General features: G+C 30.3%; 4 protein-coding genes across 4 annotated transcripts in view; 1 reads left to right on the top strand and 3 right to left on the bottom strand.

The window, feature by feature from the left end:
• The window catches only part of LOC123302371 (guanine nucleotide-binding protein subunit beta-1), an 11,205-nt gene extending 6,233 nt beyond the window's left edge, over window positions 1–4,972 (bottom strand). Inside the window, exons 1-4 of the mRNA XM_044885282.1 lie at window positions 4,661–4,972; window positions 4,261–4,363; window positions 1,826–1,971; window positions 1,442–1,735 (exon numbers count right to left, since the gene is read on the bottom strand). Of these exons, the coding sequence (XP_044741217.1) occupies window positions 1,442–1,735; window positions 1,826–1,971; window positions 4,261–4,317 (497 nt within the window). The 5' untranslated portion in view covers window positions 4,318–4,363; window positions 4,661–4,972. The remainder of the gene's footprint in view (window positions 1–1,441; window positions 1,736–1,825; window positions 1,972–4,260; window positions 4,364–4,660) is intronic.
• A 15,060-nt stretch (window positions 4,973–20,032) lies between these two features.
• LOC123302368 (ell-associated factor Eaf-like) lies at window positions 20,033–38,969 on the bottom strand. Its single transcript, XM_044885277.1, has 9 exons — window positions 38,913–38,969; window positions 38,601–38,806; window positions 37,220–37,358; window positions 34,798–34,937; window positions 30,713–30,851; window positions 30,521–30,644; window positions 27,718–27,904; window positions 25,952–26,038; window positions 20,033–20,298 (listed from the first exon to the last, which is right to left on the bottom strand). The coding sequence occupies exons 2-9, from the start codon at window positions 38,788–38,790 to the stop codon at window positions 20,228–20,230; spliced, it is 1,077 nt and encodes a 358-aa protein (XP_044741212.1). The 5' UTR covers window positions 38,791–38,806; window positions 38,913–38,969; the 3' UTR covers window positions 20,033–20,227.
• Window positions 38,970–41,114: 2,145 nt separating this feature from the next.
• LOC123302969 (polycomb group RING finger protein 3-like) lies at window positions 41,115–49,579 on the top strand. The gene is made up of 3 exons (XM_044886062.1): window positions 41,115–41,208; window positions 45,908–46,260; window positions 49,424–49,579. Exons 1-3 carry the CDS (start codon window positions 41,115–41,117, stop codon window positions 49,577–49,579), a joined length of 603 nt encoding a protein of 200 aa, XP_044741997.1.
• Window positions 49,580–67,029: 17,450 nt separating this feature from the next.
• Window positions 67,030–70,180, bottom strand: LOC123302420 (ATPase inhibitor mai-2, mitochondrial-like). The gene is made up of 3 exons (XM_044885349.1): window positions 70,102–70,180; window positions 69,790–69,901; window positions 67,030–67,356 (listed from the first exon to the last, which is right to left on the bottom strand). The coding sequence occupies exons 1-3, from the start codon at window positions 70,155–70,157 to the stop codon at window positions 67,228–67,230; spliced, it is 297 nt and encodes a 98-aa protein (XP_044741284.1). The 5' UTR covers window positions 70,158–70,180; the 3' UTR covers window positions 67,030–67,227.
• Between the last annotated feature and the right edge of the window lie 1,909 nt (window positions 70,181–72,089).

The raw sequence follows: 72,089 nt of genomic DNA, 5'->3' as shown, positions 1-72,089 counted from the left end.
AAAATTGATGCAGAATATATACATACATTCCAACATATCGAAGAAGAATCAGATCTTCAGAATTCAATTCCAGAAACTTACAGGACTTTTTAATCAATTTTCTTAACATTTTCAGGTTTACGAATATATTATAGTTTTAGTATATGACTAGGAAAATGGCTTTCTGTGAAACTTTCAAATCGCCCGCAAAATATTCCTCAGGTCGTTCTAATCAAAAACTCTCCCGACCACAAAATTTTTTAACGAGTAGTTTTCGAGCTACAGTCTATATAACTATAATATATTCTACGTAGCTCGAAAACTAACCGTTAAAAAACTTTGTGGCCGTGAGAGCTTTTGATCAGAACGATCCGAAGAACAGTTGGGGGGCGATTTAAAAAAGTTTTACAGAAAGCCATTTTCCTAGTCATATAGGTACTATAAATATATATATATATAATATATATGTAGCTTTTATCATCCGTAGCTCGAAAACTACTCGTAAAAAGTTTGTGATCGTGAGAGCTTTGGATCAGAATAATCCAAAGAACATTTTAGGGTGGGCTAGAAAAAGTTTCACAGAAAGCCATTTTCCTATCTAATATTGCAGGGTCCTATGGAACGAAGATTTAATTAGCCGTTGATAATCAACTCAATAATTTTGATGCTTTGTACCAGGGGTGACAAAATTATATTAAAATTTTCACATCTAAATTTGAATCTTATTCTAATATTTTCCAAATATTTTGGTAATATAGTTTGGGGTCTTGATACGAGCTTGAATGGGATGTAGATAAAAAATCAATTTTTGAATTATTTTAGAATAGCGTATTTTATGAAGGACAATAACATAAGTTTTTAAAATGAGTCTTGTAACTACAATTGAGGATCCGAGTAGAATAAGGGCGTAAATGTCCTAAGGCCTATTTTTTACTACGATTGATGTATTCGTTATGACAGCGAAAATAGGGTACGTGCATCGAGTTTTTTCTTTTCTACCAGTGATGAATTTATCAACTTACACAAAAAAAATTTTGGAAGGTTAAATATTCTGCGGAAATGAGCTTAATTTTGTGCCTCCAAACTTTTTATGTAACTATTATTTTTCGAGTTATTTAACGATAAAGAAAATTTTTTTTTTACTTTTAAATTTCAATATTTTGAAAAGTATGAATCCGAAACTTTTTGAGCATGTTGTCAGTACCTAAATAAAATAAATTTGGGAAACTTTCTTTTCATTATAGCTCCCTTAATTTTTGTGCAAATGACTTGAAAAGCTCTTAATCCAAATTTTCAGATTAATCGGAGCGATAGGGAAAAATTTAGAAGTTTAAGCCTCGTATACTGGATTATATCCACAATATTGGATATTCTGATCGGTGAAGGAATATTTTTAATGTAAAATCATCCATGCTCTTCGAACGCAAGTTAAAAGAACGAGTAAATAAAAACAATTACTTACCAAGACATGTCACCAGAGCTGGTAACAATTTGATTATCGTCCAAGAATCGGCAGCAACTAAGATAGCCGGTATGTCCTGGTAATTCACGAAATACACGTACATTGCCTTCACGCGTTTTCAAGCTATATATCGAACAAATGTTATCCAAACCACCGCATGCAACATAACTACCAGATGGGGCATATGCACATGTCATTACCCAACTGGAACGCAATGGGATTGCGTGTACTTTATTCGTCGTATGTGAATCCCATACAATCAATTTACCATCTTGTGAAGCACTCACCAAATTCCTATCAAAAACAAAAAATAATTTTAAAAAATTTCCAAGTCAAAACAATTTTAAGATTTTATATATAGTAATAGAAACAAATTTCGTTTACCTAGAATCAGTTCCCCAGTGCATCGCATAGATTTTGGCAAGATGTCCACGAAGTGTTCTTCGTGTTCGCATCTGCACTCTGCCAATTGGTTCCAAAGAGGCCGTGGCTTGTACAAGCGATGTATCGCAAGCCGCCTTTCTAGCATCCTAGATAAAATAATTTATTAAATATACAAAAAATTGTCGATTATCGGTGATATTATAATTTTCTTGGACCAAATAGTTTCGCTATCGAAATTTCGAATTTTAAAAGTGAATGTTAAACGAGTTCATTTTTTTTTTGGGCAATTAATCTTGTTTGAGGTAAAAGTGATTGTAAAATGAGTCGATTTTGGTGGGAATTTGACCAAGTTTCAAAATTTCAAACAAATTTTTTAACTGAATGTAAAATGAGCTTATTTTATGGTAATTTGACCAAGTTTTGAAAATTCGAAGAATTTAAAAAGTTACTTGAGAATTTAACCAAGTTTTGAAATTTCAAACAAATTTTTTAAGTGAATTTTAAATTAGTTCATTTTTGTGGGAATTCAATCAAATTTTGAAATTTCGAACAACTTTTCAAAGTGACTGTAAAATGAGTCCATTTTGATGAGAATTTGATCAAATTTCGAAATTTGTGAAAAAGTTTAAAAGTAATTAATTGTAAAATGAGTCTATTTAGGTGAGAATTTGACCAATTTTCGAAATTTCGAACAAATTTTAAAAGTGATGTTAAATGAGTTCATTTTTGTGGGAATTTAACCAAGTTTCAAAATTGCGAATACATTTTAAAAGTGACTGCAAAATGATTCCATTTTTGTGGTAGTGAATATAAAATGAATCCAGTTTTGTATGAATTAAAAACGAGAAATTTAAAATGGGCCAGTAAAAATTAAGAATGCTAATTTAAATAATTCCCTTATTTTCCAAACCATCGCAAATTGAGACTTACAATTTTCGATAACTCGGTTTCCATTTTTAAGGGAATTTGACCAGGTTTCGAAATTTCAAACTAATTTTAAAAATGAATGTTAAATGAGTCCAGTTTTGTAGGAATTGAAATCGTGGAATAATAGCCCAGTAAAAAATAACAATGACAATTTTAATATCTCGCTTAGTTTCCGTAAATATAAAAAATTAAGACTTATTTTCGATATCTCGGTTTACAAAGTTTGGGTTTTACAGTTTTCCATCGACACAATTTGGTATTTTCATTTGCTTATAAATGCACCTTTCATTGAGATATGTCTTGAAAAATCCGATTACGAAAATCAACCCTTCAGCTTCATTTCCTTAAGTAAATCGGATTTTGATATGGAAATTTCATCCAAATTTTAAAGTTTGTCTAAGTCATAAATCATAAGTCATAAAAATAATAAGTCATAAGTCATAAAAAGAGTTTGTCTAAGTCATAAATCGAAATTTAAAAGAACCCAATTTTCAATGCCTGTACTAATTTTCAGATAACGAAAATGATTTTTTTGGTACATTCAGTAATTTAGCAAATCTAGCGAACTTAAAACCCACATAAAAATTATTCACGGGAATGCAAACGGCAAGGCAGAGAGAAGGTACGACACGACAGTGGGAAATTACCACCCATAGTCATACATTGCAAATGAAATAAAATTTTTGTTAATGGAGACAAAATTTAATTGAACCACCTGATCGCACGACTATAATTTAAGTAAAATTAGACCGGGAATCACGAGTTCTCAATTTCGAGCATAAAATAGCTCCTTGATATAAAATTTGATTTGTTATGTATCAGAAATTTTGAGGGGAATAATATTTTTAATGGAATTCAAATCAAGGCGGGACGTGGTATTATGCACCTGAGTAGGTGCACCAGAGGAGTACACCTGTTATAATATTTACAGGTGTTATTTTTGAACAAAAAAAAAAGGTTTTTAACAGGTTCAACTTTTACAAAACCTTAAAATTTGTGATTCGAAAATTTCTCGAAATTCACAGAAATTTTTTTTAATTCTAGTTTTCGATTTTCTTAAAAAGAAATTAAAAAATTTGAATCCTATTTTTAATTTCTCTTGATAAATTCTAAACAAAATCTACCATTAAAATTTGGCGCTCAAGGAATTATAATATTTTGGTCATTTCCGGGTAGCGACAAAAATGCATCAACGAAAATTTCAAACCACAGATTTATATACAAACTACGGTTCGGTTTGATTTATGAAAGTTAAACTTCCACCGTAAAATACTGAAGTTTTGCTTAGATTATAATTTTTTTTTTTAAATCTACCAGAATCCATCCATCTTAGATCGGTTTGTTTTGGGTAAATAAAAATCGGACCGGTAAAATTGAGAAATTTCTATACACTAAACGAAATGTCAAATGATGCATTTCGATTTGTAATTAAAATATTAAGAAATTTTCTTGAAAATTTGTCGCCCCCCAGAATATGCACAGAATAGAAAAACTCAAAAATTACTTACTCGAATGGCATTTTTGAGGGTTTCTGCTTCTTGTCTAAGAGCGTCTAGCTCATTCATAATGCAATGGCTATCTAGTTACTCAGCCAATCCTTGGACCACCCTCCTAAAATAAATTGAATTATTTTACCAAAAAAATTTAAAAAAAAAATCCCCACCCAAAAATAAAAAAATTAGAAACACACTCTGCACTGAATTAATTTTTTTCGAAATAAAATTCGAGTTGATTTTAAATGAATAAGCATTGATATGACACCATGAAACAGTTTTTTGACAAGTCCGATAAGTGTGAGACTTGCATGAATTGTGATCACAAATTTATAATTCGAACACTGACCCCTTAATAAAATATCTTAAAATTAATGAAAAATTAGATAAAACTAAAATTAAAATAAAAACAAACCTTCAATAACCTTCAGACGGTCTGATTTCAACAGACCGGTCGCTATAAGCTATGCCGTTGTACAGCCCAACCCTACAAGTCCGTAATATAAGGTATAAATCACAATTGAGTGAAAAAACACTTTTGATACACTAATTCATTTAGTTTAATCGACACCATTAGTTTCAAATAAAACACTAATTATTTAATGAAAACTCAACACAATTATTCACATAAAATCCATTAAAATTAAATATCACAAAGTTTCATACACTTTTTAATCTTAGACACGTCAAGTTACAAGTCGTCTATACCTTCCAAAATGGCGGCTTTCACAATTCTCGTTATATTTGAGAATTTTACTTCGATTTATTTGAGCAGGGTGCGGTATAAAATATAATATATCTCTCTCACTTTATGTTATTTATAATATGTATTGTTTGTTGTACTCTAATCGTACGTTTAATATGTTCGTTTATGTACGTCGTAAATGGTGTGCTGTTATAAAACGACATACGTTCAAGCAAGGGCGTATTTAGCCGAACCGCAGTCATTCAGAACGTACGTCTTATCAGTATCCATTATAATCGATATCCCGAATTTTCAATTCAATTACAGCGCCATTTTTGTCCACAATTATTTTTTCTAACTACTATTTCATTTACCGCTAATATTTAAATACAAATACACAACAATAATAAAGTTTTCATGATTATATCGTAAGTTTGATAAAAATTCTATTTACGAATTTTAAATTTTATTTCAGATTTAAACATGTATATTTCAATTTTCTTTTGAAAATTTGAGAGGTTTTATTTTTTTTTTACTAATTAATAATAATTTCACTGATATCAAAACTTGCTAATATGGGATTCAAAGTGGAAAATAGCTTAATTATTACATGGGGCTTCCCATTTTAAAAACTTGCTATTCCAGAAGTGCACGCTCGCCGTTTCTAACATTTCATAGCAAAACTATTACCACGATTTCGCTACACAGTTGAAAATCGGCTATGACGACATTAAAGAGACCAAAAATTTTGGTCGTTACTCGTTTTAAGCGATATGTTCATTTTTATATTAAAGTGAATGTATTTGTATACAGGCAAATGTTGGTCGTTATTGCTGACTAATTCCAATCAAAATTGGTCGCTATAATCTATATATGAGTTAATAGGGCCCAAAATAAAGTTAACAAGGCTCAAAATATAGTTTATAATGTTAAAAATAGCATTTTTATTTTGTTTTGTTTGAAGGATATTTTCAGTTTTTTATACCATGTATATAGGGTGTTCTATAATTATCTGCAGAACTTCCGCAACCTGAATAAACTGAAAAAAAAGAAGAAAAAGTTCTTTACCAAATTTGAATCCGAGGACTAATTTACGAAATAATTAACCTACTCTTATTTTAATCAATTATTAAAAATACTTTCATCAAAATAAATTAATCCAATAAAATACTACTTTAACAGACGATGTGTTTTATCATAGTGTGAAGGAGTGACCTAAATGCAAAAAATACTACAAAAAACAAAACTCTAAGACAAAATCTTATAATTCGTATTAACTTACATTAACTTACAACTTCAACACAATGTACATAGTGTGATTTGTCCGTGAGTACACAGTCCGTTTCGATCAACTACATGCTTAAGGTATGTGATATGAGCACGATTGGTTCCGTATAAAACTTAATTTACAAAGAAAAGGAGTGTAATGAAACTTGGTTTTGATGGGTTAGTTTTTATAATAATATAAGAAGCCAAATAGGGTTTTTTGTAATTATTTTGCATTTAGGTCACTCCTTCACACTATGATAAAACACATCCCCTGTTTAAGAAGTGTTTTATTAGATGAATTTTATTTTGATAAATATATTTTTTAATAATTTATTAATAAAAGAATTAGTTAATTATCTCGTAAATAAGACTTCATATTCAAATTTGGTAAAGAGCATTTTCTTCTTTATTTTCTCAGCTTATTCAGGAAAGAAGTTCTGCATACAATTATAAATCTAAAATATATGTATTATTTCCTGTTAATGAAATTATAAATATATCAAGGTATTACTAAGTTTAGTCCCAAGTTTGTAACGCTTAAAAATATTGATGCTACAAACAAAATTTTGGTATAGGTGTTCATAGAATCATCTAAAGACTCAATATCCGGTTGTCTGTCTGTCAGTTCACACGATAACTCAAAAACGAAAAGAGATATCAAGAGTAAAGAGATATCTGAAATTTATAAGTATAGCGGATTAAAGACGAATAACTTGTAAACCGTTAGAGATGAACACAAGTTTAAATGTAAAAAAATTTCCTTATAAAATAAAATAAATAACTTTTGTTTGCAGCTTTTTTTCATAAACATCAATGTTTACCCGTAAGAACGCAAATTAGGTTAGAAATATCACCTAGTATGTGTACAGCTATTCTATATATTTTAAATTTATATGTTACACATATTATGTATGTGAAAAGATAGATACTCTTATTACTTTGCGTAACTCAGTCAATTGTTTGTTTTCACTTATTTCAACTATGTTTGCTAATAATGCCAACGAGTAATGGTCACTATATCCGTTATAAGGGATGTTGTTATAGTCGATACATTGAAAGTTTATATAAAGTTTATAGAAATTAGTTCGAAACTTTTCATTTTCGTCGCTATAACCGGTTCGTCTTCCGATGTCATTATAATTATATAATGTGACTATATTATCTTATGTTCAATTATCTCTGCAAAAAAGATGCAAGATCCAATCATTCTCTAGAGTTCCTGCTTGTTTCTTCAAGTCTGACACAATTATTATCGTTGAGTAGATCTTTACAAAATACAAAGTCTTTAATGATTTCCCTTTTAAGGTAAATATTGCGTGAAGTACGCCACAAAAATATAAAAATCGTGTACTCGCTCTGACTTTTTAATTAAATGGTAGAATATGATAGGCATGCTAATTCAATGGGGAAGAGGACACATTGTTAAATGATCTATCACCGTCTACGACAAAATCCAAAAAGGCGAATCTATTTTTATTTAGTAATTTTATATTTGTCCAAAAATGTATCATATGACCATTTTAATACCTGGTATTTTTGGAGAATTATTATATTTCGGGAAGTATAGGTTCGTTTTCATATGATACTAAGTCTAAGCTAATATAACACTTAAACTAAGCTAATATATCACACAAATAAAAAATTTAAAGAAACTCCCGAGACAAAAATTAGCTCACCACCTCTTTTCTAGTTGTTTCGGCTATGGATCCCTAAAATCGTACTTGAAACATAGTTAAGAATAATCTCGATCAAATTATTAAAAAAAAAAAATCAAAATCGGTTCATCCGTTTAGGAGCTACGATAGTGCCATCTCTGAGCCCCCATTGAATACTAGGTTTCCTGTTTCGTGGCATTTTCTTTATTTCATTGTGCAACACAAGCAAGAATAAGGTTGGTCATAGAATGCATCCCTGCTTCACGCCTGTTTTCCTGTTTTGACCTTGAAAGGTTTCGATAGTTTCCCATCCAAGTTTCTGAACACCTATATCAAAATGTTGTTCGTAGCATCAATATTTTGTAGCGTTAAAAACTTGGGCCTAAATTTAGTATACCTTAATAATGTTACATATATACAGAGTATATTCACTTGTCAAAAGGCTTTTGTCCACTAAGAATAAATCGGTTGGATAAAAGTTTTAATAATTAATTATGACATGTAGATAACAAAACACAAAATTATTTTTCATAAAAGCTAAGGATTATTATTATTTTTATAAATTAATTTTAGTAAAATTAGATATTCAGTCACGTGACAGCAAACAGCAATCACAAAGTATTGAAAGTTTACATTTTAATAGAACGAAGCAGGTTATTTGATAAAAACTGCTTAAACTTTCATACACAAAAATGATTGTATGCTAAATCGTGATGTTATTCAAGACGCTATGTTGTTTTCGGAGTTTTGACTTAGTTTTTGAAAATGCAAAAAAATAATGTAAATTGGGTTTTGGTTTTTTTAATAATAGTTTTTTGGTGTAAATCAGATACTAACGTTACTTATAAACGAGTTTAGAACAAAAGCATATTTTAAATAGACAACAAAGATTACGAGATTTTAAAAAAAAAAGACGTTACTGTTGTCAACAATAATAGTATTTATTTCTTCAATATCGGTGTACGAGTAATAAACATGCATGCAAGATGTTATTATAGCAGCATGCAACTATGCAAGACACCTTGCATAGTAAACGCAGTCTGTCAATAGACAGGTGTAGTCAAGTGGCCCCGATCTCCCTTCCTAATTTTAAATGAATGAAGCTACAATAAACGATAAAACAATTCTATTCATTTAATAAACTCGTGAGCATCATACCTCCATCACGAACGTCATTTTCCCCCTCATTAGATATTTTTATACTATGTATATGAAATATATCAAGGTATACTAAGTTTAGTCCTAAGTTTGTAACGCATAAAATTTTTTGATGCTTTGAACAAAATTCCGTCATTACCATTGTCTGTACATGGTATTTCAACAATTAACTTAGTCAATACTTATAAACAGCTTGATATCTCTTTTCGTTTTTGAGTTAACCTGATGACAGACAAACGGAAATGAACTTAGGTGATTTTATGAACACCTATACCAAAATTTTTTTAATAGCATTAATATTTGTAAGCGTTACAAACTTGGGACTAAAATTAGATACATTTTAAAACTTAAAAATATATGTCCCCAAAATACCATAAATTAATTGTCTTGGGAATATACAACAAATTTATAACACAACTCCGCCTCTTCCCGTTGACCATCTATACAGTGCATAAGTTTTTATTTTCGGGGAAAATATGACAAAATAGTAAAATTTTTGTAGGTGGTGGTAGGTAACTGCGAGTTCATTGTGGCCAAATATGTGATAATATATAATGATTCGAAAATCCGCTGACATTTAAAAAGTGCTCAGTGCGAGCAGGGATATTGTAGCCAATAATTTGAGGGCAATATTAATATTTAGGGCAATTCGAATAAACAAAGTTTTTATGAACTCAATCTTCAAAAACCATTCCCTTCCGAGCTACGACCCTTCAAAGGTTATGCATAAAGGTTATGGTAGGCATAATATTCGAAAGGTCGTAGCTTGGAAGGGGAGGGTTTTAGAGGATCGACTCCATAAGAACTTTTGATCAGCATGATCAAAACTACCTTAATCCATAGTATTCAAAAAAAATTTTCCGAAACCAAAAATTAATTTATTGTGTCCGAAGTCCTTTAACGAAGTTAATAAAATAACCTTGGCAATTCCACTAAATTTGAGTTGCAAATTTTTTTTTTAATATTTCGCAAACTTTTATGTATCAAATAAAATATGGTTAACTTATGAAAAAATTATTTGTAATAAATTAATTGAGATAAAATTTGAGTTGCTTTTAACAAGTATAAAAAAAAAGATAAAGTTTATGCATGGAAGTTTAGTGGCGCCCACATGTAAATTATCGTAACAGAATCCAATGGGTATGCTAACAACCATGCCCAAAGAACAATTTCATAATTATTTTGTGATAATTTTTTTAAATGATCCTAAATTAAATAAATAAATTAAAAAAAAAATAGAACTAACTTCAAAAAAATAAACTATCCTTATATTTCTTATTGAAAATCTTTCTTTTTTTTTTCTTTATTGAAATGGGATTTGTGTTTTTTTCAATTTCTAAACATGCAATATCACCATAAAAGAGCGTTAAGGGATGGGGGCTGTTAATTTGACCCCTCCAAAAGTCACATCCTTACCACAAACCCAAACTGTGAACTGATTTTCAATCCTCTAACTCAATTTTTAGAGGTTAAACAGATGTTCAAAATCAAAACCGCGAAAAAAAATAATATTTCGAAATTCCAGGGCAGGGACTGTGAAGTTGGTACCCCCAAAAGACACATTCTCGACTCTAACCTAATCTACATACTGATTTTCTAATCATAGAGATATGAAGATAGAGAACGCTAGCCTGTAAGTGGATGCGATATGCGAAGCGAGAAAGCAGACTGATAGTAAGTTCCCTGTGCTCTTGTCTAATACATATTATAATTATCTATATACATATATAAAGGATTTACTACTGACTGACTCATCACGAAATCTCCGAAACTATCGGTTCGATTAACTTCAAATTTCGCATACTTACCTCTTTCGTCCTAATGGATCTTCTTTAAAAAAAAAATTTCTAAATTTGTCCTTAGTTTTATGGTGGCAATTTTTTTGAGGTGAAGGCCTACTGGGGATTCCGCCACAATAAAAAAAAGGAAATGCATTCCAATACACAGTACTTCATGGGTGATGTGGAAATCTGTGTAATCACTGACTGGCACTATATTTTCCTATTTAAAATTTGAAAAGTTTACAATAAATATCAAATCGAAATTAAACATTTCGTTAATAAAAGAAGTATAAATTCCTCATTCAAATGGTTAGTATGTCCAGCGAAGCGGGCGGGAATCAGCTAGTTAAAAATAATATAGGTAATGAATAATACATATATGTAATAAGTATATATGTATTATGTACATATGATTATGACAAGGGCATAGAGGGACTCACTGGCAGTCTTCTGTCTCATTCATGATATCGCAAATTTTGGACCATAGCGTTCTCTATACATAATATTCTATGGTAGTTACATCATGTAAAATTTTTTTATAAATAAGCGATAAGTATTTTCAACGGATATATTTTCGAATTCAACTTTTCTTACTCCCCCCCAATGTAGTTGTCATTCAAATTTCATTTTTTGTTGAACAATTTTTATAATTTTGTGTTCCTCTAAATATTAGATTTTACATTTGTATGTCACCGGGAGCTCATGAAAAGCTTAATCCGATCCTGTTACTACCTCCTATATTTTTTTAAGTCAGTTAAAAATACACGAACAGTGCGGTGACAGCTGCAATATAATTACTACTATACACATTAAAATTTGAGTAATATTTAGGGTCCATGAAGGTCAACTTTTTATTTTTAAATAGAAATCTACAATCTAATAGTAAATTAAAAAATCTTTGCTCAAAATAATATTTGATTTGAAGTAGCATTTAATTATTTTACATCTAATTTTCGATTTAAAACATATTTACAGTGTGTACCATACTCCTATCATACAGATAAAACCACGACCAAAAAACTCAAACTCAAAATGGCTACAAAACTTATAGGGATTGTTCTAGGGACCAAAGATCTACTACATTTTTATGAAAATAAATAAGTGTGTAGTTGCATATTAGAAATTAATCCCAGAATTCTGTAGGAGAACCGTACTTGGAGTTTAATAGTATACAGTATCACAAAAAACTACCTCAAAGTTCCGGAAAATCGGGAGAGAGTGAACTTAATTTAATTATGCAAACCGAATTATGATACTGTTCGATATTTTTGATGTTTTGTGTGTTCAGTTTTTCCATAGTTAATCCCTATATATTATAAATATGAAAGTAAAGAAGTTTGTTTTTTTGTTTGTTTGTTTCGCTTTCACGCTAAAATTAGCCAATGGTTTTTAATGAAACTGTACATTAATGCAGCTCATACATCAGTATAACACATGAGCTATAATTTATAAAGATATATTTTTAAAAAAAATTAAATTTGACATTTACTATTTTAAATTTTTACAGAAATCTTTATGGTTTAAAATGATGATTATAGATGGAGCAGATGTATGATTATCATTTTGAACCATAATTAAAGAATTCTGTAAAAATTTAAAATAGTAAATGTCAAACAATTCATGGCTATCTATTCTGATAAAATCAATGAATTATGACTATTTTACAATTAAAAAAATTGAAAACTGTGCATACCTTTTAGCTGCGTAAAACAATCTTTTCAAGTGTTATGGAAGGGAGATAACTGAGCTCAATAGAGGTGCGGGCTATAAAGCGGTGGTTTTTACTTTTAAGCCCAGGGAAGTGGGCGGGTATCAAGCTAGTTGTTAAATAAATATGTTTCAAGAAATTTAAAATAAAAGCTGCTCAGAATTGCCGAATTTACCAGAATATGAAAAAAATAACCAAACAATACATTTTTTACTGAACTCTGAAGAATTTATGTTGGTGTCGGGAGTCGGGAGAGCCTACACGATTTCGCTCCTCCGTATTAAAAGCTATCATTAAAGACCTTTTTTAGTTCTTTAGTTTCAAGTTCTTGTTTTGTACAACTCGCAAAATCGCGTTGGTTGTTCGGGGCAGTTCTCCGACCCGAGCTATCGTTGTTAAATAAGAATGTAGATGAATATACATTTAGAACAATAAACGAACTTAGAATTTTTGTATTCTTACTCCTTTTGTATTAAGGAGTTCCAAATCGTAAATTAAATCAGATTAAATAAGATATTTTTATTAATAAACTCTTTTATCAACCCCCCCCCCCCGTTTCGGGGTCTGAATAGACTCTCAAAATGAAAAAGACCATGTTTTTGCAAATTAACACTTTTAATGGTGTATAAGGAAGTTTTTGGGGTCGCTGATCTCAAATTTTCGGAGTTACAAGTTTTTCGTAAACATCACTGTTTATCCGTGAGGGCGCAAATTAGGTTAAAAACATTATATAGTATGTATACAGGTATTGAAAATATTCTAAATTTATACGTTACGTTATACGTTAAAATATAATTATGAAGTAATATAAATATGTTAAAAATTTACACATTTTGCCCGAAAACTATCTGTCAGTTTGTTTTGGCATTAATCCTTAAGTATCTATCAACATTTATCACAAGGTACAGACATAAAAATTTGACACAAGCATGACTCGAACAAAACGAACAAACATAAAAATTCTGCAAGGACGTGTCTTAAATAGAACGAATTAAAAAGTTTTATAACTGACTTCTTATCGCGATACCAACAAAATAAGCTGAAAAATCCTGTAAACACTAAAATCATGAATTTACTGATTTAGTATCTGCTACTTTACTTGCTTAGGTTAAATCCATCGTGGTGGCGATTCAGCAATCATAATGCTAAATTTCGCTTTTTCGACCTGGCCGCCCGGCCAAATTTTCTAAACCCGTCACGGCCGGACAAGGCCCGAGCAGGTGGCAATCCTACGTTAAATATTTTAATAGTTTCAGTCAATTTGTCAAGTTACTCGAGAAATACTAATGAAAAATGTAATTTTTTAAACGAAAAATGACGAATTTCAATAGCTCGGAAAGTATTGAATTTTCAAAATATGCTTCTATCGATTCCCGATGACATTTTCAACATAAATTTATCCAACCCCCTGAGCAAAAGCAAACCATGGTCCTGCATAAACACCGTTTCTTGTAGTATTTTCTACTTACTGTTCAAGTTTCAGTTCAATCAGATCGAGATGTTAGAATTGGTAGGCAAAACTCTCCATTCGCTGTCCTATGAAATGCTCACCTCACTGAATGTAATCTTGGCGGGGCCCAGGTCATTGATCTCTCATTGTTAATTGCTAAGCTCTGGGTGAAATAAATAAGTCTGTTAATTGTACTTGATAAAATATAATTAATCAGTACTTCATACAAAATTGCTTCATATCGTCATTCCATTTTAACATAAAAACAAAGTATCATTTACACGTTAATATTTATGTTATTGTAATGAAAATGAATATACAGAATTTTCGATTTAGATCTAGGTATAGAAATATCACGTATGATAGTATGATAGAATACATGCATTACGCAATGCATCAAAGTGAGAGGTATTATATGCATGTGTTAAAGCTTCGATATGCGTTGAGATAGTTGTAAGAAGTTTGGAGAGTGGGAGTTTCTTAGTTGAATAGGTGTACTAAAACAGATAAGACACGATACAAATCACTTTTGCAAGTTCAAATAACATCTATAATATTTCTTATTCAGATGCATTGCTTAACACATGTAGTCTATCATACTCGTGATATTCATATACCCAGAAGTAAATCAAACATTCTGTATATTCATAATTTAAATTTCAATTGAAATTAAGATAGTGTGAAACCCAAATCACGGAGTCTCTTTACGTACATTAGAAAAATTTTTAAATCATTTGCCGTATACTTCCTAAACGGTATCATAATTAAATAACAACAAATATTAATAAAAATTAATGATTTATATACAGTGGAACTTGGATAAGTGGGGCCTGGATAAGTGAGAAACCTCCATAGCTGGAATTCATGCTAAAATCGCAACACTTTTTTTTTTTACCTCTGTAAGTGGGACGAAGCAAACAAATTTGCTTGTGAGACAAATTTGCAGGTCTCTTGATGTCTCACTTAACCAGGTTTCACTGTATTCCGTTGCGTTTTGTAAAAAAAGGAAATTTTGAGGTTATGTTTATGAGTTTAAACACCAGCTGATCATTGAATTTGACTGTTAATTTTAGTCAACTCAATGTTTTTACGAATTTTAATTGTTGTTAATTCGTATTAAATTTGATCAATAAAGGATTGTGTTTTTTAAATTTATTATACATTTTTTTGTATCGTTAGTTGTAAAAAACAAGTCAAAAATGATTGCCGATTTGACTTGAAGTAATTTGGGTAACAAACTACCTTAAGTTTATAAAATCAAGGTCTGTGGATTTATTTAAATTAAGCCATCCCTATCATTATTTTTTAATCTTTATTTATTAAACTGCATCCGTATACAATTCAATTTATGATGTGGGTGGAGTCGATTACTTCGTTCTTATCCATTAATTATAATTGTTCACACTGTCGCTGCCTGGATGCGAACCCGCAACCTAAGTCTAAGTAGATAACGGGATGTACTTAAATTACGTAACAAATTTAGGAGGGGAGGGGGTCAAATTATGTTACTTTTATCAATTATCAATAATTTTTTTTTAAACTTTGTTTATTTAGAAAAAAAATTTAATTAAACTTTGCGCTCTTGACTTGGCTGTAGCTAGCTTTTAATATTTTAAAAGTAGCGCTTTGCGGCCGTTAACCATAATACTCTAAAATTCAAAGAAAAAAAATTACGTAGAAACAGGGGGAGGGGGGTTTCGATAATTTGTTACAATCTGTTACATAGGAGGGTTAAGGGTTGAAAAGTCGTTCTAAATGCGTTGCGTAATTTAAGTATAGCCCCTAAACGGTTAAATTCTATCGCATTACGCTGCTCGGCTACTTAGCCTCTTCATTCCGGAAACAATTTTTGTAAATAACAATTTCCATGGTTACAATACAAACATTCACATGTAAATCGACGCAACGTTTAATATAAATATATTAGGCATTCCATTTTAAATAAAAAAATTTAACTATGTATAATTTGAAAAAGAAAATTTCATAAATGCAATAAAAAAGGATTTTACACGTTTTATACGAAAATTGATTATCAATCAAGTAAATCAATTTTTTTTAAAATTACAATTACAAAATTTCATGATTTAATACACAACCGTTTGTAAGTAATGATTAACAACTGACACGAATTAATTTTTTCATTTCCGAGAGCAATTTGAAGGTGACTATATATTTTTTTTACTTATATGTCCACTAGTTGTGAACTACCCACTTCGCTGGACAACTTTAGTTTTAAACACAAAGATTATTGTGTTATAACCTTCACTTCATATGCCGTCACTTATCCTTCTTTTATTCACAATTTCGCCGATTTTATTATTTTGTTGCAGAAGAATTCTGTCGACGAAAGTGAAAACTTTGAAATAGCTGCGAATAAAAATAATATTTGCATAACGTAAATGTTTTTTAATGCTTTAAAATATTGTAAAATATAAAGTTTTTTTATGTTTTATTTTTGGAATGCGGCGTAAGTTAATGTTTTTTTGCATAAACGGAATCTGTGATAATTTTTCTTGGTGATGTTAATTTTTTGGTAACTTGCTCAAACAACCGACCTAATTTAAAAAAATTTGAACTAAATTTTTTGTTTTTGGCGTGTCAAATGTTAATCGTTTCTTACGTATAGAAAAATTCGAAAAATTTTTTTATGTACAATTTATATTTATTTATTTTGTATAGAAAAAATATACAACTAGAAAAGATAGTGGAGAAATTAAGCTCATTTTTCGTCTAACGTGTTCAAAGTTTTAATGATAACTATATTTATCCGATTAATAAGTATTATGTCCACTTAAAATATATCCCATACACCAAGTGTGGGGTTCTTTCATTCCTACGAAAACTCTAAACGTAAAATAAATTAATTCTTTCCACTTTCTCTTTTCTACCAATTTTTTGTGTGTGTTTAACTCATTAGAGTAAAAGGTAAATATATTAATTTCGTATTTATATAAAACATTGTATTAATTAATAATTATTGGACTGGATAATTCTAATTCAGTAATTGATTCATTTTGATTTTCCCCTAAAATGACTTATTAAATAAATATGTATAGCCCGTTAACATAAAATTCAGAAATATTTTAGTCGTTTTGCAGACAATATACTTAAATGATTCTTCTTTGATTCAATTCTTGAATCAGAACTATTCAGATAATCTTTAATTTAAATACATAATCGAATTTTCAAGTTTTTTATAAAAAATTGCCTGAACTGAACGATTTCTATTCAGTGATTGATTCATTTTGGTTCTCTCTTAAATGATTAAACATTTAGATTAAATTTTTGAATCAAACTATTTAGATATTTCCTTGATTTAAATACATAATTGAGTTATTCAAGTTTATCATAAAAAATTTACTGAGCTGAACGATTTTGATTCAGTTATTGATTCATTTTGATTCTCTTTAAATGATTAACCATTTTGATTCTCCCTTAATCAATTCTTGAATCAGAACTATTAAAATCTTCCTTGATTTAAATACATGATCGAGTTTTTGAAGTTCATCATAAAAAAATGACTGAGCTGAATGATTTTGATTCGATAATTTATTCATTTTGATTCTGTCTTAAACGATTAACCATTGACCTCCCTTGATCAATACTTGAATCAGAACTATTCAGATCTTCCTTGATTTAAATACATAATCGAGTTTTTCAAGTTCTTAATAAAAAATTGCCTGAACTGAAAGATTTTGATTCATTAATTGATCTTGATTCTCAAAATGATTAACCATTTCGATTCTCCCTTAATTAATTCTTGAATCAGAACTATTTAGATCTTCCTTGATTTAAATACATAATTGAGTTTTTCAAGTTCCTAATAAAAAATTGACTGAACTGAACGATTTTGATTCATTTTGGTTCTCTCTTAAACGATTAACTATTTTGATTCACTCTTAATCAATTCTCGAATCAGAACTATTCGTTCCATCACTGATTTAAATACATAATTGAGTTTTTCAAATTCGTCATAAAAAATTTGTAGTTAACTTTGTTAATAAAAAAAATACTTTTGATTGACACAGAAAGTGGGGAAAAAACTGTAAATTTATTCAACTTATCACATGTTGCACTTCTAAGACCTAAGTGTGAAGGTAACATTCTGAAGACTTCCCAGAAATATGCATAGCAAAATTTTTAATTCTCATAGAATTGCAGGCAATATCTCGAAAATCATCAAAATTATTCTAATTTCGAGAATAATTACCGATCGTTGTCCCACTTTCTGTGTCGTACAAAATAAATCGAGATACATAATTTTGGTAAATAAAAAAAAATTTTAAAACCGACTAGACATTAAAAAAAACCGAAAATCAAAAAGAAAAATAATTTCTTTGTAAACTAAAATAATTAAACATAATTGAATGACAATTCACACACCTTAATTAATAATAAATGTTTATAAAGGGTAAGACAAGGATTGCCAAAATTTAGTTGAAGGATAAATACCACTCTAGAAATAAATAAAAAATATCTGTATTATTTAGATTGTCTCGTAATGGCCACATTCGGACAATACAGTGATATAGAAAAGCTTTTTGTTTTCGTTTCGATGAACTATTAAAAAGGTCGAAAATTTTGGGCGGGCAAACAGAAATTTAGGGTGGACAAAATGTGAAACGAACGACATCTGAAAATTTTCTCATGACAATTTTAAAGTTACAGACAGTTGTAAAAGAACTTTTCAAAAGAGAAACGAAAACGCCCGACAAAAAAAATGTTTGTAAAACATCGTTGTGACGTAATAATGTTGATTGAACAGTATACACTTTATACAATTATTAATTAATATTATGACGTTACACGATCTTTTATGAACATGTTTTTTGTCGGGCGTTTTCGATTCTCTTAGGAAAAGTTCTTTTAAAACTGCCTGTAACTTTAAAATTATCATGAACAAATAAAAAATAAAAACAGTTTTGTTATAAAACTTGTGTATAATCTTTCCATTTTTTTCAAATTTTTTTTTTTAAAATCTCCATTCACATATAATGTCATAGCTATATCACTTAGAATGGTAAAACACGGGCATTTCTTATAACACAGAAGAGGTACAGTTAAAAAAGATTTTTCTTTTTTTTTTGAAAATTCCAGAATGGCGTTAATCGAACTAAATTTTAACTGAATTCATAACTTGATCCTCGAAAATTTCGAATCAAAAATAAAACATAAATTCTATTTTAATTTTGATTGTGAGAAAGTTATGTTATCTATCACGGCGGGACAGAGGGGGGGGGGGCTTGGCTGGTTAGACATTTTAAGGTTGGAAGTTATTGAGGATTTTTTGGCTATGGTAAAGATTTAGGAGGAAGTAATTCTTATATTATTTTATATACATACATAATTAGAATTTTACAAATAGCCTATATTTATACATTAGTGATGTGACGAAGATTCGCATATTTTTTCTTGCGAATGCGAATGTTTTTGATAAAAAAATGAAATTATATTCGGATATGTAACGAAAAAACAACTAATAAGATTTATCTTATATATTATTTCTCTAACCTGTTTTTTCGTGCTCACGTGATATCTCCCTTATCCCCTTTAATTAAGTTTCATGATTTATCTCTCATTTTCAAGCTTATTGTGCTGACTTCAGATATGAAATAATCTGACGGCCTAAAAATATATTGCTTAGGAACAAACAGGCTAGAGAAATAATATTAAAATTTAATTTTATGCATTATGTAATTTGTATATCATATCTGTAATAAAATTGCCTATAAAAATACAGTTGAAATTTTTTAACTTCCTTAAAGGAAGTAAATATTCTACTATTTTTGTAAAAGTACTTCAAAATGTTGATTTTGCTGACAGATATATTCATAGACATCTGATTATAATAAATATAAATACTTATTATCTATTGATATATTATACCCAGCTGTCTACACTGAACTGATTGATGGTCTATGGCTCATACCGATATGATATCACAGCAAGGCTTGTCCGCGTTTTAGATCACGTGATATACAGTTTAAAAATTACGAATTTTAATTTTAATATTTTAAAAGAAAAATGTGCTTTTATGACTCGAAATCAGAATATTTAATTATATTTTTACATAAATTTTAACTTATTCAAATTTCATAATTTATTTTTGACTAACGATAATACCCTATTGAATTGCACTTCATTTGAAAGTGAACATTCGCATTTGCATTCTCGAATGTACAAAATAAAACATTCGGCCCGCCCCATCACTATTATATATAAATATATATAATTTAAAAAAAATATAATTGGTAAATATGTGGTAATATGGGATTTTTAATCACTTTCACTGCCACTCTCTGATAGGCATAAATCTTCGTTGAGTACATGATCTATTGGATTTGTCACTGAAACAGAAAATTAAATTAAGGATTTTTAAAATTCAGATTTTGATCAATTTCGAGAGTATGCGTCTCATGCTTCCGAATAAGTTTCAGCACTGCTCGGAATCGGTCATAACAAGTTTTAATAGCACAGGAGCTCGCAACGTTTTCGAGAGAGAATTTTAGTATGGCTGATTTTATGATATGTTGTTTTTCTTGCTCTTTCAGTTACAGCTTGGGCCATCTAGCTGGCGGTAGTGGTTGCGTTTAGTACTGCGCAGCCTACTTGTACACGCAATAATCCTAAATTTTAAAAGTATTTTAGTATGTCTGTAATTTTAATATTATTATGTTATTTAAGTATACAAAAACCTAAAATTAATTTGCCAGACGTTAATTCGGTTGCTGAACCTTGAATAAAAGCAAAAACGTTATGAAAAATATTGCAATGCTAATGACATTAGTATTATACATATCTTATGTTATGATGTCCATGTGTCCATTTTTCATAACTTTGTTGCTTTTATTCAAGGTTCAGCAACCGAATTAACGTCTGGCATATTAATTTTAGGTTTTTGTATACTTAAATAACATAGTATTAAAATAACAGACAAACTAAAATACTTTTACAATTTGGCCTACCCGTACAGGTAATAGTACGGGTAGGTTGCGCACTACTAAACCACTACCACCAACCAGATGGCCCGAGCTCTAACTGAAAGAGCAAGAAGAACAACATATCATAAAATCAGCCGTACTAAAATTTTTGTTTTGCCGACGTTGCGAGCTGCTGTACCATAAGGATTTTCCAACAACTCTTGCATACTGGTTAAAGTAGCCGAAGCCAACATAGAACACTCGCCCCCTCTTATGCGCCGCTTTTTTTCCAAATCTACTACACGCTGTTATTATTCACCTTCATTCAATTCAGTTTCTTGATAAAATTTTTTAGCTTCATTTGCTTATAAAACTTGTTTACTATCTGGGAAGAAGTATTCGTGCCTCTAAAACGGGTTCAGTTAAAAATATCACAGAGAACCTAAAGGTCTGAGATCTAAACGGACCATTCATTCATTTGGCATAAGTTCTATTTATAGTCCGCGGAACATCACCCTTTTGGCGAGTCTACTAGTGGTTAAGTTTTCAAATAACGTAATATCTAAGATAATAGGTTGGCTGATAAGTCCCCGGTCTGACACATAGATGGCGTCGCTAGTATTAAATGCATATTATTTTTATATAGTACCAACCTTCAAATGATTCGTGTCAAAATTTGACGTCTGTAAGTCAATTAGTTTGTGAGATAGAGCGTCTTTTGTGAAGCAACTTTTGTTATTGTGAAAAAAATGGAAAAAAAGGAATTTCGTGTTTTGATAAAATACTGTTTTCTGAAGGGAAAAAATACAGTGGAAGCAAAAACTTGGCTTGATAATGAGTTTCCGGACTCTGTATTTTTTCCCTTCAGAAAACAGTATTTTATCAAAACACGAAATTCCATTTTTTCCATTTTTTTCACAATAACAAAAGTTGCTTCACAAAAGACGCTCTATCTCACAAACTAATTGACTTACAGACGTCAAATTTTGACACGAATCATTTGAAGGTTGGTACTATATAAAAATAATATGCATTTAATACTAGCGACGCCATCTATGTGTCAGACCGGGGACTTATCAGCCAACCTGTTATCGCTCTAAAAAAACGCAGCAGGGAATTTGTCTATGACCACTCGATAACATTAATAATATTAAACAATAAAATATTTTGACAAAAAATACTGCTCCAATGAGCTTTTCTACCACCTCGAACATGCTTAAGTATTTTTGTTTTTCAATACATATAATTCAAGTCAAATACATGAAAATGAGGTGAACCTTCTATCAAATCAGGTATTTTTGTTTTTTTTGTTTTTTTGTTTTTTTTTTTTTGATATGTTGTTTGCAATGTTAAATCAAAGTTTTCGACTCCGGCAAACGACCGGATCATGCCGAAAAATAAGAAAACCCTCGAAAATTTCGACCTTGTTTCAGTTTTTGCCGATTTTGACTTGGAAGGACTGATTTTTCTTCAAAAATGTTGATAGCTATTTTTAAAGCATGTTAAAAATGCAACAATTTGAAGTAAGACCGGCTTTTATAGGACCGATAGTTTCGGAGATACAGCTTTTCAAAAATTGTCTATTTTGTCAAATTACACGATTTTACTTCTATCTTATATAGTTTTGGAGAAAATTGACAAAAAAATTTTGTCCCAATTTGCGCCTTCACTGCGAAAAATCGTATAACTTGACAAACTTTGAAAAGCTGTCCGAAACTATCGGTCCTATAAAAATTGTTGCAAATTTAACTTTCCTTAAAAACAAATATTACAGTTTTTATGAAAACCTAATAGTTGCAAGTCAAAATTGATAAAAACTAACACAAGGACAAAATTTTCGATGATTTTTCTTATTTTTCGGCATAATTCGGTCGTTTTCCGAGGTCTAAAACTTCGATTTAACATTGCCTTTACATTGCAAACAACAGATCAAAAAATACAAAAATATCTGATTTGATGCAAGGTTCAAGGTTTAATTTAATAGAATTATTTGTATAGATGCTCAAGGAGTTAAACTAAGCCCAAAATACGAACAATAATAAAAAACAAATTATCTGTACACTACCTTCGTAAAAAGTTATACTGATCTTCTTCGGTAATAATGGGTATGTTCCGATATACACTGAGACCACTGTAAGATATGACATTTATTCAGTATACTGCGAAACCGTTTCTTTTTAGTCAGTTACAATGATTACTGGTTAAAACGGAACGCAGTCCAGTATAATGTTACCCCGTTTTTTGACACCGTTGTCAAACGAAAATATTTTTCATTAAAAAGTTCTCTGTTCAACGAAATAAATTATTGTTTGAATATTGCTATAATTAAATATTTGGTGAATATTTGTAATATATTCAAGATTAGTTGAAAAAGTTAAATTTTTTTAACTTATAATAAAAATATATGAATTTTTATTTAGTTAATAGGGATTGAGAAAGAACTATAGAGGCAGCACTACTGCTGAAAGTGGAGCGCCCTGGTGTTATAAAAACAAAACAAAGCGCTGTAAACAATGTAGAGAATAGTATTAGCTAATCTAAAAAAATGGAAAAAATAATTAAATTCGGGTTTTTGCCTATACAAAATGATCGAATTAATGGTCAAAATGATATCAAGGGCCAAAATTTATTCAAGTCCGGTCATGTTATGAATGTTGTCGAAACAGTACATCAAAACAAGCATTCAACCATAACCTGCTCAGTTGTCGCACAGACTAACGTTTCTAATGTTTACAGTTTAAAAATTTATGTAAGTTACAAATTATTTTTCTAATTATTATACATAAAATTAAAAACTACTACTATTATTTTTAGTGTTCATAACTTTATAATTAATTATAAATGCGGTAAAGAACTTCGAAGTCAGAAAATAATTTTTCTTCTAATTCTTGATGAAATAAAAATACTTGACAGATTTTTAATTTTTAAATATTTATTACGTTGTTTAATTAAATAATTTTTAGTAATTTCAAAATCATTATTTTTAGCTCGATGATAATCGAAACATCGTCAAAGTGGATTGCAACTGTAAAAGAGGCCCTTGGGAACGGTGCAAGCACTTATGTGCCGCAATACATTATATTAATTCATCATAATTAATTAAATTTTTGACGTTTTGAGGTTATCCATTCAGAATTCTGACTACTTTCAGGGAAACGATAAAATTTCATACTTGCATTAAGATTTTTATTTTTGTATGGCATATTGGAACATCCACGGATACAGCAAGATACTTTAGATGAAGACATTATGAAAAATTATGTCGATTAAATTGAAAAAATAATTAAATTTATAAATTTGTGATTGTTTTGTATACCATTTGCCATCACTTTGTTTCAAGCTTTCCTCGGTAGGTGACGTCAAAAATGATCTTTCTCAGTCCCTATTAAAATGTTATATTTTCATTTAACATGAATGTAGTGCCTAAAATTTTTATTAACAAGTGAAAACAAACAATTGACTGAGTTAATGGTTGAAATACCATGTATAGACAGTGTTGATGACGCAATCGTTTGTTTTATCCACTCTTAAATAGCCACACACACAAAACTGATATTCCCATATTAATACATACTCAAAAATTTTCACCTAATTAGCGCCCTCGTGGGTAAACAGTGATGTTTACAAGAAAATATTTCAAACAAAAGTTGTTTATTTTTTTATAAGGAACATTTTTTACATTCAAACATTTGTTCTATCTTTAACGGTTTACAAGATCCAATTGACCTATTTTGCTTATTTACGAACTCGACCTCACTTTTTACGTCTTAAGCACACTATAAAAATTTCAGCTTGATATGTCTTTTCGTTTTTGAGTAATCGTGATGACAGACGGACAGACGACAGGCGACAGATAGACGGAATGGACTAATTAGGTGATTCTATGAACACCTATACCAAATTTTTTTTTCGTACCATCAATATTTTTAAGCGTTACAAACTTGGGACTAAACTTAATATACTATGTATATTTCATATACATGGTATAATAAAACAATTTTACTCAACATTTTATATTTATGATTATTATTTATATTAATAATTGACGCGAAATTTTATAAAACTGGCGCTATTTGAATTTGAGTACCTTACCTCTAAAACGTCAGTGCTTGCAGTAAAAAAATGACGGTGATTCATAGTGTCATTAATTTTATTAGAGTACTGCGGCAGTTTACTGGTAGTCTATATCGGAACGATTTTCTCTCCAGTAAGAGCACTGAGCAGTGCTCGCAGTGTATATTGGAAAGCATCCTTAGATATTAATACTTAATTAAAAGAATTAAATCGATAATTTAATTAGTAAACACAAATTTTTAATTAACTGGTTAATCAAAATACAAATAAGCATAAAGAAAAGAAAAGAAACTTAACAAAACAAAAAAGCATTTAGCACATTATTTCTGTGCTATTTCACATAAAAAATGTCTATGGAAATAATTAGACCCATTAGAATACACCCTAAGATATTAATAATTAATTTAAAGAATTAAATCTCCTATTTAATTAGTAACTAGAAGTACAAATTTGTAATTAACTGGTTAATCAAAATACAAATTAACATATAGAAAACAATAATAAAAAAATAAGCATTTAGCACATAATTTCTGTGCTATATCACATAGAAGCATTCAGCACATAATTTCTGTGCTATATCACATAGAAGCATTTAGCACATAATTTCAGTGCTATATCACATAGAAGCATTTAGCACATTATTTCTGTGCTATATCACAAACAAGCATTTAGCACATTATTTCTATGCTATATCACATACAAAATGTCTATGGAAATAATTAGATTACACTCTAAGATATTAATAATTAATTTAAAGAAGTAATTCTACGATTTAATAAGTAACTACAAATTTGTAATTAACTGGTTAATCAAAATACAAATTAGCATATAGAAAAGAAAAAAATATATAACAAAACATGAAGCATTTAGCACATAATTTCTGTGCTACATCACATAGAAAATGTCCTTAAAAATAGCCAGCACCATTGGAAGGTTTACTTGGATCGAAAAAAACATGCAAATCTTCCTTTTGTTTTTTTGATTATCATTTTCTTTGGATACTTACTTGCTGGCATCGATGGCTTTGTAACTGGAACATGATGCGTTTCATGATCGTCGTCATCATCGCTATCTGAGTCACTGCTATCAGAAACTAAAAAAATTATATAAATATAAATTGACGAATTAATTGCTTTCTGTAATAGAAAATAGTTATGGCAAATTCTTTCAAAAGAATCAATTCTTGGATCGATCTTGAATCGGCTTATCGAGAATCGGTTCACTTAAAACAGCAATGAATTGTTCTTAAAAATCGTCAAAATTAAGAAATGTCTGCTATGAAAGTCTTTGAAATTTTGTTCCTTTAATAACTTGGCGCAGTGTATGAATAAATGGATTAGGTTTTTTTTTTTTTTCAAAATGAAATTTATTGATTGAAAGAAAAATTTTTGTGGCTCTTTAAATACTTTGATATTTAGTAAATTGTAAATTTTGATTCTTCCGACTCAAAGATTGCCGACCCCTGATCTAGTAAATTGGGGTAAAAACAGAAATTTTATTTCGAAATATCCTAGAGATCTCATTTATTATATTTAATAATATTTATATTTTTTTATTGTGTTCCTAGATAGGCGAGAATCTTTGATGCGATTAATTATCTTGTCTTTACTATAGAAATCACCAAAAAGTGAAGGCGTGCATGATAATCAGACATCCTTCAAAAATTCTCCTTCAAGTAACTTCAATTAATTGCTTTTGCAATGATTCGCTTTTGTGACTAACGGATTTGTGATTTGTGATGCCAATTATAATCCACGATGTAACTACAATAACAAACAAGCACGTTCGTAAAATCACTCGCGTTTGTTCGTAATATAATACTTCATAGTGAATTTTGTGATCGGTGGCGTGCCTAAAATATTGTGTCACGCGCCATCAATGACAAGCGTGCCATTGGTTCGCCATTGCCATCGCCATCCTTGCTCTAAGGGTTATATAACATATTTATAATATAAATTTGCGAAGAAAATAAGACAAAACGGTGAGGTGAGGGAAAAAAGTCAAGAGACAAAATTTTTTTTAAATCATTCAAAATATGAGATACAACAAATTACAAGTCAAATATTCGATCGTAATAACACAATAATCGTTAATTTCGACAGTATCAAAAGTATAATTTTTTTTTCAATCAGAAAAAAAATGCCGCAGGATAAAAAATGCTTAGAAAGATCCAATAACTGTTATCTCAAATTTCACTATTTTTAAGCAGAATTAGCTTGGAGGAACTTCTAAGCGCGCGTGCGTGTGCATAGTAAAAGCACACTTTCTTATCAATATGATTTTGTTCTACACACTCATACAAACATTTTAAGCCAGATCCCATGGTTAGGTTAGGTTATAGTGGCTGTCCTGGAGTGAGACACACTTAGATCATAGGGTCCGTTGTGATACCGAAAAAAGGTTTGCTAATCATCGGCCACTACTTCATGAACCATTTGAAGCTGTTTAAGAATAGCAGGAGTGCTTTCACGTCAACAAACTTCACGCCGGAGAGATCGTCAAAGAAAGGCTGGCTCAAGTGAGTCCACTTACTCGTGACAAGAGCTGGGCAGTGACAGTGAAGATGAGACATCGTTTTCTCTCCTTCTTCACTGTGAGCTTCTGCAATAATCATGATACACTGTCAGCCTCAGTCGTTCAGCGTGCCTGCCACCTAGCCAGTGTCCTGTGGAAGCCGCAACTATTTTACTCCGGGTTCCATAAAAAGTCATATTGATCCATAGAATTGCAACCTTAAATGCTTCATACCTAAAGTATTTATTTTGTGTTTACCTTTTATTTCAGAGTGCAGTGATTGTTGACCAAAATTGTTAACCAATCTTTTAGTATTAACATCATTATCGGATTCAGAATCATCACTGCTACTCGAACTTGAACTGGAACTATCACTTAAAGCACCCGCACCTGCACCCGTTGGTTTTCCTTTATTTGTGGTTGGTTCTGGCGCTGGTGGAGTAGCCTGTTAAATATTTATAATTAATGTTCAAAAATTAAATTAATTATTTAGTTATTTAAAACAGGCCTATGCGCAGGAATTATCTAAGGCAGGAGTCCAAACTTTTGTTCGCCATGTTAGGTCAAAAAGTCAATAAAAACAAGAAATTATTTTCTCGAGTAAGAGAACATTTAATTAGATCAAAATATTATATTCAGTCACTGCTTTTCATTAAGTAAATCTGCGAGGTACAGAAAAAAACTTTTCCAAAACTCTGTGTGCAATGACCTCTACATCGCGATGTATATTAAGCGAGGACTAAACCGTTAAGCCGATCTTCAGGCATTGTCGATCTAAAGTATGTATTGAGACGACGCAAGGTTGAAAAGGAGCGTTCATTCGTCGCTGTTGTCACAGGCAAAACTGCCACATCGCGAAGCATTTAATAAACATTTGCAAACGCATCTTTATTGCAAATATCGAGTGCTTCGAGTGAATTTTTGACACCGTCCGGCAAAATAAGAAAAATAAAAGAAAATGAGTAAGCGTTTAGCACATGTTAAAAGGGTATCATAAAATGTAAAACATTATTTGTATAAATTCGATCGTAATTCAGCCTCCAATAATATATCAATATCTGGATGACCGAGCTTTGCTCGGTATTCTTAAAAAGACACAAATTTTATCACTAATAGAAGACCGTTTTAAATGTCTCCACACAAATACCAATTTGAATGTCCCGGTAATGTATTTTATTTCATTAACTACGATATACACCAATAAATGTCAGGAAGAGTTATAATTTGCATTGTATTTCATTAACTACGATATACACCAAAAGATGTCAGGAAGAGTCATATTTTGCGATGTATGTTTCAGTTTTTCATGAAAAAACGAATAAAACGACGTTTTTTTTTAAATGAAACCTTGTTAGATCGACTTATCGCCCCAAAAAACCCCTACATACGAAAATCGTTGGAGCCATTTCCAAGATCGTTGATATATATATATATATATATATATATATATATATATATATATATATATATATATATATATATATATATATACAAGAATTGCTCGTTTAAATATATAAGATAAGGTATAACTATTAATTTAAGCAGATTTGAGCAAACTTACAAACAAATAAATGAATTTTCTGTTATAATAAGATTCAAGGTTATTCAAAAAATTTCCGGAACACCAGCCAGGCACAGTATGCAATCGGGTACAATAGGTCTGAGTGGAGAAACAAGCATGAAAAAAAAATTTTCTTTGCAATGGGCACATACGTGGCTGATATTTTAACAGAACGTTAAACACAGTTTGACAAACATTAGCTAGAAATACGGGGACACCTGCGATCCAAGCCGTTCCCAAGTGAAAGGGTTGATCGGACAAAAAAAATTGTCTTATGCGTGGCTGATATTTTTACATTACGTTCAGAACAGCATTTTGAACGTAAAATTTGAACATCAGCCAGCAATCCGTGGATAATAGAAAACTTTTTAGTTTTTCCTTAAAGCCTAGTGCGGATAAAACTATTATTTCTTTACATAGCAAGTACAAGGCTAATATTTTGTCAGAATGTTAAAAGTACTGATAAAATCGTTGGCTGAACAAAATCAGGTATTTTTGTATTTTAGATATGTTGTTTGCAATGTGAAGGCAATGTTAAATCTAAGTTTCAACCTCGGGAAACGACCGGATCATGCCGAAAAATACGAAAAATCTCGAAAATTTCGACCTTATTTCAGTTTTTGCCGATTTTGACCCGGAAGGAACCGGCTTTTCATCAAGTGTTGAGAGTTTTCATTTTTAAAGCAAGTTAAATTTTCAACAATTTAAGATAAGACTGGTATTTATAGGACCGATATTTTCGGAGATAAAGTTTTTCATTTGTCTATTTTTGTCAAGTTACACGATTTTACGCAAAATTTCATCTTGTAAACAGTTAGAGATAAAAAAAAAGTTGAAGTGTAAAAAACATCACTGGTTTTCTAAAAATTCAAAAATTATCGAAAAAGTATTTTCTATAATTCTTCTTCGTTTTTCCAGAATCTTTCACAAGTCCACTAGTTGACGCTGCAAATTTTTAACTCCCTATGTTTCTAACTTTAGGAGAAAATAGAGTAAAAATTTTTGCCCTGATTTGCGCCTTCGCGGGTAAACAGTAATATTTACGAAAAAAGTTTAAGGCAAATGTTGCAAAAGGCACATTTTTTACATATAAACTTTTGTTCTATATCTAACCATTTACAAGAAGAATTTTGCGACAAATCGTATAACTTGAAAAAATAGACAATCTTTGAAAAGCTGTATCTTTGAAACTATCGATTCAATAAAAACAGTTGTTGATCAACTGAACAGTTTGATCTCAAATTGTTGCAAATTTAACCTTCTTTAAGATGACAAACCAGCCCTTCCAGGTTAAATCGCCAAAAACTGAAATAAAATCAAAGTTTTCGAGTTTTTTCGTATTTTTCGGCATGATTCGGTCGTTTGCCAAGGTCGAAAGGTCATTTATTAAAATACCTACATACACTGTCGAAATTAAATTTTTTGTAGTTTAAAAGAATTTATGAAACGGATATACATACAAACATTACTCATCTAACGCAGTCGAGTAATAAAACTGACCTTATACGGTTTTGAGTAAGGTGATAATTTCTCCATACGTTCAGCAGGTTTACTAACCATTGGAAAATCATCCATTCCAATCAATGGTAAACTTGCTGCTAATGAAGGTGGAGCAACTGGAGACCTATAATTTAAAGAAAAGAAGTGATTACGTCAAAATATTAAGTTAAAAATGAAAACGAAAATACATACGCTGAAGCACTTTTAGGAGCTGGAGGTGGAGGTAACGAAACGGGTTCACGTTTAACAGGTGATCGTGATCGAGCTGGTGAATGATGTGAAGCAGGACTTGAAGCTGGATGACGTGGTGAATGTTTTGAAATTGGTAAACCTAAAACAAAAACAAGTGAAAACAAACAATTGACTGAGTTAACTGTTGAAATAACATGTATAGACAGAGTTGATTAGACAATCCTTTGTTTATTTACGCCATATAAGTAAAGATAGCCACTCTTACACACAAATCTACAGTAAACATATAATTTGTTATAAACAAACACATACATACATGCTATATAATACCTAGGAACATTTTTTACATTTCAACTTTTGTTGTGTCTCTAACGGTTTACAAGATAAGTCTTACAGACCCAAGACTCAATTGACCTATGTTGCTCATTTACGAACTCGGCCTTACTTTTTACTTCCAGAGCACGCTGTAAACATTTAATCTTAATATCTTTTTTCGTTTTTGAGTTAACGTGTTCTCAGGCAGACAGACAGACGGACGGACAGACAACCGGAAATGGACCAATTAGGTGATTTTATGAACAAAGGCAATACAAACTTAGTATCCTTTTTAGGCGTTCCAAACTTGGGACTAAACTTAGGGACTAGTATTATTATTATGGCATTTCCGTTGGCATATATATGTCACCGTAATATTAAGTAATTTCCGTTAGATTATAAATATTATCGAAGATAATAAATGAGAACTCTAGGATATATCGAAATAAATTTCGATTTTTGCCCCAATTTCCTAGATCAGTTTTTTGTATTTTTAAAATACGTATTTTCGACTACCAAGTATTCATCATCAGTAAGAATTAGCTAGTGCACTTGTGCAGTCCGCCACCAAATTAGCAAAGAGTAACATTCATCTGATGATGACTACTTGGTAATCAAAAATACGTATTTTAAAAATACAAAAAACTGATCTAGGAAATTGGGGCAAAAATCGAAATTTATTCCGTCAGATTGTAAACTGACTAGTAAAAAATTCCGAAAAAGGGCCAAAAATTATTGTTATATAATAACAATTACCATTGTTATATATTTAATAACAATTTTGATTAACTGTTATCACTTATTTGGAACCATCGAACATTATCGAAAGCTCTTCAACATTAATTTGTAGATTATTTACAATTATTTCCATAAGACATCAACTAACAAGTAGTTCAATCTTCTGATGTACCATCAAATTCACTTAAACGACCAGTGATTGATTCGATTATTTTCTTTGTTAGTCACATCCTCTTGACTAAGTAAAGTATCTAAACGGTCACTTTTCATTTTTTTATTACTACCAGTTTCTGTTCGATTCATGTAATTTAACAACGACTGCAAAGGAATATCACCATCCTCACTTGGACGTTTTAAATTTTTTCCGAGTGTATCATTATTTGGTTTAATTCCTGAGAGAAATCTCTCAAAATCTGCATCAATATTCATCGAATTTTTAGAAATTGTATTGTTATTCGTTAGAGATGCATTTGATGTTTGTTCTTTATCACCAGATAATGTTCCTTCATGATCACTTGGACGTTTTAAATTTTTTCCGAGTGTATCATTATTTTGTTTAGTTCCTGAGATAAATCTCTCAAAATCTGCATCAATATTCATCGAATTTTTAGAAATTGTATTGTTATTCGTTAGAGATGCATTTGATGTTTGTTCTTTATCACCAGATAATGTTCCTTCATGATCACTTGGGCGTTTCAAATTTTTTCCGAGTGTATCATTATTTGGTTTAATTCCTGAGAGAAATCTCTCAAAATCTGCATCAATATTCATCGAATTTTTAGAAATTGTATTGTTATTCGTTAGAGATGCATTTGATGTTTGTTCTTTATCACCAGATAATGTTCCTTCATGATCACTTGGACGTTTTAAATTTTTTCCGAGTGTATCATTATTTTGTTTAGTTCCTGAGATAAATCTCTCAAAATCTGCATCAATATTCATCGAATTTTTAGAAATTGTATTGTTATTCGTTAGAGATGCATTTGATGTTTGTTCTTTATCACCAGATAATGTTCCTTCATGATCACTTGGGCGTTTCAAATTTTTTCCGAGTGTATCATTATTTGGTTTAATTCCTGAGAGAAATCTCTCAAAATCTGCATCAATATTCATCGAATTTTTAGAAATTGTATTGTTATTCGTTAGAGATGCATTTGATGTTTGTTCTTTATCACCAGATAATGTTCCTTCATGATCACTTGGACGTTTTAAATTTTTTCCGAGTGTATCATTATTTTGTTTAGTTCCTGAGATAAATCTCTCAAAATCTGCATCAATATTCATCGAATTTTTAGAAATTGTATTGTTATTCGTTAGAGATGCATTTGATGTTTGTTCTTTATCACCAGATAATGTTCCTTCATGATCACTTGGGCGTTTCAAATTTTTTCCGAGTGTATCATTATTTGGTTTAATTCCTGAGAGAAATCTCTCAAAATCTGCATCAATATTCATCGAATTTTTAGAAATTGTATTGTTATTCGTTAGAGATGCATTTGATGTTTGTTCTTTATCACCAGATAATGTTCCTTCATGATCACTTGGACGTTTTAAATTTTTTCCGAGTGTATCATTATTTTGTTTAGTTCCTGAGATAAATCTCTCAAAATCTGCATCAGTAACCATCGAAGATTTATCGATTGTATTGTTATTCATTAGAGATGCATTTGATGTTTCTTCATGATCACTTGGATGTTTTAAATTTTTTCCGAGTGTATCATTATTTTGTTTAGTTCCTGAGATAAATCTCTCAAAATCTGCATCAGTAACCATCGAAGATTTATCGATTGTATTGTTATTCATTAGAGATGCATTTGATGTTTCTTCATTATCACCCGATTTTGTAAATGTATTCGCTTCCTCATCAATTTTTGAAGGAACCTTTTCGTTGCCTAAATCTTCGTCAGTATCACTTAAAATTTCAATTACCTCATCTTTTGATACTGGTATTGGTTCACGAAGCCGCATTTGGAGTAATTTTCCAAAAGTTGCAGCATCAATTCCTTCATTTCTCGGTTCTATTTTTCGGTTATTTGTTTCGAATTCATTATACAGGGCCATAGATTCATCATCTGCATCGGATTCAATATGTTCTGGATAAAGAGATTCATCGTAGTTGATAATTTCTACTTCAATATTCTTACCATAAATAGTTTTAGTCCTTATTGTATTTGCAATGTTTTCTACATCAGTTCCATCATTAACAATTGCAATACAACTAATTTGAGTTGGTAGTGGGTTAAATTTAACTTCAATAATGTCAACACACAAATTTTTTATCATTTCTTCATAATAGGGTGGAATAGGCAGCTTAATTTTTAACATTGTAACACAATTCAATTGAATCCTAACCTATAAATAATCACTTTGGATAAATTTAAGTTATTTATATTTTAGGTAACTCATTTCATATATGTAAACTATAAACTCAAATCACTTTTTTAATACAATTCGGAAAAAAACTCGAAAAAGATTTAAGTATTTGACCAGTTTAAAATAATTCACATCACTTCAATGCACTGAGTAACTTAATAATTACAATTTGCTTAAAGAACAAAATCTTTGTTGTTTAACAAAATTATTGACAGTTGCCATAACAGTGGTATCTAACCTAATTTTTTGTTTTAATTTATTAGTACCGTATTAATTGTTTATGATCTGTCTTTTAGTTGCAATATTGAAATATACCAAGGTATATTAAGTTTAGTCCCAAGTTTGTAACGCTTAAAAATATTGATGTTACGAAAAAATTGACTGAGTTAATTGTTGAAATATCATGTATAAACAGTGTTGATTACTCTATCACATACATACATGTCACACATACATAACTGATAATTAATATGGGATTATATACATACTATAAAATTTGCATCTAATGTGTGCCCTCGTGAGTAAAGAGTGATGTTTACAAAAAAATGTTTCAAACAAAAGTTGTTTATTTTTTATAAATTGGCACAGCATATTTCAAAATAAGTTATTTAATTTTAAATAAATTTTTTATCAAAAATTGGATTGAATTCGATACTCACTTTGACGCTCTTTCCGACTTTTATTTCCTCCACTTAATTTCGAACCCATTTTCGATGAGGATGACGATGACGAAGAATTCGGACTTGGCTCCAATTTATCCGCTAAATGTGGCGGTAATGGTTTATGTAATGCCTCCGATCTACATCAAGGAATTATTTTCCAATTAATAAAAGTTGAAAATTTTTCAAAGTTCAACATTGTTCTCTCTTGTTCAGATATAGTACAATTAAAGTAAATATCTAAAAGGAAAAAATTAATTCTTCTTTGAAATTTTCCACAATTCTTTATTAGGGTGTAAATAAACACTTCGTAAAAAAAGTCAACCTCTCAGGGGCGTATCTAACCCCCTTTTTTGGCGGGTAGTTGGGGGTTTTAATCATTTTTTTTACAAATTACAAAAAAACTATGCATCAAATAAAAAAAAATTCAATTAAAAGTTCTAGCTGAGTATTTTTGCACATTTTCTTTTTTTTCGACTTTCTAGCTTCAAAACTGATCGAGATATGCTAATTTTAAAATGAAATTTTTTTGCTCATTGAATAAAATAAAAAAGTAACCATTTTGTAAACCGTTAGAGATAGAACAAAAGTTTAAATGAAAAAGTTATTCCTTATAAAAAAATTAAAAACTTTTATTTGAATTTAAATGAAAAAAGTGTGTTGTTTATTTTCAGGTTAAGTTCAACTAGTGGCTTTGTGAAACATTCTAGAAAAACAGAAAAAACCCAGAAAATACTTACGGGTACAAAGGGATGCTTAGAAAAAAATATTTCAAACAAAAATTGTTCATTTTTTTACAAGAAATTTTTTTTTCATTTGATTGCATGAGCAAAAAATTTTAGAAAATACTTTCGAAATTTCGAAATTTTTGCAAGTATTTTCTGGAATTATTTGCCTTTCTAGTATGTTGTAAAATCATTCGTTGAAGTTAACCTGAAAAAAATCAACAAACTCTTTTTTTTATAGTTTTGGAGAAAATGGACACCAGAGTTGCACCCCCACGGGTAAACAGTGACGTTTACGAAAAAATGATAATAAAAGTTGTTTTGTCTATAACGTTTACAAGATGTATACTTTTTTATTTGATTGAATCGGGCAGATTTGAAGTTAAAAAGTCGAGAAAAAAAAACTAAAATGTGCTGAAATACTTAAGCTATAACTTTTTTTATTTGATACGTAGTTTTATTGTATTTTGTAAAAAACTGATTTAAACCCCCAACTGCTTTTACTGTGTTTACAACCTAATAAACAAGTGTGGAAAATTTCAAAGATGCATTAATTTTTCCTTTTTTACCATGATATTCAATTATATTTTATTATATTAGTATGGAAAAAATACAAGCAACTTAAAATTAGCGTTGGAATATTTATTAAAAGTCGTTTGAGAACTTCATTTCGGATACGTTGTTCACAGTTTTTTTTTCCTAGGAAAAGAGGAGTGGTGTGGTATTCTGCGTTGCAATTCGCACATTACTGTCCGATAAATTGATGCTCACAAAATTTATGACGAGGAAGACAATCTAAGACGCAGTGCAAAAAACGATGAAAGTGGAAAAATTGAGATTTGCTCCCAAATTAAGAAATTGAGTTCAATTCAATATGAGCTAGGAGTTCAAGGACCCTTTGTCATACAGGGTAAATTTTAAGGGACTGTACAACGCTCTACCAGATCAAAATTAATGAATTTAACTAAAAATGCATTTGTAACAAGTCGCTTCGTTTGGAAGTTAGGCGGTCCTAAAATAGTTTTTTTTTTTTTTTTTTTTTAACGAAAGTACATGAACCGATTGGAAAATTTCCGAAGTTAATATTTTATTGCTTACACCTTAACTCTCGTGATGAGAGAAATTCTAATAATTTCTGAAGGACTTGAAAAAAAATATATTTAAAAAAACTGTAGATAAAATTATATGAACATAGAAAAAGTTTGAAAAAATGAAATGTGGAAACTTTTTCTATCTTCATATAATCTTATCTATTTTCGAAGAACTTTTCAGATTTTTTCAATCTGTCGACAGTTTTCAAAAATATTTTTTTTCTAATCCTTTAGAAATTGTGAGTATTTTTCTCATCAGGCGAGTAAACGTGTAAGCAAAAAATATTAACTTAGGAAATTTTCGGGTCTGTTCGTGTCCTTTAATAATAATTAAATAAGCTGTACTCCGGTCTCTAGTTTAATAATAATTAAATCAGCCGTACTCAGTAAATAAAAAAACTTGTGATAGGAACATGTTGAAATTATTTAAAATGAATTTAATATTTAAATTATTTCTCTGCTCTAATATTTTCACTCTCAAGCATCATTCACGTGAGCAAATCTTTCATTAAGCGAATAAATATGACCGAATGGTTGTCGTGACTACTATCGTGATTACTAACGCACAGTACTTAGTTCGAGAAACTATGAATATGTTTTGTTTACCTCGTCTTCTTCACTTGAATATTGCTTGTCAGCCTCTCTAAGGTAATCTTCCCCGTACTCTTATCAATAATCAACACACATTCTTTTTGATAAGGTTTTTGGGAACCTTTAAAAACAGTTTGCGATGTTCCAGCTCCATCTAAATAAAATTAATCCATTTATTAAAAAAATAAACAGCTAAAGTCAACAAATTGAATACCGCAAGGGCTACACAAAGTTGCCCTAAATTGATACAAATACAAGTAGTCTATTGAAAAGTTACATTTGGGATTGCAAAAGCCAGAGGACGAAATTTTATTTTTTGGTTGTCAAGATGGAGTTAGTGAAGCATCAATAGACATCCAAGAGTTCCATTTGCGAATTGCAAGCTGCTCCTCCTCAAAGAGGATATCTTAAAAAAGTTCGATCTTAGATGAAGGGAGAAATATATTTGTCACATTTGTGGTACTACAAGACAGATATGGTCTGAATACAATCGTAGGCGTTCCGAATCGTAAGAGTGTGATACTCCAGGACAACCACTCTAACCTAACCTAACCATGGGGTTAGTGTAAAGTTAAATTCATGTTTGTGGGATCGAAACCCTTGTCCCGCGGCCATGGGCATCTTTTAAAAAGGGTGCGAATGGTGTTTACGCTTTATCGGACAAACTATTCGTCGCACAGAAAATAAAATAATGTTTCACCGTCATCGCGGATTTTGGTCAGATCAGGTGGAATCGATAGGTAATTTTATGCTTTTTTAGGGAAAAAAAAGCTTACCAAATTTGTTTGGTCGTAAAAGTTCGATTAGCCCTTTTAATTGACGAAAAAATTTTACCGACATCATGGGAACACTTTTTTTTTAATTTTTTTTGATGTAAATTGTAAGAATATCTCGGTAAGCCATCTAAAAAACAGCCGAAAATATCAAGCTTAACAATTTTTTTTTGCATTATTCACCGCTGCCCTTTTTCAATCAATCGTAAATTTTTAATATCAATTCCTCAAAAACTACTGGACCGAATTATGTTTTTGAACATATCAATCGATACATCATGACTTAAATCTGAAAGGAGTGTAAACAGAGTCGGTAGAGCGGTTCATTTTTAATCTGTAAAAAAACTGCCTTTTTTATGAACACAACACAAATTTCACATATAATTTTAAGTACCGAGGGGTAGAAATGGGTTTTAGAGGTTGTAACTTTGTTGAGTAATAATACGATTATAAACTTCAGTGCCGCCTAACGCACAAACAGTCACTTTGTACGAAAGTTATTTTGATTAAATCAACTTATTTTGAGATGCTCTATTTGGTGGAACACTCAATAAATTTAAAATTGATCATAAAAATATTTCTTTAATACTTGTCGTCTGAAAACTTTATCCAAAATAACTTACCTAAATGGGGCACATTTACTGTAATTTGATTATTTGAGCCCACATCAATTGTTGCCGATTTATTAACATCAACACTAGCCGGTTTAAAGTCATATCGTACTGTGTGAAAGGCAGTCGATCGTGGATTTGTGAAGCTGGCACCCAATTTTAGTTCACGCACTTCAGGTCCTAAACCTAATTTTTCAGCCATTTTTTATGCAGATTATCTAAAAACAATATAGATATTTTTCGATATTCAGTGAATAGCATACGCAATAAATAGATTGGAGCTTTATGACATGCATTCAAAAATATGAATAAAAATTTACTTACTTAGGTTAAGTGTGTCATGTTTAATAAAAAATTTTTAATTGATTGAATATCTATTTATCTATTATTAATAATATCTAAATTTTAAAACATTATTATTGTCTATTTCATACATATTTTTAACAAAATATGGTTGAAATTTCTCTAAATTAAATGTCCAGCTGTGTAAATTGTCAAACTTCAACCTATTTAAAATATTTCAAAACAGAGATGATAAGATTAAAAAAAAAAAAATTGGCGCTAATTTTAAAAATTAGTTAAATTAAACAAAATATTTTTTATACTCTACATATAGGTTGTCCCAAAACTACCGCATAACAAGAGCATCAGACTATCAGAGTGATATAGAAGATGAAAATCTATGAAGGAACTTGCTTTGCAGTTTTTGGATTCAATGTGCCATTAAAAAAATAGTGCTTTGTTAATATTATCATTTGTAATTTTGAGAATTTTTCGATTAATATTAGTGAAATTGAAATTTTTACAATAAACAAAGTTTAAGAAAATAAAATTTACTAGAATTTATCTACTTCGCATTTTTATACCCTGCATATTTGAAATATATATCAAGGTATATTTAGTCCCAAGTTTGTAACGGTCAAAATATTGATGATGGGAACAAAATTTTGGTGATGTTCCGTTGGGCCGATCGTCCGCCCGGCTCTCTGGAAACACGAGAACTCAAAAGCGAAAAAACATATCGAGCTAGAATTTTTATAGCTTGTTCAGGACGTAAAGTGAGTTTGAGTTCGTAAATGAATTCTTGAAAACTGTAAGAGATAGATCAAAAGATAAAAAATGTTCCTTATGCATTAATTAACAACTTTTGTTTTGAAACATATTTTCTGAACATCATTATTTAACCGTGAGGGCGCAAATTAGGGCAAAATTTTGGTGTCCATTTTATCCAAAACTATAACAGATAGAGATTTGAAAATTTGCAGGTAGCTTAAACATGTCTTGTGATATATTTTTGAAAAACTAAAACAAATGGCGGCCCCCGGGGGGGGGGAGGCTCCATGAATGTGTTAGTTTATTTGACTTTTGAAATTTATTAAAAACAAGTGAAAACAAACAATTAACTGAGTTAATTGTTGAAATACCATGTATAGACAGTGTTGATGACCCAATCGTTTGTTTTCTTATTACGTCATGTAAATAAAGAAAGATATCATCCACTCTTAGATAGACACATACATGTAAATGATATTCTCATATAATACAATCTAAAATATTTGTACCTAATTTGCGCCCTCGCGGATAAACTGTGATGTTCACGAAAAAATGTTTCAATCAAAAGTTGTTTCCCAAGACCCAATTGACCTATGTTGCTCATTTTCGAACGCAACCATACTTTTTACGTCCTAAGCAAGCTATAAAAAATTCCAACTTGATATATTGCTTTTCGTTTTTGAATTATCGTGTTGACAGACAGACGGACAGACTACAGACAAAAGATGCTACAGACAAAATTTTGTCCGTAGCATCAATATTTTTAAGCGTTACAAACTTGGGACTAATATTAATATACCTTGTATATATTTCATATACATGGTATAATAATGCAAGCCAGCATATTAAACCTTGTCTAAACAGGATATTTCAACAATTAACTCAGTCAATTGTTTATTTTTATCTGTTTTCTTTAAGTTTAATATTTTCATATTTAATTAACTTAATTACTAAAATTCAAAAATAAAAATTACTAAAATTCAAAAATAAAAATTTTAATTAGGTATTTGTTGAAAAATTTTATTTTTTAATAACATGAACTGAAATAATTCCGTACATATGAATATAAAACTTTAAAAAATTGAAACTTATATTAATTACTGAAAAATTATCAAAACTATTTTGAAATACGATTCAAAAACGATAATTAACGAAGCCTTGTCTTATTTTGGGTATAACAAATCCAAATACTGCAAAAAAACTTGAATTTCAAATTTTCATTCTCATACATCACTCTGCTTTCAGAAGAAAATGATTTCAGGACTCGCCATATAGATGTGAAAAGAAAAAAATGCGTAAAGATTCTAACATTTACACTTTTGAATTTGGCGCGTACCATACATTATCATATGATTGGCTCCTATTATTTTAGTACATTTCCTAAAATGATATAAACAAAATTCTTGGAAAAATTAGAACGTAGAGAAAATGTATCTGAATATAATTAATCAAGCTCATTAGTTGTTGCAACAAATGGCTCAAACAATTCAAAATCATATCGATAATCAAATTTATAATAACTTACATACAAGTGATAATACAGCAGTGACAAAGTGTTTGCCTATATGTGAGTAGAAAATTAAGAATATTATATTTTTAAAATTGATGTGTAAAATTAAATTTTTATTTATTAGATTTTATTGATTGATTTAATAATAATTTATCTAATAATAAGGGTTAGTCGTTAAATTTAATTTTGATTCAAGATGTTCTATTTAATCATTCAAAATATATTTTGAAGGAATATATTACGATTCAAATTGTGTTTAGACGTAGTAGGTAAAAATATTTTTATATTTGATAGAAAATTATTGGTTTTTTAATAAAAATTCGACAAACATTCAGAATCAATTTCCGAAAATCTACCTTTCCCCTCAAAAATATTCAATAAACTTATATAATTAATTTTTTTTGATAACGGAATTTTCCATAGAAGAAAAACTTGTATTTTATTGGTAGGTAAATTACCAACATTATGGTAAGTGCAATTTGAGTTATGGTACACAAATCTTGGGTTATGGAAAAATGACAAATATTTTACCCACTGAATTTTCTTCAAGTTGAGTTGGTGACAAAGATCAATGACTATTTTTTCGAAATTCTCAGAGTACAGTTCTAACGCTATTTCTGTATAAAAAGTTACTACTTAAATAAATTTTAATCCAGGGACATTCTTTGGATGTTTTTTCTTTAAAATAATCCAATAAAAAATTAGATAAATTTCACGATAAGTGATTTCAACTGACTTAGAAATAGTTTGACAATGATTAAAATAGTTGTTTATTCTGTTATGTAGCAACAGTTTTCTAGTACAGGATGCAACAAAAAAAAAGGTGGACTAAAAACTCCAATTATGCCATAATACTCTTAAATGACATATGTATTCTATTTTTATGCCATGTATATGTGAAATATATCAAGGTAAATTAAGTTTAGTCCCAAGTTTGCAACGCTTAAACATATTGATACTATGAACAAAATTTTGGTATAGGTGTTCATAAAATCAGGCCCTGATCCAGGGGGGGTGGGCGGCAAATTCTCAAAATAATACAGTAATCTATATAATCGGGACTTAATAAGATATAATAAGGGATTGTATAGAAAAATTCATTATAATTTATAAATAAAATAAAACACTGAAAATACAACATTGAAATTTATGCATTTAAGCGGAAGTTTACATATAATACATATACCCTGTATACAGGGTGTCTTTTTAAATTGACATGTACTTGAAACTCGAAAAATAACTTTTATCGATAAAAAAACTTAAAGCAAAAAATGTTGGATGTGTAGGCACATCTTACGCAGATATTAAACGTGACCTACATGAAACGTGAGCTTGAAAATCTCACTTTACTCCATAATTGGTAATCGATAGATGTTACTTGTAATTTAATTTTTTTTTTGTTCGAAATATTTTTCCGCAAATCGTAGAGTTTAGACTTAAAAAATTTTCCTTACAAAAAAATAAATAACTGTCTGACAGACAGACAGACAACCAGAAATGGACTCTTCAGGTGACTTTATAAACACCTATACCAAAAATTTGTTAATAGCATCAATATTTTTAAGCGTAACAAACTTGGGACTAAACTTATTATACCTTGATATATATTACATATATACAGGGTATAATAAATTTAAATATTAAAAAAGGATATTAAAAATAAACTCCTTTTTATACCATGTATATACCTATGATATACCAAGGTATACTAATTTTAGTCCCAAGTTTGTCTATAGTGCTTAGTTCCATACCAACCCTATCTGATGATATTAAGAGGGCGACAGAAGATGATTTTCCCAAATTTAGTTTTCAGAGGTTTTATATAACACCATAGAAGGTAGAATAATTGATCTTTACTTCACACCCACTCCATATAATAGTTATGAGGGGATGGAAATGGGGATTCAATATTTTTTTGATTTCAAAAATTCATGTATTAAAAATCGTTTTGTAGATTACAAAAAAGGCTTTTTAAGGGTAAGCAAGTGAAAAAAAAACAATTGAATGAGTTAATTGTTGAAATACCATGTATAGACAGCACTGATTACGCATCTGTTTTTTTTTTACGTCATGTAAGTAACGTATAAAAAATTATAAACAATAGGTATCTTATATACATACTATACAATTTTCCTAACCTAATAAACGCGTTCACGGTTAAACAGTGATGTTTACGAAAAAAATTTTCAAACAAAAACTTTTTTATAAGGAACAGTAATTTTTAACTTTTATTCTATCTCTTACGGTTTACAAAATGGGTCTTACGGAATCAAGACCATAACCTATGTTGCTCATTAACGAACTTGACCTCACTTTCTACGTCATAAGTACGCTATAAAAATTTCAGCTTGATATCTCTTTTCGTTTTTGAATTATCTTGTTTACAGACGAACAGGCGGATAGGCAAAAGGTAGTTTGGTAGGTTTTTGCTTTGGCTTCAAAAAAATTATTCTTAAAAATGGTATAAATGGTTTAAAGCAAAATTTTTTAGTTTTAACCCTAGTGCTATTGGGGATAAGGGTTGTGAAGAATAAATGCCTGTTTAAAGATTTTAAAAAGGGCGAAATAGTTTAAAATGCTAGAGTAACCCGAAACTTAAGATATTTTTATTAATATACTTCTTTTTGCACCTTCTACTCTTCCCGCTTTTTCGGAGGTCTGAAAGACTCTCAAAATGAAAAAGACCAATTTTTGTTGTTGTTGCAAATTTAGACTCTTAATGACGTAGAAGAGGGTTTTTGGGCTCGCAGATCTCGAATTTTCAGTCGAAGTCTTGAATTTGTTACCCTTCGCTCTCTTTTAGCTCATATAAGTACACCTCCTAAAAATGTTACCATTTTTTTGAAAATCTAAGAAAGAAATATGTAGTATGAATATAAAAAAAAATTTATGTAATAAGTTGTTCGTAGTAACAAATGGAAAAATACAAGCTATGATTTGAATGTGTTGACACTCGACAATTCGATATTAAAGACAAAAAGAAAACCTTTTTAAAAACCTAAAAGCGGATTTAGGTAATAGCAAAAAATGATGATTTTTAATTCGAGGGACTTGTAATTTGAACTAAAAAAAGAGGAAAAATCTAAAAATTAAAAAATTTCTTCCATAAACACGAGATCAGCAAATTTAAAAACTTCTTCACATGCCTTAGATTTTCAAAAAAAATGGTATTATTTATTTATGGGGTCCACTATTGTGGGGTAAAATGAGGCGAAGGGTAAGAAATTTAACACTTCGACTGAAAATTCGCGATCAGCGACCCCAAAACCTTCTTATAAAGCGGGAGTGGTGGATGGTACAAAAAAGAATGCTAATAAAAATATCTTAAGTTTCGGGTTACTCTAGCATTTTAAACTATTTTGACCTTTTAACATTTTTAAACAGTATTTATTCTTTACAACCCTCCTCTCCAATAGCGCGGGAGTTAAAACTAAAAAGTTCCGCTTTAAACCATTTACATCTTAAGAATAATTTTTTGAAGTTAAAGCAAAAAACTGCCAGTCAATACACTCAGCAAGCAATTATTTTCAAAAAATGATAAATTTTCCGTTTTTCGCAAAAATATGGGGCAAGGAGTCATTTTACGAATATGCAATCTCCGTAAGACAAAATGGCATAAAATGGCTGCCACTTTAAAAGTTTTAGCCACAAAATTTTAACTGAAAGTTGTCAGTATTAAAACCTATTTTTGGTATTAGTTTCATTAAAATCAGTAAAATATTTTTCAAGTCACAGTCAAATGAACAGTTTTACCATATGTATGTATACAAATATCTATAACTGGGGGGGGGGAGGGGCGAAACCCCTACAAAAAAATATGAGGTGTAGTTTTGAAAATTTACTACAAACCCACCAAATTTGGATAGGCACCGATGTCTTCTATTGCGAATATAAAATAAAAATGATAAAATCTCAGAAAAAAAATACCATTTTGGACGCCATTTTGTTGGTTAGACATGTTGCACCACTCCGGGAAAGTGGAAAATTTCAAAAAATACTGATTTTTATGTGAAAAAAACCCCAAAGTTTCGCTGCCCCAAAAATTCATTGATCAATTAAAGTTTCTGTTATCAAAAAGACATAGATAATTTGAAAATATTTTTAATTCTTCAAAAAAATTATATTTCTGGAATTTATCAATTCCAGAAAATAAAAATATCAAATTTTATTTTTGCAAACCTTTATGGAAATAAATTAATTAAACTATTTTAATAGTTTTCACTTAAATTTCCTATATTATAATATACAAAATTTTGATTTGATACATAATGCATAAATTATATTTCTTGAAAAATAAAATGTTTATTTAAAAGAATTAGTTAATTATATATTGTATTGAAAATATTTTCTCACTTTCCAAATTTTGCCGCCCTAGAAAATTTGCCGCCCTGGGCACTAGCCCCGACTGCCCCTAGTGTAAATCCACCACTGCTCAGATCAAAAATTGGTAAATAACTTTTTCCTTCGTCTTTATGAGCTTACTAAGGAAGGCATATTTTCTGCAGTCAATAATAGAACTCCCTGTATACATGGCATAAAAACCCAATAGTAAATTTTTCGATGTTCTTTGGAATGAACATGTTTTGAAACGAATTTTAATACATACCTATTTAGGGCGAATACCGAAATCGGATTTCCGAGGTCTAAAATTTTAGTGGATAAAATCTTTAGTTAGGGTAATTTCGAACAGACCTCATATAACCCTTGCTAAAAAAGTATTAAATTTAAAAAATTCAAAATTTGTTTTGTTTTCCAGACGAGGAAAGTTTGGCAGAAACCGGATCCAATATTGATGAAACAGAATCAATTGCTTCAACATCAACCATCACTCTTAAAACAGCACTGAAACAAAACGAAAAAAATAAAATGATCGCAGAGAATTTGGCATCAGCAACAAATCGAACGGAACGAGCTGCAGCTGCAGTAGCTGTCGAGGTTGACGAATATCCAATTTATGATGAACAAGTGAGCCTATGTTTGGAAAGCTGTAGTGCACACATGATGACCCTAAAACGACGGTTTATACGTTGTTCAGCACAAGCGACAATTGTTCATTTAAAAAAATTCATTGCTAAAAAAGTGTTGAACCGAATTGATAAGTATATGGAGGTATGTATTTCGAACATCGAGTTCATGAAGAATAGATAACGAGGCAACAAAGATCTTATATCACTTCCAATTGCCTCTGTTCGCAAAGTTGTTGCGGCTATTACAGGACACTGCGGCAGGCATGCTGAACGCCTGGGCTGGCAGTTTATCACGACTACTGCAGGAGCTGTCACAGTGGTGAGGAGGAGGAGACAATGTCTCATCTTCTCTGTCACTACCCAGCTCTGTAATGAGGAGAAGGACTTACTTGAGCCAGCCTCTCTTTGACGACTTCTCCGACCTGGAGTGCTTCGACATCAAGGCTCTCCTGCCGTTCAAACAGCTCCAAATGGTTCATGAAGTGGTGGCCAGGGATGAGCCAACCCTTTTCGGTATCACAACGGACCCTATGGTCTAAGGGTGTCCCACCCCAGAACAGCCACTCTAGCCTAACCTAACCTAACCGAGGCAAATGAACGGAATAGGAAAATCTTTCATTTCTGCGTTCGCAAAAAAAGTATAGAAACCATAGTTATTACTTTCTCCACTAGCACGAGTGCGATTTTAATATTCCGAAAAATATGGAGAGTAGAAAGGTAAAGAGGACCATCTAAGTATATCAAAAACTGTTAATCAAGCGTTATTCTGCTCAATTTTAGAACTGCTATTTGATGTTTTCAGCTGGAAACTTTTTTTACTTTAACTCCTATTTAATATGGTCCTCCATATCTCTACCCAGGGCCCGGGAAGGAGACCCCCCTGAAGGGCGGCAAATCCTTAAAATATGATTTATAGTAATCTTGATAATCGGAAGTCAATAAGACCTGGACTATTCCGAAAACTGAGATTGTATGGGAAAATTCAAGTCAAGAAAGATATCCAATCTTAAATAGCCACACACATATAACTGATGTTCAAATATAATACATACTATACAATTTGCGCCTAATTTGTGCCCTCACGGGTAAACAATGATGTTTACGAAAAAATCTCTAACGGTTTATAAGATGGTTTTTACTGACCCACGACCCAATTGTTGGTCATTTACGAACGACTTCATTTTTTACGTTCTGAGCACGCTATAGAAATTTCAGCTTGATTTTTTTTGGTTTTTGAGTTATCCTGTCGACGGACTGACAACTGAAAATGGACTAATTAGGTGATTTTATGAACACCTATACCAAAACTTTTTTGGTAGCATCAATATTTTTAAGATTTACAAACTTGGGATTAAACATAATATACCTTGACATATTTCATATATACATGGTATAAGAAACTTGAGACTGAACTTAAGTATACTCTGATATATTTCATATACAGGGTGTTCTACAGTCAATATTAACACTCTGTATACATGGTATAACAAAATTGGGACTAAATTAAACAATATTTATACAATTGATTGTTCGGTCTCCTGTTATCTATTCTTAATGCAAAATCATTCACACATGTAAACACATGTGAAAGTGATTTCTTTGTGTCTATCATGAAAAATTCAGGGTATTTCACATAACCAATTCGATCCCCACCCTGGCTTGTGTTAACAACCTTCAGTGTTTTTGTACTCCTAAGTTTTATAATTCTTTTAAGATCTTTGCATAGCTATCCGTAGTTTCCTTGAATATACATCCGTATTTGCTTACAGGCTCAAGTTTCAAATGCCTTTCAATTCACACACAAAGCGATGGGCGACGTAATTAGCAACTGAACTATATAAAATTGATAGTCTAGCCGACTACTTGAAAATGGAATCTATCTCAACAAATTGTTTAAATAATTAGCGTAAAATTTTTTGTACATTATTCCGAATTCAACGAGTTATCGCACATTTTTTTAAGAGCATTATCCCTATTTTTTACCATTTTCAACTTGTCGACTAGACTATATCAATCTTCTTCTCAATGCGCCGTCTCCTTTCGAAGGTTGGCGATCCAACTGGCAATAGTCACTCGTGACACAGCTGCTCTGAAGATTTCGGATGATGTTTTACTGAGCTATCGGCGTTGGTCCTTTTCTCCTAACTCTTTTCCTCGATGATCAACCGAAGTATTTCATATCTATCTCCTCTCATTATATGTCCAATATACCTTAGTTTACGCTTTTTGATTGTTAGCATCAGCTCTTTGTTTTTCTGAATTCTATTTAGAACTTCGGTGTTTCTTACTGTTTCGATCCAGTCTATGCGTAATATTCTCCCATAAAGATACTTCAAAAGCTTTTTCTAGCGAGGGGTTAAGGGTCGAGCTTTCGCATTCGTACAGGGGGATGGAGAATACGTAGCAGCGTAGCGTTCAGATTCTAAGTTCTAAGTCTAGGTCACGCCTTGTAAAGAATTTCTTCATGTAGATAATTGGAAAATCCATGCCTCAAACATAATTTCATAGACTTTAGTTGAGAGTTATGTAACTAACCACGTGCTGCTAGAGCAACTCGCGATTACCAAACTAGCCACTCACTAAACTCAATGAAATTATTATTTAAATGTTGTAGCGGGTTTAACGTAATCAAATTTGTGTAATAAAAAAAATTAACTGTCTATACTCAAATAAGTACTTAATTTTTATTTTTAAGTTTTTTTTTTTTACTACATACAAGTACAATATAGTTCATAATACTTTTATTTTAATGTTATTCTGTTAAATGATAAATCTTGACTCCTTCTGTAGTTAACTGGAAGAGTCCGTATTGTAATCTGGCGGTGCGCACTGTGCGCTATTTATATAGCTACAATCAATTGTTATCGTACAGTCTAGCAAATTCTAGAACTATCACGTATGTTTTATTGCAAATATTTTACTTCTGTATGTTTTCTATCTCTGTTTAAGTAATATAAAACGGTATTGTTTATTTTTTTTTTAGAATTGTCTAGATTACATTTTTTTTTTAAGATAGGACTGTGTGTGAATCGTTGAATAAATATATCGTCGGGTTGTTTATAACGACGGATTATTTATATTGTCGGGTTAATTGTTAATTTTTACAGTGTTCATTTTTAAGACAGAGATCTTAATCATAATTATACAGTTTAATTGCTAACCGCGTGTTACTCGTCGAAAATCCCTTTGTGTGTGAATTCACCATAAGTGTTGTAAATAACATTTATGCAGCTTTTACACAAGTGTAAGCGTATAACTTCAACCCTTTTTGAATAAATATAGAATAAATAAGTTTTTTTATTTAGGTTGATATATTATGTAACGGCGAATCATTGGGAAAAGAACATACACTAAAGTTTGTGTATGTAACACGTTGGCGGTATCGGAATCCGCCATTGCTTTTACAATATCGACCGTTTGATCATACAGCTAAAAAAAGCAAGAAAAAGACAATTAATTAAAAAGATAAAGAATAGAGAAGTTGCATGTTTTGCAAATTTATTTTTTTAAAGAAAAAATAATATAACAAATAGTTTTCCGTGTTATTTTACCATTATATATTGATTTTTGAAAATGTACATTCAAATTTCAGCGACTTCATTATATCGGTATATAGTAACCCCACCATATGATAAATGGTTTGTTTCTATACTTGTTTTCTACTATATTTTAACATAGATTTTCAGAAATATATATTAAAAACATCAAAATCAAATTCCAGTAGATTTTGAAAAATTGCTTTTGTAAAGCCTATATTTAAACTATAGTTGAGATTATATTGCATAAATTTAATAAATTCAGTTTGACTGTTTTGTTATGGCAAATGGTGGCATTCAGGAAATACAGGCGTGATTCCAGTTGGCTCTTAGCCTCAACAGATATAATGATGTCACAACCAATTATTTTTTATAATTAATTTACAAAAAATGAAATTGTTATTAAAAAAAAAAAGATAAATTATTATTTCATTTTTATATGAATCTGTAGCGATACAGAATTAATGCAATTTCTCTATATTTCCAAATCAAAAATTTGATGGATAATAATAATCAATAATCTTATGACTTACAAATAAACCAACTGACCAATTTGGGATGGCTGCACTAATCTAATGTTAACTGTTTACTCCCAAATATTTATTAAGTACAAAATTTTTATGGTATCGCTTGTGGAAATAAATCAGTTCTGGAATTCAGAATATTAAGTTTGAAATTCAGAAAAAGAATATGTGAAGTAAAACTATCTCTGAAAAAGTCAGAAAAAATCTGAAAATATCAAATAAATTATTAATCAATCCTTTAATAACAGAAAATGGTAATTATAGATTGAGACTCTTTCGGAAGAAAGATTCTGAATTTTTCTAGAAGACTTTTTCAAAATTAATAACAGATTTTATGAAAATTTAGTTAGTAAACTAAAATAAGAGTAAGACTATCTGACGGTATCGCACACTGTGCGCAATTTATATAGTTACAATCAATTGTTACCGTACAGTCTAGCAAATTCTAGAACTGTCACGTATGTTCTATTGCAGATATTTTACTTGTATATGTTTTCTATCTCTGTTTAAGTAATATAAAACGGTATTGTTTATTTCTTTTAGAATTAAATTAAATGGACTGTATGTGTGTCAACCGTTGAATGAATATATCGTCGGGTTGTTTATAACGACGGATTATTTATATTGTCGGGTTAATTGTTAACACCACACTATATTAATAGTTTATTTGATATTGACTTCACTTTTTTTCTGAATTTCAAAGTAAATATTATGACTTTCAGAACAGATTTATTTCCACAAGGGTAGCCCATGGTTGTGCTCAAATTTTTGAAATGCCATCTCAATATTATATTTTAAACTTAACATTTCAGTTTCAGTTTCAAGAATATCTCTAGCAACTGAATCATAAAATATATATTAGTTATAGTTTCAATATCGTAAAGTTACGTTCACATGACAGGCATTGAACACGCGTTTATAAAAACGTGTTTAATATAGGTGTTCACATGTAAAATGCACTTGCATTTATGCACCTCATGTTTTTTGTGAACGTGCGTTCAACGTTTGTCATTTGGACGGGCTCAAATTATATTTTGACTGTGATACGTTAAAATTTGTTAATATTGCGCACGTATCCGACATCCGTAACCTAACAACTCGGCATACTATGGTCCAAGCGCAAATTATCCATTTGTTATTAGTGAATTGTTTCTGAAATTCTGAAACGAGAAATTTTAAACATAAAATTGTAAGTTTTTAATTTTTAAAAAGGCTTTTCGGGACCCGCATTTTCACACCTGGCAAATTATGTATATGTATCACCTGGCAAATTCTATTTATACAGTGGAACTTGGATAAGTAGAACTTGGATAAGTGAGAAACGTTCATAAATGAAACTCATGCTGAGGTCCCAACACTTTGACACTGAATTATCTCTGTTAATGGGACGATATAGAAAACCTCTATATCTAGGATTCGTTCTTCCCATTTTATCGCCATAGTTACCTTTATAACTGAAATAGCGAATAACTTTTATACTCATTAACCTCTGTAACTGAGATAACATCGTTCCGTACTTAACTAATTTTTAGCTTCAAGTTTTAATTTTACTTTACACGGATGTTAATTTGAAAAACTCCGAAACGAAGGCTCAAATCGTTATCAGTGCGTGAAAAACTGAAGTTAATATCTGTTTATGAAAGTGGGAAGACACGCAATGAAGTCTATGTCGAATTTAATGTGCAAAAACCTACTCTTTGTAGAATAATTCAGAATATAGATAAAATTAAATCCCAATGTTCTGAAGGACCAGAAAAACTAAAACGTGTAAGTACGTTTATCAAAACATCCTGAACTTGAACAGTGTTTGCCAACATGGATCAAACATCTTCGTTACAAAAGCGTTATCGATAAGTGGATCGATGATTAAAGAAAAGGCACAAGACTTCGCGTGAAGGCTCGTTTTTCATAATTTTTGTAGTAGTGATTGGAAGGGCTTAAAAAAAGACATGGCATAATTTTCAAAGCAATTTGTGGATAAAGTAACGATGTTGATGTTAACAAATATAGCCAATGGATTGAAGACCTCCCAGTTTTTCTGCGCAATTGTTCTGTTGATGATATTTTTAACGCAGGCGAAGTGGGTTCATTTTTTAAATGTCTACCCGATAAAACTTTCACTTCAAAAGATGTTTCACCTTATAATATTTCTGGGTGCTAACATGTCAGGAACTGAAAAGCTGCATTTCCTTTTAATCGGAAAATCTAAAACTCCAAGATGTTTGAAAGGTGTTAAAATTTTGCGTGTGAATTACCAATAATCGCACCTCTATACCTGAAATAATCTGTATTCTGACCTCTATAAATGAGACAGACATTTCTTTATACCTGTATATGTGAGACACTGGATAAGTGGAATACCTGTATAAGTGAGATAAATTTCACTTAACCAGGTTCCACTGTATATAATTTGCCAGGTGTTGAAAGAGTCACGAAAATCCACTAGTTTTTTAGTGATTTTGATGTTATTAACTTAAATATCGCATGGAAAAATTATAAAAAGAAAATGATAAAAATATGTAGTTCAAGTGTTATTTTAACCACAAAATGCCAGTAAAATCCTCAACAAGGTTTTATAAGCAGCTTATATTTGTTTTCCCAAAAATTAGAGCAACTTTGGATATTTTTAGAATATGTTTAACATATTTTTGTAAAAGATTTGCCAATATTTAGAAATTTTTTTAATGAAAAAAATTCTCTGTATATACAAAATTTATAGGTCTTGTTGAGGACTGGCATTTTGTGGTTAAAATAATACTTGAACTACATATTTGTTTTCTCTCCAAAATGTGATTTTTGTATTCGATATTAATCTCGATAATCGAAACACTCGATAATTGGAAACGGCCAGGAATCTTTACATTCTTCGCCCACCTGCACTTTCCACACCGCTCTCTACCAATAACTAAAAAGTGATAGTTTTTGTTTGTTTATATGTCACAGCCAAATATTTTAATTAGACGTTCAATTAACAACCTAGCCATTTTACTTAGCGGTGCCGTTCAACTAGCACCCTGAAAGATATTCAGCCATTCATTCGAACAGCTAGCCAAATATCTTGGATCGATAACGTTTAACTACTTTACAAGGCTAGTCCTTTAAATTTACTTCCACTTTCTGCCACCTGGCGCTGAAACTTACACACTGTCAATATGGCATCGATAAGATTTACTTTATAATTTGCCAGGTGCTGTCACATTACGGGCTCTGAAAATTCATTTTAATAATTTATAACTTTACGTTGAGAAATTTCTTATTTCAGAATTAACCTAAGTCTAATTTACTTGGACTACTACTTTAATTGTAGGATAGGCCTATCAAGTTTTTTAATTAGTCTGAGCTGTGCTCTTGAATTTAAGGGGACGAGCCTAAGTGATAGACTAAGATAAATTCAGTTTATAGCATCGGGATCCAGTCATCGGTCGTTGCGTACTTTGTACTGCGCATTAGGCTGTCTAAGTGATTAAAAACAATTGAAATTATTCAATTGATTTTTTCAATCAATTGTTCGCAACGACTGACTCGTCCACATAGGCGCTTTTTTCGTGCTACCCTGTCCACTCTAGTAGTACGTCCTTAATATATATGTTCTTGTATGTAATTGTTACCCACCGATACAGAATGACTACATAGCTGCAGAGTGAAGCAACGAACTACATCGTACGCCTTCGGGTTACCATATATATAAATTATACTACGTAATGTAGTACGTATATCATAGACAATGCATCTATTATTTGAAACTGACAATAACTTGACGGACATAGCACACTATACAAAACTTAAGGAACTCCAGCCGTGCGTCAGAACTGACACAAATACTTTTTTTATAAAATTGCGACGAAACTTTTTCATTTTTTATTTTTAAAAGTGAATAAAGCCAACTTTTTAGTAAAACAAAATTTATACTCGAATAGTCGTCGAGTTATCGATATCACAATGTTGAAAAATCTGATTTTCATATTTTGTTGTTCTATTTGTCACTTAGGTCTTGCCTCTTAACCAAAAATTGATTTACTAACATTTAAAATAAAGACCTAGGAGTATTTTACAAAATCATAAAGTATGCCTTGAAAAAAAATGCAATAAATTTTTTTTTTAATTATCAATTACAAAAAGATTCTTTAGAGATATTCTTTAAAATTTGAAAACATGGTTTCCATTATTTGACAAGGTCGTTCACAACGTTTGTACGCACATGTATTTTTGTTACGCACAATTGTGTGGAAATTTTTCGTAGCTTGTAATTTTATTCTTCGAGAGTTCCTACTTTAATTGGAAATAGTGTAATCAAATAAGTCAGGTTTCTTAGAATGTATGCGAATTATATATTTAGTTACTTTTCAAGGTATTTGCTACCAAAACTTGATTCATAAAATACAGAGAAAATACACTACTTCTGATTAACTTAAGAGTTTCAGGCCACTAAAATAATATCACTTTCTTTTGTAAATTTATGAAACCATGAATTTTCAAATTCTTAAACATTAAGGCCCGATTCCAGTACCTCTTATTAAAGTAGATTGAGAGTCCCTTATCGTTAAAAATAAATGATAAAAGCTCCCTAAATTTACCAAATAGGGCTTTTCATTTAATATATGATTCTTTTTTGTTTCGATGACAGATGTCAATCAAGTAAAGCCATACATTTAAACTTATTAATTCAAGGATTTCGAGGAATAAAAATTCTTCTCTTTTTGTTATTTGTTTATGTGTTTGGGGGCCCTTAAGATGAAACTAATATTGATGAAACTACTATTATCATCAAATGCTTCTTGCAGAATACCTACTAATATTTGATGTTGGCAAAATAAATTCTTTTATATTTAATTGCTTGAGAATATTTCCTTTGTATGTACCTACATATGAAATTTGCCTACATAAAACATGGAAAAATTATGACACTGGCTGTGGTTACCCTTTAGCAACCCGAGCTTTTGATGTTCCAGCTAGTCATAGTCGGAAAAGAAAGAATTTTTAATGAAACATTCATCAAATTAACTCCTAGTGACATTTCACTCAAAAGAAACATATCGCTTATAATAGTTTTAGTGTTCCAGCTTGTCTTTTGACGACCAAGCTTTAATTTTTCTCGAAGAAGGAGCAAAATAAATGTTCAAAATAAAGTGAATGCGACCCAAAATTCAGTTACTATAACTGATATGTCGTGTTATCTATAATATATGTTCACATATTTGGATGCAATTTAAACCTTGTATCGTAATAACCGATATTATAAGCTAAAAGCGATTTTGACTATACCCATAAAGATAAAAATTTGGTTTTGTTTTCAGTGCCTTCCTAAGGCAGTGTCTGGTGAAAGGACACCGATTGTACCACCTTAGGACAGCAACTGTAAATGAGTAACCCGAATAAACAATTCAAATTATATTATGCGGAAACAGGCCTTAATTGTCCTTGTCCATCCAAAATTAAATTCAAATGTTAGTATTAACTCTGTGTGATATTTACTGTAATTTTTGTCAATTATTATTAAAAAAAAATTACCTATAATTCAAAAAGTAAAAAAAAAAAGAAAACTTATATACATATAAATATATATTATACAATAACTACAGCAATCGAATATTCGACTGACTTTGAAAATTTTAGAGTTAAATATGTCATGGTGATAAAATAGGTCACGACAGAGAGAATTAATTTATCATATATTCGACTGGCTTTGAAAAACTAATAGATAAATATTATGGAGGTTAGAGATAAGCAAGATCATCTTAGTGTATCAAAAGGTGTGCGTTACTGCGTTAAAAAACAGTATAAAAGGATAGCAAAAGTGTATGCTTTAAACATAGAATATTATATGTAGAGAACGCCATGGCCCAAAATTTGCGAAATGATGAATGAGAGAAAAGGCTGATAGTTAGTCCCTATGTGTCTTTTTCTAATCTAATGTCATTAACATTATTAAGTATATAGGTAGTTAAAAAACGATTTATGGAATATTATTTAATACATAAAAAGTATTTAAAAAGTATAAACGTCAAAAGAAACTTTATTTACATAACAAACACAATATAAACAGTTTAATTTTTTATAAAATTAACTAAAAGTTTTATTAAGTTTAATTATTATTTAAATTTAAGTGCACTTTTTACCAATATTTCAATTACAATATTTCTGAAAAAAATACCTCTTTGTACAAAACAAATATAATACCTAGTAGCAGACACAAAATCTCTATGCATCATATGATTATGACATATGACTATGACAAGGACACATAGGAACTAACTGGTAGTCTTCTTTCTCATTCATCATATCGCATCCACTTACAGGCTAGCATATCCCTTGCGTTTTCTATGTATAATATTCTATGATTTTAAAAGTGCTCAAAGTAGTAAGAGTAGAATAAGGAACTAAACTTAATTCGGCTTTTTTTAGAAAAGTTCGTTTTATCCGTGTTTTCAGAAAAAACTGAAACAAACTACAAAATAGTACTCTTCCTGACTTCTATTGGTGTTTATCGTAGTTAACGAAATAAAGTACATTAGCGGGACATTCAAATTGGTAATTGTGTGGAGACATTTTTTTAAATTCGTCGGTCTCGGTCATCCATTTACTTCATATTAAAGCAGCTACTTTTAAACAGCTGTTTTACTTTTGTGCATTCATCACTGGAAAACAACTATAAAGTTATCAAGATTTTTATTTTCTTTGTAATAATATTTCAATGAGTTTAGGGTCGTTCATTTTGTTAAAATATGACCTCAAATAGTCAGTAAAATTTAATAAATTTATCTGCTAAACAGGATAAAAATAAAACTGAGACTCCTACAAAAGATACTGGAGCAGAGGGTTGAAGGTAGAATATATAAGGAAAATACTGTCTTCTTTTTTAAGATTGGAATCATGGAATCGTGGCCATCGGCTTATTCGATAAATGTGACAGATAGTGATAGAAAATAAACCCGAGCCTCAATTTGTTTTTATGCCGATATATAAAAATAATTTTCAAAATTTGTCCAAGCAGTCGAATAATCGATTGCTGTAAATTTTTTTATATTTTTATGCTATGGAATGAGATTTTAGAGACACATAAGAAAATTAAAAAATTTCGTGTCTGAAGCGTGTGAAAACTATGTGCCTAAGAATTACATTTTTTTGTAAATGTAACTTCATGTGCCAAAAGATTTGTTATTAAATTTCTAGGAGTAGTTTTCTAAAATTACGAATAATCTTTTTGTAACAAATAAAAAATGTTTTCAAAAATATTTCTTACAAAAATTGTTTGGATTTTAGATTAGTGATGAAATCTAGCGTAAAAATTAAATATACGTATACGATTAAATTTTTAGATTTGTTGTACTGTCAAAAATTCGATTTTAAATAAGATGTATTTGCTGCAAATAACTTCTTTTTTCCGGATACAGGGTAATTAGTGTGTAAAAAATATAAACTGTTTTTCGTTTTACAAAAGTTATTGAGATCTAATATTCGTTTTTCGTATCAAAGAAAAACTTTTTAATCTAATTTTTTGTTTTCCCTTGAGTAATTTCAAAGAATAGATATAAACAAAAGAACAACAATTGTATACAAATATACGAACTCACCAGTAGTTTGAACTTCTCCTCATGTTACAACCAAAAAAAATACATTAGTTTTTTATATTCACCGATTTTTATATTCATGCATTTAATTATTTATTTATTTCTATAATATTTCATTGCAAAATAACGTCCCTAAAAATTCAAGCAATAAACTTGATTATATTTTTTCTTTAAATCAATTTAATACTATCACCTCTAAAAAAAATTAAAAAAAAAAAACTATGGTCTGTATAAATTAGGTAAACGAATGATTGTTTTTACTGTACCTGACAAAATTAATTTATATAAAAAATATAATACCATTTTTCTTTTTTATAAATTAGGGGTAAGAAAAAATAATAGTTATAATTATTATAGAATTTATCTATTTAGTTTTGTTATAAAACTGATTTAAATAATTTTGATTAAGATATAAAAAAGTTTATTATTACCTACAACTGAAAAACTTTTTTCAGATCATTCACATTTTGCATTCATTATTTTTTAGCTTAAATGATATTATACCATGTATATATGAAATATACATAGTATATTAAGTTTAGTCCCAAGTTTGTAACGCTTAAAAATAATGATGCTAGGAAAAAAATTTTGTCATAGGTGTTCATAAAATCACCTAATTAGTCCATTTCCGGTTGTCCGTCCGTCCGTCTGTGGACACGCTAACTCAAATACGAAAAAAGATATCGAGCTGAAATTTTTACAGCGTACTCAGGACGTAAAAAGTGAGGTCAAGTTCGTAAATGAGCATCATAGGTCAATTGGGTTTTGGGTCCGTAGGACCCATCTTTTAAACAGTTAGAGATAGAACAAAAGTTTAAATATAAAAAGTTTCCTTATCAAAAATTAAACAACTTTTGTTTAAAACATTTTTTCGTAAACATCACTGTTTACCCGTGAGGGCGCCAATTAGGCGGAAATTTTATAATATGAACTATACTTGATTATCTACTATTATGTATGTGTCACATGCTTGTATGTGTAATGTGATAAAGAAATCAACACTGACTATGCATGGTATTTCAACAATTAACTCAGTCAATTGTTTGTTTTCACTTGTTATAGTTTAAGTTTAGTTTTTATAGAGCTGATAATATTAAATTGATTTAAAGAAACATGTGATGAAACCTATGATGAGACAAAATATCGGTACTTATCGGTGAATATAAAAAACCAATGTATTGTTTTTGGTTGTAACCATGGAGGTTATAAAGAAGGAGAACGATCGCAATAGAAAATATTGTCCCCAAAATATAAACAAAATAAGTGAGGCGCTGGGATCGCTAAGTTGTCTCATTAAATGCGGGCTGTTGTGCGCTAATATACTACTTACCGACTGGTGACTGAAACATAAACTATAAATTCTACAAATTATCAGGGACAGGTGCGCTAATGCTTTAGTACATAGCGATCGTTCTCCTTCTTTATAACCTTCATGGTTGTAACATAAGTAACGCTTAAACCCTCTGGAGGAGTAGTTCAAACTACCAAATGGTGAGTTCAATATGTGTATAGAATTGTTCTTCTTTAAGTATATGTATTCTTTGGTAGTTTCTTAAATTCATAGATAAAATTTACAATATCTTTGCTTAAATTAATAGTTCAAAGCTCTGTATATGTGGGTAAAATAGTTCGCCAGTTTTATGCTAGGTGCACAAAATTTTCTCAACACGAAAATTGATACTTTTTTATGAAATATGAAATTTTTTCAAATTAACCTACGCATATTTATGTGTGTAATTGATATTTGAAAAAAATCACGTATATTCCATAAAAAAGCGTCAATTTGCGTTTAGCATTGAGGTACCTAGTGGAAAAAATATTTGAAAAAAGAACAAGTCTTAATAAGTCTTAGGAAACTCTGAAAAAGTCTTAGAAACTTTAAAAAAGTATTAAGAACTCTGAATAACTCTGAATTAGACTAGTCCGAAAACGTTGAGAAATTCAAAGTTCCTAAGACTTTTTCAGAATTTCTTATTCTTTCTTCAAATATTTTTTCCACCAGGGGTATTATAATAAATTACAGTGGCGTAGCGAGGGGTAGGAAAGGGATTGCATCATGCTACGGGCGCTGCTCACAAAGATAAGATAATTTTTAATTTTATTAAAATTCATTTATGGAAAATATTGAATGGGGGCGCGGGGTAGGGGGTTGAGTTGCTAAAAAAGACACTGATAAATTAATTTATAAAAATTACTTGCGCTTAAAAATAGTAGCTGGAAACTGATTTATTAGGTGTTTATTTGGTTCAGCATTTCATTTTCTAACATACAGTTATGGAAGGTGAAAGCAAAGAGCACAATCTTATGGCTGTTTGAATCAAAAAGTGTCCACAAAATACCATCATTTAAAGGGGCTATAATGGCGTGTAGCAGAGTGTCTGTATATGTATGCATGTACATGTATGAACTGTATGTGAATTTTATGTATGCATGGTCCTCGGAACACGAACGCCATCTTAATTTTAGGGTCACTTTTTTAACTCAGAGATTGTAACAAGAAGTTTGTCGATTTAACCATGAAGGTTATAAAGAAGGAGAAAGATCGCTATGTACTAAAGCATTAGCGCACCTGTCCCTGAAAATTTGTAGAATTTATAGTTAATTTTTAAGCCACCAGCCGCGCTGTCATCAAGAAGTAGTATCTGCGAAGTGGATGAAGTTAGTTGCATAATGTACAAATTGATATATCATTTCAAATTAGCGAACAACAGCCCGCCTTCATTGATACTTCTTAGGGGTCGCAGCGCCTCACTTATTTTATCCATATTTCGGGGACAATATTTTCTATAGCGATCGTTCTCCTTCTTATAAGCTTCATGGATTTAACATTAGTATAAAAATGGTGATCGATCTTACCAACATATATACAACCCCAGTTTAGTTAAGAGACTTTTAAAAAAGTAATATAAACATTGGAAAAAAAGAGATTAAAGTGTTCTTTTTTATATACTTTTTACACTCGATGTAAGTAAAAAGAAAAGTACATAACTCCATATATGTGTAACTACTTACACTGAGTGTAAAGAATGTATGCAAAAGAACAACAGAATGGCTTACGGAGATTCAAAATGGTTTGTTGATTATTAAATACACAAAAATTATATTAAGAGTCATTCATAAATTACGTCATTAGGGGCTCAAACCCTTTCTGGCAAAAATCTAAGTAAAACGCTGGCATTGCGCGACGTCAAACTAAATAGGAGTCATATTTGATTACTATAGTGTCATAAATGTCAACTAACATGACTTAAGTTAATGCTGGTTTTTTTTACATGGAATGCTCATTTTAATCAGCGCGGCCGATAAGCAAAAAATGTGGGTGCAATAATTTTTGGGTTTAAAATACAGAAATTTATTTGTCTATGAACAAAAAAACAAAAAAAACGAAGATTAGTTCTCAAAGAGAACATTCATCTTATTGAATCGAATTTTAAATATTTATTCATTGTTAACAAAAAAAAAAATATATATATATAATGTGTTAAGTGTTTTAAATCAGTGAGTATTCACTCCCTGTGTCCCCTCTAATTGTTACAATAGTCTTTTTTAATTTGTTTAAACAATATTGTTTTATAAGCCATTCAGTAAGTTCGATTGAAAGTTCAATTAAAAGTAAGGTTCTATATCAGGCATGGGCAAGTTATTTTAAGTCGTAGTCACCATTGTCATAACTTTATTGTGTGTCATAAACTTGATTGTGTGTTTCTTTATCCAAGTTCGCATTGCTCATAGAGGAGGAAGCGAGACGGGTATCTATCTCAGTTTTTCTAATAGTAATGAGATAGGTAGAAAAAAAATGTTGCCTCTCTGTCTTACTCGTATTTTAGGTTTTCACTGGTTAGATTGTCACTGTTTTACTCATATGTTAAGTTAGAAGTTCTGTAAGTGACGTTTGCCTTTGCCTGTTCTATATACAGAGTGTCCCGTGTAGTGATTCGAGAGGACAATTATTCGGTTATTTACCGGTAAGTTATCTGGTTAATTAACCGGTAAAATAAATTTCTGAATGATAATTAACCAAACATTTTTATGCAATCGATAATGCAGGGCGCAGACTGATTAATTTTTTTTTTTTTTTTTTTTTTTTTTTGTTTTTATATTTCTTTTTTGTATTTCTTCTTTTAAAAGTGAACCTTTTTAACGATTTACAAGTGATTATTGAAATTATTTATTCAATTTACTTTTGGATAATAAAACTAGAATAAGGAATCAAAAATTTCATTTAATAGTTAAATATCCCGCGTTATGCTCCGGTAATACGTTTTAGATTTGCTAGATGGCATTAAAAACTTATTTGGTTAATTGTCCGGTAATTTACCACCAGTTTATTGGTAAATTAAGAACAAAATATTTTTTACTAGTAAAATCGTATCCCTGATCCCGTGACTCGATGGACATAGCTTAAGAGTGTATTCCGTGGGCAGTTTTAAGTCGAAAGTGCCTTATATACTTTTATCCAAAACTCCATTGGTTAAGGAGTTATGTGCACTATTAAATTTAACCAATAAAGTAAAGACATTGTTGAGTAAAGTAGTTTAGTAATTAAAATTTTAGTTCAAAATGTTCCCCACTGCCTCACAACACATTATTGATCTTCTAATAATAGGGTATTATGGTTAGTCAAAAATAAATAATGAAATTTAAAAAAAGTTATTTATGTAAAAATATACTTAAATATTCTGATTTCGAGTCATAAAAGCACATTTTTCTTTTATAATATTAAAATTAAAAATCGTAATTTTTAAACTGTATATCACGTGATCTGAAGCCCTGCTGTGATGTCATAGCGGTATGAGTCATAGACCATCAGTTAGTTCAGTGTAGACAGTTGGGTATAATATATCCATAGATAATAAGTATTTATATTTATTATAATTAATTGTCTATGAATATATCTGTCAAACTTATTTGTGTTATTTCGTGTAATGATACCCATATTACGTCATCAAATTGGATGCCGCGTTTTTGACAGTTTAAAAAAAGTTTAAAATTTAATTTTTAAGTTTTTGGCAAGAAAGCGTGTGTATTTTTCCGAATTAAATTAGCAAAATCAATATTTTGAAGAACTTTTTCAAAAATAGTGGAATACCCTATTGAGGAAGTAGCTCTCTAAAGAGTATTATAATTATAATTAAACTATTATAATTTTATTATGGACAATTCAATCAACAAAAGTAAAACTCTGTGGCAAATTGTTAATAATCTCACAAATAAAAAGGTTAATAATTCAGAAAACAATAGAGATTAATTGAAGTTAAACACTAATAAAGGAGTGATATACAAAAAACAGACAATCGTTAACTTATTCAATGACTTTTTCAAGCAAGAACCACTAAATATTACGAAGAATATTCCTCAAGCTCGCATACTACGGGTGTGTTCCGAAATATTCACCAGTATACTGGCCAGTGATCGTCAGAAATCGATGCCATTTTGTACTGGTATACCACTCCATATTGTACTGGTAAAACGGGCATGACAGTGTACCTGTGTGTTTATTGTTCATTAACAAAGAATAATGGCGTCTGAAAAAGACCTACTCTTAATTGACGAATACAATAAGAAACCTTATACGCTCAAAGTTACTCCTGAAGGGTATCATAGTGCAAATACAAATTATTTTGTTGACTAACCTTGAATATGACGTCACGTACTGGTCAGTATATTTCCGAACGATTCACCAGTATGGCGTCGGTTTATGACGTCATCAGCACTGTCCGGTATACTAGTGAATATTACGGAACACACCCTAGATATACCCAAACTGAACCAAAAATGTTGATTTTTACATCCCGTTAGTCAAAACGAAATACTGGATTTAAATACGCTAAAAAAATTTAAAGAATTCATAAGTGAACATCTCTCATCAACGACTGTTTTCAATACGTACATTTTCCAAAGATACTGAAACATGCTTTCATAAGACCAATTCACAAATCAGGAGATGCAATACTAATTAGTAACTATCGACCAATATCGTTTGTTTCAAGTATTTCTCAAGTTGTGGAAAAGGCCATTCTGTCTAGATTAGTTGGTTTTATGAGAGCATGTAAAATACTGAGCAAGCTACAACACAGGTTTACACAAGGTTAATCAACGGAAATCACGATAATGGGCTTTTTAAATAATATACTAACATCAATCGATAATCATCGAAACTGTGTTGGTATATTCTTTGATTTAAGCAAAGCTTTTGTCTGTGTGAACCATGATGCTTTGTTAAGTAAACTTAATGGTTACCCAGGGCATTCGGTTGACCTTGTTTCGCCCCTATTTAAGTGATAGAACGTACAGTGTAGTCTTATGTGAAAATAACACCACTCAAATATCAGAAAAGGTACTTAGCTCCATCGATGTTCCTTAGGGGAGTATATTAGGACCAATATTGCTTCTTCTATACATGAATGACTTAATTGATTTCATGTGTAACGATCTTCAAGTAAATGTACATAATATGTACACAGATGATATTTCAGTGATTTTTCAAGGTGAAAATCTCGCTGCCATTGAAACTAACGCCTGTTTGACAGTAGAAAAAATGACTCACTGATTCAATGCTAATGGTTTATTTTTAAACGCTAAGAAAACAAAATATATTCATTTCAGCACCCCACAGTGTAGGAGCGAAATAAACTTAAACTTAAATGTCAATGGTAATTTTATACAAAAAGACTCTCAAATAAAATTTCTTGGCATAATTTTAGAAGCCAATTTGACATGGGGAAAGCACTGCCATGAAGTAGGCAATAAATTAAAAGCGTCATGCAATTAGAAATTTGAAATCTTCGCTACGATATGAGTCCTTGATGACGATATATTATGCTTTTGTTTACTCAATAATTAAATACGGAATCATATTTTGGGGTAGCTCAAAAAAGAATTGTAAGGCTGATAGCCACGTAAAGCAGGACGTGTCCTGTAAAGCCTTTTTCAATTTCAAAAAATTTGGTATTTCGCCTTTACCAGGTGTGCATATCCTAGAATGTCTACTAGTAACAAAAGAAAATGTTACTTCACTCGATCAAAATAGTGTATATAACACCGTAAAAAGATCTTCGAACTCCAGCACACAATCTAAAATTGTACGAACAAAATCCTCTTTACTGGGGACATAAATTTTATAATAGATTACCTGACAGAATTAAGGATATTAACGATGTGAAAAAGTTTAAATCAGCTTGTACGTTCTAAAAAATGGTGAAATAATGTTTTATTTGCAAGGAATACTTTAAAGTAGACATGTATCACAGGTTAGTAAAGTTTAATTATTAAATGGCAAGTATTATGTTGTAAATACGTGCCAGGATTTTATATTTTATATCAAGACATGCGCATTAATAATCATTATCTCTCACTTATTATCCTTCTCAATCACCTTGGAGAGGTGGTTCTCACTCTGTTGCCAGATCCAGTTAGAACATTTTCAAAGATCCGCCCATTCCTTGTTAACGACATTTTACATGAACATGAACCTAACAGAAATTTCCGTGGCATATTTTTTTATTCGTGAACCCTCTGAGCGGCTTCTCTGCGTAATTTATAAAAATTATTTTATTTATAATTTACATTAAAATAAAAATTTCGTATTTTAAGTTATCTGAGACATTTTCTTTTACTATGTTCGTATTTATAAATTTAAAAAAAAACTTTATAAATTTATTTCAGAGATTAATTGTTTATTATTATTATAGAAAAATGTCAATGTATTTGTGAATTAATTTATGGAATAAATATTTAAATAAAATTGCTTGTTTTTCTTAAAAAAGAATTCATCCCACAGTCGTTATAATTGTGGCAGTAAACAAAGGAACAGGTACATGGTTTATGTGACATAAATGTCCAGGCGCGTGCGCAAGGGAGGGGTTTTGGGGGTCAAAACTCCTCCCATTGAGAATCTGCAAACGTAAAATTTGAATTGACAAAATAGTCCTGTAAATGCACCCATTTATGAGACGAATTTCCACTGACGAATCAGATATCCATGCATATTTTGAACTCGGTACATTCTTTTTTCATCATCTAGGTCGACGAAGTTCAACTTTAAAGAAAACGCATTGCCGAACGGTGTGGAAAAAATACACTCGAAGAACTCGATATTTGAAATAAAGATGCGTTTCCGAATGTCTAGTAAATGCTTAGCATTGTGGCAGTTTTACCTGTGACAACAGCAACGTTTGAACGCTCCTTTTCGTCTCAAAACATACCTTAGATCGAAAGTGTTTGAAGATTGGCTAAACAGTTTAGTTAGCGGGGTAGAGGATCGATTCACACAGAGTTTTGGAAATGTTTTTTTCTGTACCTCTTAATGTTCTCTTACTCGTAAAAAATAATTTCTTGTTTTTATTGACTTTATAACATGGCCTTCTGTTCGCGTGTTTGAACTCCTCTCTTGGAAGATTCCTGTGCATGGGCCTGTAAATGTCTAACTGTAACATAATCAAATGTTACTAGATTTAATACCTTCTTGCGCTTTTGACATGGTGAAAAAGCCTATGAAACTCTTTAGCGGCGCACAGTGGAGGATTTAAATCAAATTTCCGGACAAAATATAATGCAGGTATTTTTATCCTCAAAATTGATTTAAAAGACTATTAAGATGCAAAAGTATCTTTTATTTGGCAATAATAAAAATTTGTTTTAGTTATATTCGTCTTCAAACCCAATTATTTCCTTTACTTCTTCAATTTTTTTAATTTTTTTTCCTTTTGGGTCATTTTTTTCTTCTTATCTATGCTTGCTTTTGTTTCCACGTAAGGTGATTTTAGAATAGGGTAAAAATACCCTATTAAAAAGTTCTTCAAAATGTTGATTTTGCTAATAAAAAGCCACAAAAAATTTATACACACGCTATACACGTGTATTTAAAAATACACACGCTTTCTTGTCAAAAACTAAAATTAAATTTTAAACCTTTTTTAAACTGTTAAAAAACGCAGGCATCCAATTTGATGACGTAATATGGATATCATCATACGAAAAAACACAAATAAATTTGACAGATATGTTCATAGACATCTGATTATAATAAATATAAATACTTATTATCTATGGATATATTATACCCAGCTGTCTAAACTGAACTAACTGATGGGTCACGTGATATACAGTTTAAAAATTACGATTTTTAATTTTAAAATTATAAAAGAAAAATGTGCTTTTATGACTCGAAATCAGAATATTTAAGTATATTTTTACAAAAATTTTAACTTTTTTCAAATTTCATAATTTATTTTTGACTAACGATAATACCCTATTATAAAAGGATTACGAATAATAATTACTCTTTTATTTACGAAAAAAAACGTTAATATATTATGTTAACAAAGTACTACATTATATACTGTGTTACACAGTTGTATTAGATAAGCTAAGGTGAAATTTTGCCGCAGAAATTAATAACTTTTAATTCATTTTACCAAACCAATCATGTATCCCATACAAAAAACCGTATCAACAAAAATTTTCACGGCAGCAAATTGATTTAGGAATCTAATTTTTGTACACGATCCTTGTGTCTTTTGATGGCTTCTTGATGTTGTTTAATTTGTTCCTCATGGAAACCAATTTCGTTGTTTAATTCGTTCTTTAATTGGGCCAATTGTTGTTTTTGCTAAGGAAGAAAATACAATAAATTAATGGAGATTTTTCACAATTGTTTTTATAATAGTACAAAATTAAATTAAATATCATTGTCAAAAAGAAAAAATTAATGCATCTTTGAAATTTTCCACAGTTGCTTATTAGGTTGTAAAATCTTCTTAAAAAAAGTCGACCTCTCAGGGGCGTACCTTACCTCCCTTTTTAGGGGGTAATTGGGAGTTATCATCAGTTTTTCACAAATTACAAAAAACTATACATTAAATAAAAAAAAAAAGTTCAAAGATTCAAAATTGACCGAGATATGCAAATTTTAAATTGGAATTTTTTTGTTTTTTTGCTCATTCAATTAAATGAAAATGTATCCATCTCGTAAACCGTTAGAGATAGAACCAAAGTTTAAGGGTAAAAGTTATTCCCTATAAAAAATTATCAACTTTTATTTGAATCATTAATTCCTTATATTAAGGCCGTGAACTAATAAAGACTTTAAGGTTTCGTCTGCTCAATGTCTTGGGTCATATTATTAGAAAAAAGTGCCTAGAATATGATATCCTTACAGGTAAGATTTTTGGATCTTTGGCGAGAGGAAGAAAACGTAATGGTTGTCTTACAAGCTTAAAATTAAACATGTCAAATATTGACATTCTTCATCTCGCCAACGACAGGGACGGGTGGAATGCCATGAACACCAAAGTTTTTTAATCAAACATGGTACTTTATTGATTGAATTCGTTATAAAACAATTAACAACTTTTATTTGAATTATTCTTTCGTAAACATCAATGTTTCCCCGTGAGGGCGCCACACAGAAAACAAAACTTTGATGTCCAATGTGCACAATTACTTCAGCTAGAACTTTTATTTGAATTTTGTTTTTATTTGATACATAGTTTTTTTAAAACTGATTAAAACCCTCAACTACTCCCTAAAATGGGGGTTAGGTACGCCCCTAAAAAGTCGACTTTTTTTAAGAAGTTGTTATAAACAATAACAACTTTGAAAAATTTCAAAGATGCATTAATTTTTTTCCTTTTAGATATTTATTTATTAATTTGGTCAGAAAGTGTGTTTTTTAAGGACGTCCATGCGTCAACGATATTAGTAGAGAAATTAAAAACAATATGATAAAGCGATAGTTTAAATGATTTTCTATGATTTAAAACAGGAAAAATATCCTGTAATCGAATTAATTTCATTGAATTTTAAGTTTAAAAAGTGCATAAAAGTAAGGTTTAAAAATTATATCGATAACCATACTTGAAACTTTTACCAGTTAATTATTATTTAAACTTTTAATAGAATTTCAAAAAAATTTTCTATTTTCTACTAATTTAAAATTCTTTAAAATTTACATACTGTTTCCCTATGAACGCACATAGCACAACAGGTTGACGCATGAACGTCCTTAAATTTACGAGCATGAGCGCATTTATAAGTTCCTTATAATCAATCGTGCAAATAGAAAAAAAAAACGAGTGAAAACAAACAATTGACTGAACTAACTGTTGAAATATCATGTCTAGACAATGTTAATTACGCAATCGTTTTGTTTTACGTCATGTAAATGTAGAAATATAGTCACTCTTAGACAGCCACAGCTATGTTTATGTAACACGAGTGTCGTGTCACACACACATAACTGATATTCCCATATAATACATACTGTATAATGTTCTAAACTAATTTGCGCCCTCACGGATAAACAGTGATGTTTGCGAAAAAATATGTTATTTTTTTATAAGGAACTTTTAAACGCCTATATCTCGAAAACGATGAAGTTAAAAAATGCCAAGATACAAAAAATGTTTAAAATAGTCAAAAATATAAATTAAGTTGATATTCTAATCAAATCAAATTTGATCAAAACCACTCGATAATCGACAAATTTGTTGATAATAAAATTTTAACCTAAAAATCATGACCAAAATTTCTTAGAAATGTCCAAAATATATTATTCAATTAGTTTTGAATCAAAATCTCGTAAAAATCGGAATTATAGTATTTAATTTCGACCTCAAATGTCTTTTGTTCTTTCGATTATATTACCTCCATCAAATCCTAAGAGCACTGTTTAGTACATAATTACAAAATTTCCATTTATAAATTGCGATAACTCGGAATCTAATGCCTTGTTTACGGCAATACTTGCTGATAGTATATTTGGGCCGAATTTAGATACCTTTTTCTGGAGAAAGCTCACAAGAAAAACCCTGTGTTTATCTTACGATTTGAGTTTTTTAATAATTTATTCATCAAGAATTTATATGCCTTAGACGAGCCTAAGATATTATTACATTGCATTTTTGATAAATTTTGCAACTTTTAAATAATTCGCCTAACAACAAGACGATTATTGTACCAACTTAAAATTAAAAACAAACTTTTGGCACAAATATTATTTTTACTATGATATGTTAGAAAATTATTAAAATGTAAGTCATACTTGTTTATAGAAAAATTCATCTTCACGAGCAGCTTCCATTTTTCCAAATGCACCACCGGCTTCACGGATTGCACCAGCTTTTCCACCTTTATCTGAACTCATTCTGGCAACACTAAGATAACGATTACGTCATAAGTAAATAATATATTTAGCTTGTTTAAAAAATTGCTTTCTAATCAATTTTAACTTATTAATAAATATTGACTGCTCACAAAAATTTATATGACTTTTATCGAATCGTATCTATTCGAATTCTAGAACGTAATTGATTTTTGTTTCTGTATTTATAATACATATATGATGAGTACTTACTTCATTACATTTAAATTATTCTTAGAAATTTTAAGAATATTACGAATTGAATTCATTTTGTATTAGTAAATATTTTTTTTTTATAAATTTATAACCGGTATATTAATAATTCAATTGAATTTTGAAGTTCAAAATCATACAAATTATAGATCACACACCTTTGATCTGTGAACATAAATAGAATCTGTCGTAACTTGCAATTACCCAATCTTTTTTTAATCGAAATAACAAGTGATTTTAAATGGTTGATAGTTATAAAACAGGATAAAACTTCTTCACGGAATTATATAGCATCGGTCATTAACATTGATTTTTCTGCAATCTTATCTTGCCAATGGCTTAGTTAGACGATTAAAGAATTAAATAAAATGCAAGTTTCGAAAAAATAATTGAATAAAATACCTACACTAAATATTATTTATTTATTAACAGTAAATCCCTTAAAGTATTGCATCCGTTAAAGTAGTTCGACGGTTTGAGCAAGTACAGTGAATGTTCATTTTTTTTTTTTTTTTTGCGGTAAATGATTGTTTAAAGTCCCTTGATCACAATAAACACAGTTTCAGGGCCTCTTGCGGGGAAAAGTTGTGAATTATTTCATTTTAAAATTATGATTTTTAACACAGCACCTTATGGAAGAACTACAATAATGTTAACTGTACAATAATGAATCGATGATTGTGCTTCCAAAAAGTTGTCATCATTAAGAATTTATCACAGATTCTGTTTATGCAAAAAAACATTACCTTACGGCGCTTTCCAAAAAGAAAACATAAAAAAACTTTGGTTTTTGGTGTTTCTGTAGCGGATGTCAGACATTAAGTTGCACTGCTGGTAACAGCTGATTGAAGTTTCGGGCAGAGTCGGAAATCGTGGGAATATCAAATTCATCTCAAGAAATTTTCAAAATGATCGACATTTGTTGTATTTTTTCGTTAATGAATTAACTTTTCAAAGAAATTCTCATGGATAATCTTTTGAAATATTACTTTTTTATCAATCAAGTGGCATGGCGGGGATGAGAGTGGCAGCGATCCGACTTTTTTCCGAAGATTATTATAATCATGGCGGGTTCAGTCTCTTAAGTAGTCAAATTGGCGTATAAATTTCATCTTTTACGATATCTGTAAAGCATTTTATTACATTTCTGTGAAACGAATATTTTCATTGTCAGTGTTCATTAATTTTATTCATAACTTAGATTTAAATTCAATGAATTTAAATTAGTTGGCAACTTGACTAGTCACGTGACGACCGAACTACTTTAAGCGACTTTTCTGTGTAATCATTATGCAGTGTTGCCAATGCTTAATTGACTGATTTATCGAAAATTCAATAGCAAATCAAAATAAAAACGTGACTAGTCACGTGACGACCGACCTACTTTAAGCCACTTTTCTGTGTAATCATTATGCAGTGTTGCCAATGCTTAATTGACTGATTTATCGAAAATTCAATAGCAAATCAAAATAAAAAATATAGGTCTTTGTCTTGTTATCGATTTCAATGTACCTTTCGTTAAAATTTGAAAATGTGCGAGAATAGATGACAAGATCTGAAATCAAAGTTCAAATCGATTGATAAACATAAAAGATATAAGCAAAAGATAACTTTTGAAATTTAGTCTGTATGCCCGATCTTGTCCATTTCCCCATTTTATGAAACTTGACTTGTTTTGTACGATCTTTGTATTGTGTAAAAAAGAACCAATAAATGAATTATTATTATTATTATTATTATTATGGCAATTGCAGGCTATGACGTCACCAAGTGCTATTTTCCTTTCTTTCTATTTGTACATTTAAATCTTTCATATTTTCCTAGTTATTGATGTTATCCAAAAATTGATTTCTCAAACGATGCTTTGGTTCGATAACGAACGTCGTTTGAAGCATAATACAAAAATTTTAGGGCAAAGGCCCATTGTTGAATCATATCATTACATATAATTGATAGAACATATTTTTGTGCTTTTGAAAGCAGTCGTT

Source organism: Chrysoperla carnea, chromosome X (genome assembly GCF_905475395.1).
Source record: "Chrysoperla carnea chromosome X, inChrCarn1.1, whole genome shotgun sequence".
Lineage (NCBI taxonomy): Eukaryota > Metazoa > Arthropoda > Insecta > Neuroptera > Chrysopidae > Chrysoperla > Chrysoperla carnea.
Note: the sequence above shows the minus strand (reverse complement) of the source record. Positions and strands in the feature narration are given on the sequence as shown.

Bases quoted from the DNA above. Each gene is read 5' to 3' on its own strand.
- LOC123302420 (XM_044885349.1), bottom strand. From the start codon at position 70,157: ATGAATTCAATTCGTAATATTCTTAAAATTTCTAAGAATAATTTAAAT. The intron at 69,902-70,101 runs GTAAGTACTCAT...TCGTTATCTTAG, and splicing joins AATAATTTAAATGTAATGAA to TGTTGCCAGAATGAGTTCAG. The intron at 67,357-69,789 runs GTATGACTTACA...TTTCTTCCTTAG, and splicing joins ATGAATTTTTCTATAAACAA to CAAAAACAACAATTGGCCCA.
- LOC123302368 (XM_044885277.1), bottom strand. From the start codon at position 38,790: ATGGCTGAAAAATTAGGTTTAGGACCTGAAGTGCGTGAACTAAAATTG. The intron at 34,938-37,219 runs GTAAACAAAACA...TCCTTGATGTAG, and splicing joins ATTCAAGTGAAGAAGACGAG to ATCGGAGGCATTACATAAAC. The intron at 26,039-27,717 runs GTAAACACAAAA...TAATTTTTTTAG, and splicing joins ACTGCACTCTGAAATAAAAG to TTTCTGATAGCAGTGACTCA.
- LOC123302969 (XM_044886062.1), top strand. From the start codon at position 41,115: ATGGCTCAAACAATTCAAAATCATATCGATAATCAAATTTATAATAAC. The intron at 41,209-45,907 runs GTGAGTAGAAAA...TTTGTTTTCCAG, and splicing joins GACAAAGTGTTTGCCTATAT to ACGAGGAAAGTTTGGCAGAA. The intron at 46,261-49,423 runs GTATGTATTTCG...TTTTTTATTTAG, and splicing joins GAATTGATAAGTATATGGAG to GTTGATATATTATGTAACGG.